This window comes from Lactuca virosa, chromosome 5 (assembly GCF_052849685.1).
Source record: "Lactuca virosa cultivar CGN04683 chromosome 5, Lactuca_virosa_CGN04683_v6, whole genome shotgun sequence".
NCBI classification, from domain to species: Eukaryota; Viridiplantae; Streptophyta; class Magnoliopsida; order Asterales; family Asteraceae; genus Lactuca; species Lactuca virosa.
The window spans coordinates 182,868,623-182,940,711 of record NC_136430.1 but is presented as its reverse complement, the minus strand read 5'-3'; the positions used below and the strand labels follow the sequence as shown (position 1 = coordinate 182,940,711).

Below are 72,089 nucleotides of genomic sequence, written 5' to 3'. Positions count from 1 at the left end.
AAACCTTGGAAGACATGTTGAGAGCCTGCGTCATCGACTTCGGCGCATCATGGGATACTCATCTTCCTTTAGTTGAATTTTCTTATAACAACAGCTACCATACCAGCATCAAGGATGCGCCTTTCGAAGCCCTCTATGGCCGTAAGTGCAGATCCCCTCTGTGGTGGGCTGAGGTGGGCGACACGCAGCTAGTCAAGGGACAAGTCCCTGACAGCACTCTCACTGGTCCAGAAATCATCCGCGAAACCACCGAAAAGATCGTACAAATCCGAGAACGACTTAAAGCCTCCCGAGACAGACAAAAGAGCTACGCCGATAAACGAAGAAAACCCTTGGAATTCCAGGTTGGAGACCGTGTCTTGTTGAAAGTATCACCCTGGAAGGGCATGATACGCTTTGGAAAGCGCGGAAAACTTAACCCAAGGTACATAGGACCTTTCGAAATCCTAGCCAGGATTGGTCCCGTAGCTTACAAACTCCAATTGCCTCACAAACTAAGCAAAATCCATCGTGTCCTCCACGTCTCAAATCTTAAAAAGTGTCTTTCTGATGAGACCCTTGTGATTCCTCTTGATGAGATCGAAATCAACAAAAATATGAACTTTGTGGAAGAACCCATTGAAATCATGGATAGAGAGATCAAACGAACGAAACAAAGCCGCATCCCGATAGTGAAGGTTCGCTGGAATGCCAAGCGGGGACACGAATTCACTTGGGAACGCGAAGACTCGATGAAAACGAAATACCCGCATCTCTTTCCAATTCCATGATTTGTATCTAAATTCTAAATTTCGGGACGAAATTTCCTCTAACGGGGGGATAATGTGACAACCCGAAAGATAGTCCGTTAACGTAACCCATTCCATTAATAAAATTTATTTTATTTTGGGTTTTCCGTTAACTTTCAAATTAAATAATTCAATTAGAATTATTATTATAATTTCGTATGTGTCGAAACGAAATAATATCGAGTGAAAACACCCTTAATAATCTTTTTGAAAATTTCTAAATTACGACTAAGTCGGGTAATGGTTATTTACCCGGGTAAAATATTTCACTCCGTTTAATGTCGGTACTGGGTGTATTCCCACCGGGCCACTAACTCTAGACCTATATAAAGGTTGAGTGGGCACTTTAGAGCCTTTTTCCCACCTTGAACTTTCTCTCTCTACTCTCTCTCTCTAAAATCGGATCTCTCTCAAGAACACCCCCTTTCAAGCTCTAAATTGGTAAGTGATCCTTCCTAACTAGTGGTTTATCCTAACATGCATGCAAATCTATGTTTAAACTACCCAAGAACCATCAAAAACTCGTGTTTACGGTTTGGGGACCCTCCCAAAACCGTAAACTCCTTCAATGGGGGGTTTTGAAAGCCCCAAAACCCTTCCAAACCTCTTCTAAGGCTTAGATACTTACATGCATGGAGTTTGAACCACAAAATCATGTCTTTTTGAGGATGAACATGAGTTTACGGTTCTTGAAGGTTCAAGAACCGTAAACACCCTTTAATGGGGTTTTGATGCCCCTTAACCCCTCCAATGCATGTCTAATGGCCTTGAAACTTGCTAGAATGATCTTAGAACCCTAAAACATGTCCAAAGAAGTGTAAACATGAGTTTACGGTTTGGGGACATCTCCCAAAACCGTAAACACCTACAAAGGGTGTTTTATTGCCCTAAACACCTTACATGGCTTGTATATGAGTCTAGAACTTGCATGAATGGCCTACAAACCACCAAAACACTTAGAAAATGGACAATCTTGGACAAGGTTGGGTTTACGGTCGTAAACCCATGTGTTTACGACCGTAAACTCCCCAAGGGTGGTCCAAGAACCGTAAACCCTAACTCCTAGGTCATTTCATGTCCCAATCAGTTCCTAAGCCCTCGAATCAACCCTAGATCCTTCCTATGTGCAAGATGAGGCCTTGGATCACTCAAAACACCACACCCATGAGTTTACAGCCGTAAACTCATGGGGGATGTGGTCTAGAAACCGTAAACTCCCCCAAGGGTTTACACTTTAAGAGTAAACCCTCCTAACTAGGTCATACACTCCTTGAATGCAACCCGTATCATTCCTAACACTTGGAATCAAGTGTTTTCTTGCTTTGAGTGTGTCTACTTGTTTAATTAGTAGTATAATAACTAATTGGATACAATTGTGTATCACCTCATATTACTTAGGACCTTTGCATGTGTTCAAGTCCTAAGTTGTCTTCTAGCATCCTACACAGCACATTCTCGTCAGGTGAGTTCATACCCCTACACCTTTTCCACGTTTTTCATGTTTTCAGGGGGGGGATACAAGCAAAATCATAAAGGTTTTTCGTAACTTAAAAACTGATGTAATTTTACGATTCTTCGAAGAACTTATGATACTTTATCCCTCTTGTAATACGCAGAGCATAAGGGATACTTTCTAAATATAATTACATAGTTTTCCCTAAAACAGTATGGAAATATCAAACCTTTCTAATCTAATTGGGAAAAACTTATCAAACTGTGGAAATTATTATGGGAATAATTTGGGATCTTTATCACTTGTCATACGAATTCGATTTCATGCAAAGTCAAAAATATAAACTATGTCTGATTTAGTTTATCCATGTCTAATCTAGAGTATCATGCTAAATAATTATGTGTATTTAATTATTTATACTCTACTGTGTTCCAAACAAATTCGAAAATTCGAAAACGATTAAATCATCCGTCAAATAGTAAATACTATCTTGTGAGACTTGTCTTCACTATATCCCTCGGGATACCAATAAATCCTCTCTGAAAGTATAACCAGAGTCTCCTGGAGGGAGAACGCGAAATTTGTGGATAGATCTATTCGGGACTGACAATCCCACACCTAAACTGCTAGCTACAGTTAGGCGGGCACGCCTGGGGTGACAAATTTTGGAAATTGAACGACGCCTGAAGAACGTCAAGGAGGTCACGGGTCATATCAGTATGGTTATACGGCTCACAATATGTATTAAACAAACCAATTTGGTCATGGATTTTCTTGCTTATTGCAACTATAGATTTATGTATTAAAACTACCTACTTCGTACTGGATGGTATTCCAGGGATCTAATCTATAGTTTTATGTATTAAAACTACCCACCTTCGTACTGGATGGTATTCCAGGGTTCTATACTTATAGTTTTATGTATTAAAACTACCTACTTTCGTACTGGATGGTAATTCCAGGGTCATAACTTATGGTTTTCATATCTTATTCAAATCAACTTACATGTTAGATAATATGGGATTTTCTGGGAAAAACATGCCTATGTAATTCATAACTCAGTAACGATGGCTTTTCGATATTACAGTAAATCTTTACAAAAGGAAATGAATTATTTATCACTGGATTAAATAAACGATTTTTCCTTAACAAAATACGCTTATGAACTCACCAGCTTTATGCTGATATTTTAAAACTGCTTGTATTCTCAGGTTCTCATTAGACAGGTACTCCTATTAACCTTTTGGAGAAGACGGAGCGTATAGAAGTCTCGTCTCTACTTTTGTTCTAACTAATTTATCTATGAAACTTGTAGTACTTTGTTTTCAAACGAATGTAATTATTTTTATGTAATTTAATGGTTGTGTTTACTATGCTTATTATGTTCATTGGTTGTGATACTACACATGACGTCACTCCGCCCCGGAACGTTTCCGCCTGCGGTCCCGGGGTGTGACAACTATGGACAAGATGATGGATACAAATTCCATTTTTGATCTCTTACACCAGGATGGGCTTCCCTCCTTGACAACCTTCACGAAATCAAGGGAACAACCCCAAAATCAAGCCACCAAGCTCAAACTCATGGAAATTAGGCTAGGGTTTCAAGGTGGGGAGATATAGGCTGAAGGAGATTATGGGTTTTGTAGGTTATAACTAAAACATGTTGTGCAAAAAACTTAACCCTTAAATTCACATGCAACCTATTTGGATCTAAGTTTTCTCTATTGATAGCAATAACCTATGAACATCAAGAACCCTAAAGGAACTCTATAATAATCGAAATTTACATAAAGTTAGGTTTTATGTACTTACTGATTATTGTAGCTAATAATCACACCAATATCCTTTTTGAAAACCATGGACAGCAAGCACCATAAATCTCATGCCTCTTATTGCTCACACCTCAAACCCTATAAAATCTAGAATGAAGAGGATAAAGGAATAAATTTCGTTCCTACGCTTCTTATGAAGGTCATGAATGAAAATTGATGGCCTTGGTGTCCTATTTATAGATTAGGTAACTTGCAAGCAAAATAGAATCTAAATTGATTTAATAAAAATATTTAATCCTAATTCAAATCCCTTCCTTTTATACAACTAGGAGGCTTCTACAAACCGTAGAGGAGCCTTCAAAACCATTCATGCCATGGACGTTTCTAGAATTGTTTCTCTTGTTCAACTATTGAACATTTACAAATCACCCGTTGCACCTGTAATTAATTCAAATTAATCACAAATTAATTCCAGATTAATTCTGATTGATAATTAATTAATTCTAATTGATTTCTAATTGATTAAAACCATATAAATTATCAAATAAATTATTTAACTATTGATCTCGTGTTAATTTATTAATCACATAACAAATTAACATATCAATGATCTATTCCCAATTAGTATATATCAACAAAACATTTTTCTCTCTCCGAATATCATGTATGGCTATTTGTTGTTATGATGGCAACCCAAAAGGACTTTGCTTCTATTTTCAAGTTTATACAAATTTAGTTATGAGCTTATACACCTTAATCCAACAGTCTCCCACTTGGATAAGTCTATAACTACAATTGCAAGTATAACTAAACAGCAAATAGTGCTTTCCAAAGCCACTATCGAACTCTCATATAATCATACATTGGAAATAAGATAAGTGATCAGGTATTCCTTCATTACACAAGGTATCTTATGGACATGTGACATGGATAAGAATTTATCTCGCAGTCAAAGATTTTGTTTCTCGATTTCCTGATTTATGACGGTTGAATTCAGACTACTAATTGAACACATCAATTCAGTCTGGGCTCGGCTAAGCACTTCAGATGTCGACATCAAATCATCGAGGGGCCCAAATATATCACTTTTATCGTTAGGTAAAAATCAAAGAATAAACTTCGACTTATATGCTTGTGACTCTTACTCATCAAATCATTCATGACGTTATGTTTTATACATCATGTTACTGATGCGTTTCGTAACACCAATGCACTACCAACTTGTAAATTACAACTCATATATCTCTATTTCAAGAATATAAGATATTATCGTCTCACTATTACTCATGATATAATCAATGAAGTAATTTTCTTAGCATGAGTTTATCCAATACTCAAAATTTCCATTAATGAGCCGATCAGATCTTATTTACTTGACGTGTTCTTTTTTATTTCTGTGATTGATTTTTTATTCATTGCTCGATTCTAATACAAGCCAGAAACATCTTTTGCCTTCTGAATTAACCTCCAAACTTTGTTTCTCTCAAACTCATCCAACTCAGATTACATTGCAACAACCCAATTAGGATGTTCTAATGCAACCTTGATTATTTTTGGTTCTATTTGGGAGATAAAAACGTTTAACATGCAAAATTCTTTTTGGACATATACAATTTTCTTATGTGATTGAATTTGTTCTTGTGTTAATACTCTAGAGTTAGGATTACCAAGAATTTGTTTTTTCGGATGATCACGAGCCCATTTCTCCAAAAGAGGATAGAATGTACTAAAATTAAAAGAGCATCCTCAAATATCTCAAGGTCTTCAGAAAATTCTCCTACAACAGAAAGATTATCACTAATTACATCATCTTCATTACTTAGAGCATCATTATCAACTTCGTTATTTATTCCACTTGGATTCTCCTCAACAAATGGATTTTCTAGATGTTACTCCCCCTCAACACCAACATTCATAGGCAACGACTCCCCCTCGAATTGAGGTTGTTTAACCAAGTGCTCCCCTGAGGTGGACCAGATGTTGATGATTGACCCTATTCGACATTAGCACATGGTGTCGATGAAGAATATTGATCTTTTTGTTCATCTATTATGGTAGTGTCATTTGAATGCTTTGAAGCTTCTGGTACTTGATTGTCGTCAATATTGACCTTGACATCAATAGCTTTATCAGGAATACCAAAAAGAAAATGAAAACCATTATTGAAAGTAAGCATTTACTCATAATCATCTTTAGACTCAACAAGAATTGGTGTTTTAGGAAAGTCATGTTCAATTCTTTTGAAATAATAGTCATCGAATGTAAGATTGAATGTTTCTTCAGCTTTTCTCATTCTTTTATTCATCACCATATGATAAAAAACTATGTGAATATCCCAGAAAGATTCCTTCGTCAGCCTTGCTTTGGAAGTTTGAAAGATTATCTTTGAGATTCATGATGACGAATTTGCAGCCAAAAACATCAAAAAAAAATTGAAATTAGGTTTCCTTTTGTTAATGATTTCATAAGGTTTGATGTTTAAACGACAATGAATAAAAGATCTATTTTGTATGAAACAAGTTCTAGAAACCGCTTCTGCCCAAAAATATTGAGGTAGATTTTCATAAGTGAGTTGCTGAATCTATATGCCCAAGAATCCTTGTTGAGTGACATTAGTAATAATATTTGATCCTATAGGGTCAAACCGTTATAAAGTTGCCATATTTTGTATATTATTTGAAAACTATAAGCACAAAGCTTAGTGAGCTCCCAAAAGATACCCCATACCATACATACATAACAATCAAACATATATGTGTATTTTTCAACCCCTTCGGACTCTTTCAACTGGTACAGGGTATATTTCAATGCCTTTCGGCTCTTTCAACCGGTACTGGGTATATTTCAACCCCTTCGGTCTCTTTCAACCGGTATTGGGTCTATTTCACCCCCCCCCCTTCAGTCTCTTTCAAGCGGTATTGGGTATATTTCAACCCCTTTAGTTTCTTTCAACCGGTATCGGGTCTATTTCACCCCCTACTGCTAGCATGCAATAAAAAACAGTAAAAGCCACATAGACAACAAGCATATACATGCATAACAGGTAATTTTCAAGAAGATAATCATCACCCTACAAACATAATCTAGTAGGACATAATTGGTGCCTTCGACCCACGAGTACGGTGAAGGAAACTCACCTTAGACTAAAGGTATTAATCACACTCGAGCTGTTGAGTCGCAAAATCCTCTCACTCTAAATCACAAATAATAAAACCCTAAATCAGAATTTTGTCAATGACCCATCCCTAGCGTCCTAACCCTAAATCCTAGTTTTAACAGAAAAAAGGCTACTTAATCATTTCCTTGTTGGGCCTAACCCACCAAGGCCCAAATACAATTAGTCCCAAAGCTTAAAAGATATCCCATGTCTAAAATGGGTCCAGACCTAAAGGCCCAACATAGATGAACTCACGGCCCAACAATGGCCCAGAGTTCCTAAGTCCAAAAATAGCCCTAAATGAAGCCCAAGTCCTCTCTGGTGAGTATGCTCAGTGTACCCCTAGTTTCCCTAGCGTACTCATGGTCCTCACATCATCGGGATTTACATAAGCTCGGTTGATTGCATACATCGCACCCCTTTTTCTTTTATTAAAATCCCTTACTTGAAATATTTCTTTTTATCAAAATCTACCAGACCCTCAATTTGAGTTTACGCACACCCGAAAATATACCTGAATCCCTCAAACCAAGGCTTTGATACCAACTTGTAACATCCCAAAACTTCAGATAAAAAATTCATTTTTAATTCAGGTCAAAACATCTAGTAACTATGTCAAAACAAAAAAAAATTTGTGTGATAATGTAACAATATCATAATACAAGCCCAAAATCACATAAAACTGAAAAACATGGCCAGATACGGTGCGTTCAAGGCGGACCTTTCGATCTGGAGGTACTTTAAATATAAACTGAAAACTGTAAGCACAATGCTTAGTGAGCTCCCCCAAGATAACCCATACCATACATACTTAACAGTCAAACATATCTAGATATTTTTCAACCCCTTCGGTCTCTTTCAACTGGTACTAGGTATATTTCAATCCATTCGGTCTCTTTCAACCACTACTGGGTATATTTCAACCCCTTCAGTCTCTTTCAACCAGTACTGGGTCTATTTCACCCCCTTCGGTCTCTTTAAATCTATATTGGGTATATTTCAACCCCTTCGGTCTCTTTCAACCGGTATCAGGTCTATTTCACCCCTATAGATAGGGTGTAATCAAAAATAGTAAGATTCGCATAGACAAAAAACATATACAGGCATAACAAGTAATTTTCACGAAGACAATCATCACGCTACAAACCTAATTTAGGGGGCCATCATTGTTGCCTTTGACCCACAAGTACAGTAAAGGAAACTCACCTCATACTGAAGGTATCAAATCACACTCGAGCTACTGACACGCGAAATCCTCTCACTCTAAATCACAAATAATAAAACCAAAACGCGAAATTAGGTCAATTACCCATCTCGAGCATCCAAAACCTAAATCCTAGCTTTAAGGGAAAAATGTACTTAATCCTTGCCTTATTGGGCCTAACCCACCAAGGCCTAAATACAATTAGTCCCAAAGCCTAAAAGATATACCATGTCCAAAATAGGTCTAGGCCTAAAGGCCCAACACAGAAAAATTGATGGCCCAACAAGGGCCCAAAGTTCCTAAGTCAAAAAATTGCCCGAAATAAAGCCCAAGTGCTCTCTGGTGAGTACACTCAGCGTGCCCCCAATGTGTCCGGCGTACTCATGGTCATCGCATCATCGGGACTTTATGATCGTACGCTCAACGTATGTCTATGTACGCCTGGCGTACGCTGTAGCTGGCCAAAACCACATTTCAAGGTCTTAATCAGTTAAGACCTGAAGTCCAAATTAAGATTTAAGCTTATTAGAGTGGCGTATGCCATAAAGTTGTAAACTTTATGCTTTTGCATGTCTTAAAAGGAGCAAATATTGGACTTTATTACACTAACTTCATGAAACCCCCTTCAACCCTGGCATAGTTAAACTTAACCCACCAAGACACCATTTTTATTGTCAAGGAACATTAGAGACACTAGGATCTACCATCTTTCTTTTGCAGTAGCTTATTCTCTCAAGAACCACCTTAAGGACCATAATATGAAGAATATAAGCCCTAAAGTAAAACTAAGACATGGATTGATCAAGGTAGGACCTTTTTACCTCCAATAAGCTAGAAATGATGAGAAACCTTTGGATCTACAAGCTCTTTCTGGTCCAACACTTCTTCACAAATCTTCTTCTTCTTTACTAAGCACCACACATATATAAAACACACACACAAGATCAAACTTTAAGGAAAATGGATTAGGGTTGCAAACCCTAAAAATTAGGGTTTTCCTTTGGCTTGTGTACGCCCTGCGTACGCATGGGTACGCCCAACATATGTAGGGGATTCCCTGCCTAAAACAGTCAATAAAATATCCCCGGTGTACCAATGTTTACGCCTGGCATACTAACGCCAAAGGGTTCTAATGTAAGAAATTAATAGCCAAGGGCTTTACCTGACAATTCGGGTGTTAGAAATTGATTAGAATGACTTTTGTAGAGAGATGTTTATTTACTGATTTATTATATGATAAATAAATGGCAATAAATAATATGTTCATATATTACGAGATTAATATATTAATTAGAAAGAGTATTATTTAATTAATAATTAATCGGAAATTGATTGGATTTAGTTTTGGGATTAATTTGGAATAATTAATAGTGCAAGGATTAAGCTGAAAATGTTCAATAATTCAACAAGAGAAGAATTCTGGAATGTTCCTAGGGTTGGCAAAAATTTGGCTAGGTGTCTAGGTTTTCTCGAATACTCCATGTGGTGTTGGTTTGAAGATTTTCGTGTACATCCCAAGCGCTTAGTTGCTTTTAATATTCTTAGTTTTTTTTACCCTTGGTGTTGGTTTGAAGATTTTCTAAGAGAAGTTTATTTCTAATATTTCCCATTTGGTGCTTGCTGATGTGCTCAATACCCTATAAAAAAAACTCTAACTAGTGGTGATACATGGGGAACCATCACACTGACCTCCCAAATAGAGCAGAAGGATTAAAGTTGGATGGACAGAAATGCAATGATGGAAGTGGAAGGATAAAAGTATAAGGATAAAATGGAAGGACAAAAGGAAGAGAGGAAAGAAAAGTAGAATACCTTCCATGATACATGAACAATAATTAAATATCTAGCAAGGGAAAAAAATTAATCGTATATTAGCTACTAATATAATATTACCATGTCTTCCCTTCCTTGCCTACAAATAGCATACTCCTTTAAACATTCCAGGCAAGTTCTCTTCACTCACTTCAGTATCTTTCGTGGAGACATACTTCTCTCTACATAGTCATGTCTTTCCCTAAAGGAGGACTCAACTCTCTTTAGACTAGCAATCAAACTTGATCTTTGGAGCTTGGTCTGGGGAACAGTCACTAGGACAAGCCTAATAGTCTTCTATCTGAATGTTTCTCCGGTTTTATGTCTTAAAGGTCAACATACTCTTGTATGGTTCTTAACCAACTTTGCATATTTCAAAGCAGCTTCTGAATACACAAATCAAAAAGTGGGATTCTGTAACGCCCGTAGATCAGGGCTAGTTAATTTAAGGACAATGAGCGTCAAAAAATGACTTTTTGATGGAAGATTATTTTGAATGAATAATCTTAACTAAGTTGTAGTATATGTTACAAGTATTCCGTACATATAAAGAACGCTGAAATCTGAGTTATAACGAAGAAGTTATGACCTGTCGAAGTTTCGCGACAGAACCGGTACGACACAGCATGACATAAATAGTGAATTTACGAAAGAGTGATTTTTAGCCTTAGTGATCTAAACGAGAATCAAAGATGTCGTCGATAGTATTGCAACGGTAAAAAGACAGACAAAAACGGACGTCGGATGAAGAAGTTATGAGGTTATAACGGAGTATGAGTAGGTGTGAATGGTAGTAGAGATCTGTACTACCGGAAGAACATGACTCGCACTTGGATCAGGGAAAGTCACAAGGTTACCAAGAAATTAGTAATTGATTCCATTTTTTTCATGTATGTCATTAACATTGTTTCGGTAATGACTAAGCAGATGATTGTTATTCTGACTCTAGTGGTCATATCAAATTGAGTCTGACTACGATGAGTCTGTTACGTGGTTCCGAGAACCAAGTTCGATGTTGCATCTGACTCCAGAAGATTGAAACGAATGCGATCAATAGCATCGCGCTCGTTGTTAACGAAGTGTGTATCTAGAGAAACTACATGTTAAAATGTGATTATATCACATTAGAATATGAAGGAAGGTATATTCCATTCTGGAATTTGACTCTAAAAGACTTGAGTCTAAGCGTTGCTTCATTCGATGAAAGATCAATAGAACATGACCCATAGGTCTGTTACAATAGATAAAGGAAAGTACTTATCCTAAGAAGAAGGAGTCCTCACTAAGGACTTATTTTGTAACTCGAAGGTTACGAATGAAAGTCCAACATAGTACGAAGAGCAGGTGCAAGGTTGATCGTCAAGGTTATTAGTTAGGATGGAAAGATAGCGTATGGAATCATTATACCAGCCCTATTTCGTTGATGATTCCGGGATGTAATCATCCTAAGGGGGAGATAATTGTAACGCCCGTAGATCAGGGCTAGTCAATTTAAGGACTATGAGCGTTAAAAAATGACTTTTTGATGGAATATTATTTTGAAGGAATAATCTTAACTAAGTTTTAGTATATGTTACAAGGATTCTGCACATATAAAGAATGCTGAAATCTGAGTTATAACGAAGAAGTTATGACCTGTCGAAGTTTTGCGACAGAACCGACACGACACAGCGTGACGTAAATAGTGAATTTACGAAAGAGCAATTTGTAGCCTTAGTGATCTAAACGATAATCATAGAACTCATCGCTAGTAGTGCAACCGTAAAAATACAGACGAAAACGGACGTCGAATGAAGAAGTTATGAGTTTATAACGGAGTTTTCCTGGCCCGGCCTACTAAAAATAAATATAATAAAAATTAAAATCAAAATTAGCCGATGCAGTCTAAACGATAGTTGTAGAGCATAATCTCACCTACGCGTGGATATAAATAACCTCAAAAACGGAGCTCGTATGCGAAAGTTATGAATTTCCGAAGTTCGGGGCACGAACCCCAACACTGTGTCAAAGTTCACGACGTGAAAAAGGGGTTCACGACGTGAACTCAGTGCTGACGTCTACTGGAGCCTGACATACTTAACATCGCGACTACGCACCTGATGACGTCCAAGGTCACGACGTGAAATGGTGGTTCACGACGTGAAAACTGAATTTTCAGCCCTATAAATAGAAACCGAAGGCAGCCGGTTGTGGTTGCTAATTTCTCAGTCTCTCTCCTACTCTATTCATCTTTAAGCCTTCTTTTAACCCCCCGAAGCCCCAGTATCATCCCAATACCCTAAGCGAGTCCCGACGCTCCGAAGATCCCGAGAAGAAAAGAGTTTCAAGCTGAAGCTCTGCCCGCGAGAAGCCCGGTGTGTGAAGATATCCCGGTTTCAGCGAAAAATACTGCTTTTAGAGCCGTAGTGCTGTCCGAGCATCGTCTAATCAAGTGAGTGTGTAGTTACTTTTTCTAACACTTGAATATGAAGTATTTGCTATGAAATATGTGCTATGTGTTTATATATTGTTTGTTTATTCGAGATGGGTGTAAAATGGATGTTTTATATAGATTTTAAATGAGTTAAACTCTATATGTATTTTATAACTACAAATATGTTGGGTAGAACATGGCTAGATGAAATAGTTGGTGTGTGATGAAAGATGAGTTTAAGGATAAGACGAAAGATGATATAAATCATGAGATGAGGGTGACAGGAGAAAAATGAGTGAAACCTTTACCCAAGCGTCGGCCCCCGTCATTAAGCAGAGTAGGTATGACAACCACGGATTATTCTAGACAGTTCAGTGGAACACTAGCAAGCTCGCAACTTGTAGGTGTTGTCGGCTTGATGTTCACCAGTGTACTCTAAAAACCCTGACAGCTATAGACTTAGTGCCTTATATAGATGGTAGCTATGGATTTAGTACTGTATAGATGAACCTTGGTAGCTATGGATTTAGTACTGTATAGATGAACCTTGGTAGCTATGGATTTAGTACTGTAAAGATGAACCTTGGTAGCTATAGATTTTGTACTATATAGATGAACCTTGGTAGCTTTAGATTTAGTACCGTATAGATGAACCTTGGTAGCTATGGATTTAGTACCGTATACAAGTACCTCGTTAGCTATGGATTTAGTATCGTATAGAAGTACCTCATTAGTTATGGAATTAATGAGTGAAGAATGATTGATTCTTAGGGTAGATCCTTAAGGCCAAAGAAGATAATGGGGATGGGTAATTGGGTTGATTGTTTGATGATTAAATTTAATAATTATGTTATTGTGTGTTAAAAACCCTATATGCTCACCAGGCTCCCAAGCCTGACCCACTCAGTTTTCTTTGTATCACAGGTATCGATACGAAGACATATTTCACTGAGAGATTTAACGGAGATGTAAATCATTAGTGTAAATAAATGTAAGTTTTGTTTATGCTTATGTGTCTGTATCGGAACATGACGTCCCGAGATTTTGTTATATAATGAAAATACATTTCTTTAATAAATGCTTTGATAAATTCTTATCATATTTTGTTTTGGGAACAAATTCCGCAACACCTTTAATCAAAGGATTACTCTGATTTTATTAAAACAAAGCATAAATAAATCGTTTTTTCTGGCCGTGAAATTGGGGATGTCACAGTTGGTATCAGAGCATTAGTTTAAGCGAACTAGGAAATTGTAGGAAATTTCTAGACTTAAACTTAGAATGCTAAGTGAAGATTGTGAGATGACTGTCTGTTATATTTTAGACACGAGCACTAGCTTATTTAGGAAAATGCCTAACATGTTTTTATGTGCTAAATGGTTTGTGATATGCGTTATGTGATCGGATCTATGGTCTGTTGCCGACCGGATCTAGAAATTTTATATGTTGAGATTTCTAAATGTTTAATTACGATATTAGAACTGGCATGTAACTTTTTGGAGTAATAAGGAGGATTACACGTCTAAATCTTCTCTATCTATATTTTCGTCTCGATGCAATGAATGCATGCTTCTGTGAAAAAACGTCATGGTGAAGACTCATAGAGTGTTGAGTAGATGGAGGAAATGAAAAGGCTTAAGATAGTGAATGACACCTATCGGAAGATATCATAAGAGTGGTGTCTTGCCTTTAGAATATGTTAGACAGTACGTTTAAAGGAGTACGGTACGTCTGAAGTTCACCTTCGATTGGCGGGATGATGGAACAATTGGTGTTATTCCTGAAGTTGTCCCATCAGATGAACTTTCCACCACCAACCAAGTTGAAGCAGGATTGATGACTGGATATACGCATGGAAGAAGTCCTACTAGAGTCTAGGAAATGCTTTATGATTATTTGGACACATTCGTATGTGTTAAGTTGTTTTGTGATTTTAGGAATTGGGGGTTGCGAGACAATACTTGGGACGAGTATGAGTAGGTGTGAATGGTAGTAGAGATCTATACTACCGGAAGCACATGACTCACACTTGGATCAGGGAAAGTCACAAGGTTACCAAGAAACTAGTAATTGATTCCGTTTTGTTCAGATATGTCATTAACATTGTTTCGGTAATGACTAAGCAGATGATTGTTATTCTGACTCTAGTGGTCATATCAAATTGAATCCGACTACGATGAGTCTGTTACGTGGTTCCGAGAACCAAGTTCGATGTGGCATCTGACTGAAGACATAATATTGAAACCAATGCGATCAATAGCATCGCGCTCGTTGTTAAAGAAGTTTGTAGCTAGAGAAGCTACATGTTAAAATGTTATTATATCACATTAGAATATGAAGGAAGGTATATTCCATTATGGAATTTGACTCTAAAAGACTTGAGTCTAACTGTTGCTTCATTCGATGAAAGATCAATAGAACATAACCCATCGATCTATTACAATAGATAAAGGAAAGTACTTATCCTAAGAAGAAGAAAGAGTCCTCAATAAGGACTTATTTTGTAACTCGAAGGTTACGAATGAAAATCCAACATAGTACGAAGAGCAGGCGCAAGGTTGAGCATCAAGGTTATTAGTTAGGATGGAAAGATAACGTGTGGAATCATTATACCAACCCTATTTCGTTGATGATTCTGGGAGATAATTGTAACGCCCGTAGCTCAGGGTTAGTCAATTTAAGGACAATGAGGGTCAAAAAATGAACTTTTTGATGGAAGATTATTTTGAATGAATAATCTTAACTAAGTTGTAGTATATGTTACAATGATTTCGTACATATAGAGAACGCTGAAATCTGAGTTATAACGAAGAAGTTATGACCTGTCGAAGTTTCGCGACAGAACCGGCACGACACAGCGTGACGTAAATAGTGAATTTACGAAAGAGCGATTTGTAGCCTTAGTGATCTAAACAAGAATCGAAGATCTCGTCGATAGTAGTGCAACGGTAAAAAGACAGACGCAAACGGATGTCGGATGAAGAAGTTATGAGTTTATAACGGAGTTTTCCTGTCCTAGCCTACTAAAAATAAATATAATAAAAATTAAGTTCAAAACTTGCCGATGGAGTCTAAAGGAGAGTTGTAGAGCATAATCTCACCTACGCGTGGATATAAAGAACGTCGAAAACGGAGCTCGTATGCAAAACTTATGAATTTCTGAAGTTCGGGGGGGGGGGGGGGGGGGGGCGAACCCCAACACTGTGTCAGAGTTCACCACGTGAAAAAGAGGTTCACGACGTGAACTCAGTGCTGACGTCTTCTGGAGCCTGACAGACTGAACATCGCGACTACGCACCTGATGACATCCAAGGTCACGACGTGAAATGATGGTTCATGACGTGAAAACTGAATTTTCAGCCCTATAAATAGAAACCGAAGGCAGCCGGTTTTGGTTGCTAATTTCCCAGCCTCTCTCCTACTCTGCTAACCTTTAAGCCTTCTTTTAAACCCCCGAAGCCCCGATATCATCCCCAATACCCAAAGCGAGTCCCGACGCTCCGAAGGTCCCGAGAAGAAAAGAGTTTCAAACCGAAGCTCTACCCGCAAGAAGCCCGGTGTGTGAAGATATCCCGGTTTCACAGAAGAATACTGTTTTTAGAGTGGTAGTGCTGTCTGAGCATCGTTTAATCAAGTGAGTGTGTACTTACTTTCTTCTAACACTTAACCATTAAATATTTATTATGAAATACGTGCTATGTGTTTATATATTGTTTGTTTATTCGAGATGGGTGTGGAATGGATGTTTTATATTGATTTTAAATGAGTTAAACTGTATATGTATTTTATATCTTCAAATATGTTGGGTAGAACATGGGTAGATGAAATAGTTGGTGTGTGATGAAAGATGAGTTTGAGGATGAGACGAAAGATGATATAGATCATGAGATGAGGGTGACAGGTGAAAAATGAGTAAAACCTTTACCCAAGCGTTGGCCCCCGTCATTCAGCAGAATAGGGATGACAACCAGGGACTATTCTAGACAGTACAGTGGAACACTAGCAAGCTCCCAACTTGTAGGTGTTGTGGACTTGATGTTCACCGGTGTACTCTAAAAACCCTGGCAGCTATGGACTTAGTGCCTTATATAGATGATAGCTATGGATTTAGTACTGTATAGATGAACCTTGGTAGCTATGGATTTAGTACTGTATAGATGAACCTTGGTAGCAATGGATTTAGTACTGTATAGATGAACCTTGGTAGCTATGGCTTTAGTACTGTACAGATGAACCTTAGTAGCTATAGATTTAGTACTGTATAGATGAACCTTGGTAGCTATGGATTTAGTACCGTATAGATGAACCTTGGTAGCTATGGATTTAGTACCGTATAGAAGTACCTGGGTAGCTATGGAATGAATGAGTGAAGAATCATTGATTCTTAGGGTAGATCCTTAGGGTTAAAGAAGATAATTGGGATGGATAATTGGGTTGATTGTTTGATGATTAAATTTAATAATTATGTTATTGTGGGTTGAAAACCCTATATGCTCACTAGGATCCCAAGCCTGACCCACTCAGTTTTCTTTGTATCACAGGTATCGATACGAATACATATTTCTCTAAGAGATTTAAAGGAGATGTAAATCATTAGTGTAAATAAATGTAAGTTCTGTTTATGCTTATGTGTCTGTATCGGAACATGACATCCCGAGATTTTGTTATATAATGAAAATACATTTCTTTAAGAAATGCTTTGCTAAATTCTTATCATATTTTGTTTTGGGAACAAATTCAGCAACACTTTTAATCAAAGGATTACTCTGATTTTATTAAAACAAAGCATAAACAACTCGGTCTTTTATGGCCGTGAAATTGGGGATGTCACAGATCCTATTGTTCGTTGACTTTAATTGTTTTGCATAGTGAAGTTCACTGTCATTGGTGGTTTTCATCATAATGGTTTCGAATTATTCGAGTTGTATCTATTTTACCCTTGAGCCTGATTCTTGCATGTTGGGTGTTTATTCCAGATAGTTATTGTGTCTTTTTTTGCTAGTTTCTCTAGAGTTACCGCAATTTTCGTGTACATCCCAGCCGCCTAGCTGTTTTTCATACTTTTAGACTTTTTTTACCCTTGGTGTTAGTTTGATGATTTTCTAGGAGAAGTTTATTTATAATATTTTCCATGTGGTGCTTGTTGATTTGCTCGATACCCTAAAAAAACTGCAACTAGTGGTGCTTGATGGGGGACCATCCCCCTGGCCTCCCAAATATAATAGAAGGATTAAATTTGGAAGGATAGAAATTGAAGGATAGAAATGGAAGGATGGAAGTCTAAGGATAGAAGTGGAAGGATAAAAATGGAAGGACAAAAGGACGAGAGGATAGAAAAGTAGAATATCTTCCATGATACATGAACAATAATTGAAGACCAGGCAAGGAAACAAGATCTAATATTAAATTAGCTACCAATATAATGTTACCATGCCTTCCGTTCCATTCCTCCAAACAGAAAACACCCTTAAACATTCCAGGCAAGTGCTCTTTACTCACTTCAATCTCTTTCACGGAGACATCTTTGTCTCTACATAGTCAGCTCCTTCCCTCTAGGAGGAGTCAGCTCTCTTTACACTAGCAATCTAACTTGATCTTTTGAGCTTGCTCTGGTGTACAGTCACTAGGACAAGCCTAACGGTCTTCTTTCTTAACGCTTCTCGGGGTTTATAGTCGGAATCCAAAAAGGACGCACACCTATCAGCCAGAAGCAAGACCCGGATAACCGGCTAAATAAATCGACATATCATCAATGCTTTTGCTAACTACTCATTTTGGTAGATATTTAGACTATTTTACCTTTCTTAGTTGCTTTGCATGCTTCCTATGAATCTTTAATTTGTAGTTTCCTCATTGGTGTTGTTTGGTGTTATTTACTTATTTCTCTTTTGTAAGTTTTAATTTTTTTCTATAACTCTTTGGGCGTGTACGACAATAGTGACCGGTGCTCGGTGCCCGGTGTCTAGTGCTCGGTGGTACTTGTGCTTGGTGGTATATGCCCGGTGGTACCTATACCTGGTGGTACTTGTTTCTCGTGGTACTTGTACCTAGTGATACATGTTTCTCTTGGTACGTGTACCTGTGGTACCTGTACCTGTGGTACCTGTACCTGTGGTACCTGTACCTGGTATCATGGTATCGTGCACCGTGTATTGTGTACCTGGTGGTACTTGTACCACATGTACCACCAGGTAACCTGTACCTTGTACCTTGTACCTTGTATCGTGTACTGTGTACCTAGTACCTGGTACCACCAGGTACCTAGAAGCTTGAGTTTTTATTCGTATAAGAATGTTCGACATAAGTAGCTAAAAGTTTTTAAAATGTGTAAAATAACATAAAAGAATATATAAATATAAATTAAAATTGAAATATACCGATGATCATTTAATTTTTAAAAATCATAATTATAAAAAGTTAAAAACCATCCAAAATATAATTCCAAGGTGAACCAGTTAAGTTTCTCAATATCGTTAAATAATGAGTTTTTTACAAATAAGGTAAATAAGACTTTTCAATTTCCTAAGAACCCAGACCAAATATGTTTTCTACATATTACAATAATTTATTGTTCTAAAAGCAACAATATTATTTTATGAGATTAACTTTTGTTTATAAATTCATATAATTTTTATTTATTTATTTCTTTGATGACGATTAATTACCAAAAGTATGAAGATTAATTTTGATAAAAATATATGTCTAATTTAATCATATATATATATATATATATATATATATATATATATATATATATATATATATATATATATATAATTACCAAAAATATGAATATGATTTATTTATTTTAAAAAGTATTATGTTAATTTGTAAAAATCTAAAATAGTTTATTGTTAAACGCTAGTTGCAGTAGCTTTTTAATTTGAAACATTTTCTTCAACCCAAAAGCTAAAAAAGTTTTTGGTGCTGAACGAAGTTTTTTTTTCCAAATTTTTCTTGAAAAATAAAAGCTGAAAACTTTCAAAAACTATATGCCAAATATGCCCTTTGTATTGTTTAGCAGGAAGTTGGTGATACAACTTTCTATCACTAACCAATCACTAAAACAAATACAACGTCTTAACTTTAATTCACGTTTAATCATCATAGTACATGTCTTTAACTTCCAACGTTCTGATAGATGTGTATTGAATTATATAATATAATAAAACAACAATATTTTATAACAGCATTTTTTTGTTATTGTAAAACTATTAACTGTAGTTAATTACAATAACTTTGTTTTACCATAAATCTGTCAAGATTCTTTTTGACAACATGATTTTATTCTTGCTGAGGCTGTAGATCTATGTTTAAAATTGGCTGAGGTGCACATGTTATTGTGGAATGAGGTTGGGAGCGGGTATTTTAGCTGAAGCAGGTCCATATAATGCTGCTTTCACCATATCTGGAGTAAGTTCTCGCTTACTTTGTGCAACAGTTATAAGTTTCAGATAATTATCGAACTCTACCTGACTAAGGTAACCATTTCGATTTGTATCAACACATCGCCATATGTGAGCGAGAACTGACTTAGGTAAACCAGAGGCTTGAAAGAAGGGAAGGGCTTCAGCACCACTAACACGCCCATCTTGATCTAAATCTGCTCTTTTAAAGTAACTTTCGAATACATCTGCATTTGTTACCTGACGTCCCATTTCTACCAACAATATAAGATTAATGATCAATAAGTTATAACCAGTAAGCAAATCCAAATATTGAGGAAAAAGATAAGACTGCAAGTGTTTATGTTGTGTGCTTATGTAAACCCCATTATTTCTTACATAACTGACACTTTTGCTGCACTATTTGTGAGTCACTTTGGTGAGAGACTTAACACTGGCTCAAAATAAATTAAAAACCACCAAAAGCTAGCCAGGAGTTCGCTACCTTAAACTGGTGCATGGTGTTTTTAGTTGGCTGCAGTCAACGGGTTGTGAACATCCGACCCCGATTTTTTATAGAATTAACATAACGTAAGTTGCATACTTTGAGAGAAATGTCTTCCAAAATTTATTTTATTATTATGAAATATAAGTGAAATACATCATATTATGCAATTACTTGATAATCTTTGAAACTTTATATCAGGCATTTATTTTAAAATTAACTCAAATTAATGGAAATGCCCAAAATTTGCAATTTTACTATAAATTAATATTCACAATCTTAGAGGTATTGTCTTTTGGCAGGCGCAATTTTATGCTTGGACCGGTTTCATTATCTATCTCCTTGCTCCACAGTACCTCTTTTTGGAAAATAAGATTATCAAAAAGAAAGTCGATCATTACTATATATCAAGAGTAGGCAGTCATCGATCAAAGTTAAGTCTCCACATTTTCAAACAGTTTATTATAGTCGAATTCGACTCTAGGGATTCTCTTGATTTTTAAACGACTAGACTTCTTTAAGGGAGTTAAAGAACACGTGCAAATAGTTGGTGTTTTATATATGATAAAAGTGGATATCCTTACCAAAGGGGTTCTAGCCTTGGTGTTGCCCTCCCTCGTTGACGTCGAGAGTTCAAGTCTCCTTCGAGACATAGGTGGACTTTAGGAGTCGTTTAGGATTACATTTTTTGTAATTCCCTGTGTCTCGGAATATGTTTTAAAAAATAAAGGCACATGAAAGTTTCAACGTTTGGTTTTAAATGACCATTTAACTATTATCTGGACCAATTAGACCATTAAACTTGAAATTTACAAATCCAAAATACCATTTTAGTCAAAGTCATCGGGTTTCTCGGTTACATTGCTATGCATACATTGTTTTGTGATAGTCAAAGGTTTTCATTAGACCATTCGAAGACTTCTATACAATTTTCAAATCATTGGTCGAGCGTTAGAATGAAACCAAAGTCGAATTGAGGAGCCGCTCATCAGACTTGCGATCCCAAAAATCTCGCAACTTCGATGTATTTTCCGAACTACCTTTTATCATCACATCGTCGCTTATCAAGGATTTCAATTTTTTTTTTATTTTAATTGGAAACAAAAGATACGACACTTCAACATTGGTTTCCCAGTCATATTTAGATGATTCCCCTCTTCATAGCTAATATGGTTAATCAAATTACAGGCGACTGTGTAAAAAGATCGTTGAATTAGAGACTAAGAGTAGGAAGGTTCAGATGGAACATGAAGAGAATTGATCAAACTTTGAAATCGTGTATTATGTTGAAGAATTAAGGATCGCCAATGATAGGATCTCTTAGTTAGAAAAAGAGTTCAATAAATTAAGGATAAAACTCCAAAAATATGAATTGATGGAACCGTTTCCATATGAATCTCTACATTTGGGTCTATTTTTCTCTCTCTAACATGGTAATGGAAGGAGGAGAGGCTCAAATTGACCGGCTTCCGATGGACCTACTTGATATATATTCATTTTCATCACTTTCTTCAAGGATTTGGCTTAGTATGTTTCACGAATTATGATCCTCTTGTATTAAATCGATTGCTAATTCTTGAATATTTAATTGCTTATTCCTTTGTTATTTGTGTGTGAACTGTGTATGTTAATTTTGAAGAATGAGTGGGGTGTGTGTGTGTGTGTTTGTGTAGAAAATAGAGGGAAGGTGTGAAGCAATTGATGTGTTTACCTTTTCAATTACGAAATCATCTAAGTTGAGGAACAAACTCTAAAAAATATCGATGTAACCCATTTCAAATGAATGGATGGATGATTTTGAAACTCCATGTGTAAATGAACATCTATGTGATGCAACTTTGGAGCAATAAGTTAAAATCTTTATGAATCCGATAAAAAATAACATCTCTCTGTACGTAATGGTGAGAAGCAACATAAAACTTGAAGCTTTAAGAACAAGTTAGGAAAATGTTAAAAATAAATAAAAAAGTCAAATGATAAAAAGTCAATGTACACATCAGCATAGCGATTGATAAACCTAGTAATTTTGAGCAAAATAGTAATTTATATAGATAAATTTTGATTTTAATGGTCTAAGTGGTCCAAAAAAATAAAGTTAAATGGTCATTTAAAACCAAACGTGAAACTTCACGTGCCTTTATGTCAACAACCCTTCAAAAACTGTGCAAAATGAACAAATTATCAAGGGGTATTAATATTCGGCAAAAAAGTATAACTATATATTAAGCTTTGCAAATTATACATAACTTTTGTTATTCATTGCACTATTGCTTTAGTCAAGTGACAATTAGGCCATCCATAATACGAGTTCAATAAATTGAGGATGAACAATGTGACGAAGTTCAATATTGGGTAAAAACCAGTGGCACTGGTGTTTATCATTTCGTATGAAACAATCCAAAGTAGAGTTTACCCAAGTATATTATAGGCTTCAATATTGATGTGGTTGTCGCTAATAAAAAGTTATTTCAGTTAGTACAACCATGGATATATCAAAGGTCATAAAAGATGTATGTATTCTTTAATTGTTTTAAAAAATGTGTGGATGTGTGTGTTTTACTTTGCTGGATCGATAATGGTGTTGCCAATGTCTTGTATACTTTTTACTGTGAAAAAACCACCCCATAAACAAATTTTTACATTACATTCGTTGAAATGTAATAGACATTGAGTTAGTTTGGTAATTTTAAATAGTAGTTAACAGGTAGTTAAATCTAGATGTTGAGTTAGTTATTGTCAACCAATAAAATCGTTGAAAGGTTGTAATGGTTGTCAAGGGTTGTTTCATTTCATATGTGTGTGTAAGTATGTCAATAACTTTTTACTTACTAGTGTTAAGTTAATGAATGATTAGTGTTTGTTCTTAGTGAAAACACTTTCTTTGTTCTTCTTTCTTACAACAATGTTTATTTGGATTGATGAAGTTTTATATCATCTCCAACAAATTAAATAGTATCAAAGTGTATGGTTATGGGTTCAAAAGGGCCTGTAGAAACAAGTTAAAGGTTGTAACTATGGATTAGTAGATTTTGGGTTTCAAATATCAAAATAAACACTTAGATAATTCAAGAACCATGTATGAGAAACACTTTCCAAAATCTATACATGTAGTGTCACAAAATTCTGATTTAGGATAATCCAAGAAAATCGATTTGAATTTACTGGACTAATTCAAATCCGAAAACACATGATGTCTTGTTTTTCTTAAGTCCTTGACAGACAATATGCATAGAGAGGAATAAGAAGAAGAATTTTCATATATTTCTATTGCAACATTCTTATCTTATTTTTATATGAAGAACATGACAAATAATAAGGTAAACGACACCCTTTTTACAATGGAGGGAAATATTGGGTTTTGGGCTAAAAATTCGGTTAGCCCTATTTTTCCTATATGGAGTATTTATCAATCCAGGGGGCTACCCTGAAAGGGTTGCCTCCCCTAGACCACGTTAGAGGCGATGCTCGATGCAACCCCACCGAGGGTGCTTCCCCTAGACCGTCGTGTTCATGTGTCCTCTTTAGTTTTACGGGTGTACACTCTCAACTTCCTGTCTCATAATATAACTAAATGGACTCATCATCTCTCGAATACAACACTAAATGTATGGATGATATTAAAATCACCAATATTGATGATACTTTCAATAATGATGATCTGAATGAAAGGATTCTTGATAATGATGATGATAACTTTGAGGATTTATGAAAAAATCAAATGAAGATAATGATGTTTGTGTATATTTTGTAATAAAACCAACTTTTAAAAGTAATGCTATTGGTCATGAGGAATTGAAAAGTGAAGATAAAGATGATGGTGAAACCGACATATGTGGTCATGAATGTTGACGTCATTGTAATGGTTAAGAACATGATGTCAAAGTATGTGATATATGTAGAGATATATGTTAAAAAGATTTACTTGACATATGGTGTAGATGCGTTGATGACTGTAACACTTGATTTCTTATATATATTTCATTTAATTTTATTGTATTAACAATTGAGTTGGAAATATTGGGTTTTAGGCTAAAAATTCGGTTAGCCCTATTTTTCCTATATGGAGTATTTATCAATCCAGGGGGCTACCCTGAAAGGGCTGCCTCCCTTAGACCACGTCAGGGGCGATGCTCGATGCAACCCCACCGAGGGTGCTTCCCCTAGACCGTCGTGTTCATGTGTCGTCTTTAGTTATACGGGTGACACTCTCAACTTCCTGTCTCATAATATAACTAAATGGACTCATCATGTCTCGAATACAACACTAAATGTATGGATGATATTAAAATCACCAATATCTATGATACTTTCAATAATGATGATCTGAATGAAAGGATTCTAGATAATGATGATGGTAACTTTGAGGATTTATGAAAAAATCAAATGAAGATAATGATGTTTGTGTATATTTTGTAATAAAACCAAGTTTTAAAAGTAATGCTATTGGTCATGAGGAATTGAAAAGTGAAGATAAAGATGATGGTGAAACCGACATATGTGGTCATGGTTGTTGACGTCATTGTAATGGTTAGGAACATGATGTCAAAGTATGTGATATATGTAGAGATATATGTTAAAAAGATTTACTTGACATATGGTGTAGATGCGTTGATGACTGTAATACTTGATTTATTATATGTATTTCATTTAATTTTATTGTATTAAGAATTGAGTTGGAACACAGTGTGACATTAGGTGGTCACGACGTGATGTACACGTGGAGGGTGTAGAGTGCTTAAGTTTCTGCGTAGTCTGCCCCATTTGGAAGATGAAACCCTAATTTGCGAGCTTTAAGACATATTTGAAGACATTTATCTTCAGAGTTTGCCTCATTTGGTAGCGTCCATTTCTCGAGAACGTCCCCATATCAAACCCTAGCCACTATTCATGAGTTTTGAGATTTTGTGCCATACTTTATGAAGCTTGAAAGTGAAAGAAGTCTCTCTTGGTTGAAGGAAGCCTTGTTGTAGTCTAGATCCAACATTATCACCATATTTCTAGACCATTGTAAGTTTAAAGTTCTTACCTTCATGCTTATCTCTCTAGATCTAGTTTTGTGGTTCATTTTCGTTTCATTTGGTCCATTTTCATGGTGTTCTTGGGGTTTAGAGAACTTTAAAACCTTATGAGTGATTAACTTCCTTCTAGACTTGTTTAAAGATGTAAACATGTGTTTTCATGCATTTCCTTTATGACATGCATGAGTTGTTATCTATTTTAGAGTTAGTGTTACTATTGAGAGGAGATAAAGCCATGAAAATGGATAAAGTTGGAAACCTTATCCATTAAGTCACTTAGAAGATCTATATCTGAAGTTTTGAGCTTCTGAGTTAAGGGAATATGTGCTTAATAGAAGGTTGTTGTTAAGACATTAGGCACGAAGCACCTTTTGGATTTCCTGACGTGCTTCTAGGATTTTCACAACCATTTGGTCATGCAGTTGCCGCAGAGCGCTTGGTCTTGGTTACGGTGCGCTTGCTATTGACTATTGACCGTTGACTTTTGACCAATTTGACTTTTGGTCACACTTTGAGAGATTATGCTATAGACTGAGGTTTACCTCTAATTGTTATTTAGGTGGTTTGTGAGACCGATTTGTATAACAACGCGTGTGTAGATGTGATTCTTCAACTTTTAGTTCGGGTGAGTTTTCTGAATATACCCCTTACGACACACGATATCCCTGTATGGTAGAATGTAGGATCTGGTTATATATTCTTATACTGGTGTACTAGTTTAGTATTTTGTATGTTTATTGTTTGCTTGTATGGATGGTGCTTTTATGCATCATGTTTGGAGGATTTATGACACAACATCGTAAGGCAACGACTCAAAGACACCCAACGTCCTTGGCGAAATGAAGCAAGGTTGTGAGTCAACTATCTATTATGTTGGGAGGGTTAATGATAGAACGATGCAAGGTTACGAGTCAAATATACCCAGTGTCGTGTTCACGTAACAACGCAAGGCTGCAACTCAACTAGTTTTTTGTGTCGTATCTGTATTATTGTATGTTGTATTTGGGGAAATCACTAATCTTTATGTTTATAGTTGTGGATTAAATGTTTTTAAGGTAGTTCCACTGATAGTGGGAAGGGTCAAGCTTTACTATACCACACACGCATAACATATTATTATGTTTTAGATTTCCATTGTTTATGATGATTCTGGTACTTAGTTTTTTATGACTTAGTTTTATGGTTTTAAACATCCATGTATCTCTATATTTGAAGTAAAATGGATGTTTTACTTATGATTTAAAAGGAAAATTTTGTTTGAAATTTGGGATGTTACAATGACGCAAAAAGTACTTAGTGCATGAAGAAAATGAAGGATCAAGTTTGCATGGTTGATGCAAGTGGATCCGGTTAAGAAACATGCCAGGAATTCCTTTTCTTTAAAGAAAGGTAAGAATGACAAAGTGAAGAAGTCATACCTAAAACCGATAAATGAAGTCAAACCCATAAAATAAATTGTTGAAGTCTACATTTGGTGTCATATACATCTAGATTAAAGGGTATGTTCGAATATAATATAGAGTTATGGTTATTTGGAAATTTTAAATAGAAGTAAATTAGTAGTAAATACTAGAAGTTAAGTTAGTTATTCTCAACCATCAAAACAATTGAAATTTTGCAATGATTGTCAAGTGTTGCTTCACTTCATCTATGTGTAAAAGTATGTGCATAACTTTTTATATGTTGGGATAGAGTTAATGAAAGATTAACGTTTCTTCTTAATGAAAACATATTCTTTCTTTTTCATTCTAAAATCAATGTTTTTATGGAATGTTAAAGTTTTCGTTAACTCCAACACTAATTACAATGTAAGAAAACTTCAACAACTTATTCCAAGAAAAATACTATTAATAAAATAGACGGAAAAAATTTGAATTAAAGTACATTTGGAAATACCTGTATGTGAGGGGTTTATATCATTTTCAGTAGAATTTGATGGCACTGTGTCTAGCAATGGATTTTTTGATCTAGTCTGTATATTCAAAATCTTTAGTGAGATTCCATCATGCAAAGTACAAATGATATATATATATATATATATATATATATATATATATATATATATATATATATATATATATAAAAGTACGTACAACTAACACTGTCATACAAATTTCACTCAAAAAATAAGAGTGTTTACCCACACGCAGTATGTGTTGGTAGAACCTATGTATGTGTGGATAATTGTTTTATAAACACAAAAAATAAACGCTTCTATATTTTGGCTTTGTATTGTAGAGAAAAGTCTATAAATAAAGTCTCTTACATTATATATATATATATATATATATATATATATATATATATATATATATTGTGTGTGTGTGTCTTACGTTCATATGTGTATGAATATCTATTGTGTGGACAGTGTTATTATGTTAGAATGACTAAGAGAAAAAGTTGTTAAATAATGTGAATACGTTCAACTTCACATAATTATGATCATTATCAAACATTATCACTAATTAAATCGACTATAAAGCTAGTATGGACGTTTTTATGATTCTCATTATGTCAAAATATTGTTAAAATGTATTCTTAATATTGTATTATGTAAGAATGATAATGAGTGAATAAATACGCATGAGAAGATAAATAAATGATAATGATAATAGTCATATGAGATTGAAGATATTAGAATTACCAAACAACCTATTTTATTAATCATTCTAAAAGAATAACATTATCCACACACGTCCGCAGAATAGATGTAATCTATATTTTAACCGAGCCCTATATATATATATATATATATATATATATATATATATATATATATATATATATATATATATATATATATATATATATTTAAATTCGTTTTCTTTTTTATTTTCTCTTTTGTTATAAAAAATTTTTACAACATATTTGAAGTTACTAGTTATTTATTTATTTATTTATTTTTGGATTTTTGTTTTATTATTTTGTTAGTTTTTTATTTCTGTTTTTTTATTTTTTTGTTTTTAAGCTAAATGTATGTTTAAATTTTTAGTGTTTAATAGCTTTAAATGTTTTGATTGATAAAAATATTAAGTATTAAAATATTTTTATATTATATTATTTTTGAATCATATCATTTTTGGATAATAAAACTTTCGAAAAAATTATTTTGAATCAAAATATTTTGGATCATATTATATTTAATCGATTGATTTTGGATCAATACTATATCAAACTAAATAAAGCTTTTGTTCATAATAAATTTTTGATCGTTATATATTTTTTATCATTTAATTTTGAATCATAAAAGATACAATTTTGTAAAATATTAACGAAACATCATAAATTGTTCATCTGGTTTCTAGAAATCTTAGATATAGTCCTTAAGTTCAGAAAACATCTTAGATAGTTCATGCGGTTCCAAAACTTTTAAAAATTAATCTTTTAAGCTAGTTTCATTGTTATTTAATCTCTTTCCAATTTAAAATGTCCTTTTTACCTTTTACATATTTATTTTTTATTTTTCACTATTTCCTTTTAATATTTTTATTTTTATTAAATACATAACTGGCCCATCTCTCTCTCTCTCTCTCTCTATATATATATATATATATATATATATATATATATATATATATATATATATATATATATATATATATATATATATATATATATATATATATATATATATATATATAGAGAGAGAGAGAGAGAGAGAGAGAGAGCTAGGTTCAAATGTTTCTGGCAATTATTGTGTACCTAAATGCACCAATGAGAATTCAAGAATTAATAAATATTTAAATAAATAATTTAAGGGTATTTTGGACCTTTTGTACTTTTAATTAAGGAAAGCATTTAATTGAAATCTTGCAATTAAGGAAATAAAATAAATATATTTGACCTAGTCTCTATCTTATATCCTGCCGCTTCTTCCTCCAGCCTCTCCACTGTCGGCTCCCTAATCAATCGATGCCGCCGTACACTGATGCCTCCCACTTCATTTATGGGTCGGTTACCTTAAAATCAGATTGACCACCACCGACATCAACACCGTCACCAACATCAACACCATCACCATCACCACTGCCCACTTCCTCTCTTTGTCGACGTCCATCTTTTAATTTCTTCAATTCTTAACAATTCCAAACACTCACTCACTGTTCACATATCCACTTTCCCAGTTTTCCCCTGGGTTTCTCGACTCTGATCACTCAAAATGGGTTCTCAAATGATCCAGCATCAAGAAGTAAGTTTTTGTAGAGCATTCCTAGCTATTCTTTGTAACCGATAAGGTAAATTTACTCTAGATTGCTGCAATTTTTGTTGTTAAAATTCACACTTCTATGTAAACTTCTATTAGTATATTGTATTTTTTCATTCATATGGGTGTCTAATAAGGTGAAATAGAAGTATATGTCTACATTTACTCATTCATGGATTTTCTTGTGAACTAAGAGCTAGATAGATAGTGTAGAAGCACAAATCTTAAAGGTCTTTATTTTCTAAACACATGGATTATCAATATGTTCCCTTCCCTTCCAATCGGTAGTATGTTGGAAAAGGTAGCTCATAATGTTTAATGTTCAATAGAAAAAAAGAGCCAACATTCCAAAAATGATAGTCTTGTGTGTATACATGCTTCTAGAAATGCCTCAATGAACACATGGATTATCAATTTGTTCTTACTAAATTTGCATATTCTGTATGTTCATACATCATTCGATGAAATGCCTCAATGAACTCTTCTTTTTTATTTTTTAAATAAAGAAACATATTATATCTATAAGAGTACATAACATATTGTTCACCATTCTTTAAGAATTTGGTTATATTGTTCAAAAAAGAATGTGCCAATTGCATTGTTTAAGAATTATTCTAACTGTAGTGGTACATGTCATTAGTCTTTGATGAAAAGGGTTAAGCTGACATTCTGTCAGAATTTGCATGAAAAGGGTTAAGGTGGGGATTTTTTTTTCATATTAGAATGCAAACACATGGACTACTTTTCTGTTGCAATAATTTACACAAGTTGTAGGTGCAAACAAAGGTGGTTTTTTACACCTGGTGGAATAGATACTATCTATTTAGACCTTTTTACCCTTGGAGGGTCTTCTTCCTACTTATTGTCCCCTTACTGTGTTTCATGTGGTTTGGATATTTGGTTTTTTTTTTTTTTTTTTTGTAACTGGATTTTTTATACGTAAAGAGAAACTGAATAGGAATATAATGCATTTGGAATACATACAGGGAGTCTTCATCCTGGTGCTTTCATAGATCATCATTTTCACAACAAAAAACTTGTGAGCCCAAGATGGTTTATATATTCTAATTGCTTTTTTTTCTTAGTCACCTTTTGTGTTAACATGATCTTTTCATGCATTTATATTTCAAATGTTTTGTTCGTTGGGTCTATTCTTGATAATACAAATTCTTTAACAATATTCAAAACCATTCTGCAAGAATAGTTTATTCTGCAAGAATATTATTGTTGTATTCTGATAGAATAGTAGTTAATTATTTATATATTTAATGTGCAGTTGTTACAAGTGTATCGCTACAAAATATTTGACAATGAATTTGTGATAGAAATGGCTTGAACAATGGTTTGAAGACCTGATGGGAAACGCTTGAAGAATAAATCAAAGAATGATCACACTCACTGTTTAAGAATGTTCTTATTTTTTAAGAATTACACTTGTTATTCTTTCAGAATGTTGTTATTATTCAATGAATCACAATCATACAATGTAATTATTTGGTATATTATTAGTTCAAGAATCGGTTTTGTGTATTCTTTCATAATGTATTTACTAGTTTATGGTTAGCATTTTGTCATTATAACAAAATAAAATCGAAAATATATTTACTAGTTTATGGATGGCATTCTGTCATTCTGACAAAATAAAATCGGATTTTTAAATTTGAATTAATTTAAAATATTCAGATTTTTAAAATAAAGGAATTAATTATCCCTAAAAATCCGAAAATTTCCTTTTTTAATATAGGTTAATTGACTAAAATGCCTTTATGCTGAAATTTGTGTGATTATATGGTACATGTTATCCTATTCTAATATCATAGACCCTAATATCATGACATTTGATTCTATTCCATCCGGTGGTCCAGATCTGTGCATTCTGGCACACAATAGTTAGTAAAAACAAAATAATCTAAGCATATATATATATATATATATATATATATATATATATATATATATATATATATATATATATATACACCCCAAAAGTTCGTTAAGTTAGAAACCCAATAATTAAAGAAGCTGAACACGACGTCAAGAAGGATTCTTAGCTGGCTAGGACTCCACTACCAGTATTTTAATAGAGATGAACACACATAAATGGTTTACAAGGATGAATACACACACATGAATCATTTCCATATTTGATCGAGAAGAGACTGTTTTTATCATTTTTTAGAGACAAGGACTTGAATGTTTTTCAGAAATTATTTTAGAAATGACGGGTTTAGCATTTTATAGAAACGATTTTAGAGATGAGATCCTTGTGTCAAAAGCATAAAGATGAGAAAAATGAAATCCTCATGTCCATAAGACCATAACACGAAGCTAAAAAGGAATAAATTCATTTTCTTGAACCCTATGCAAATCCATCATCTTTCATACAACAGATAGAAGAAGAAGAAATTAGGTTTCTTGATCCCTTTGCAAATCCCTAGAAAAAAATCCCAAACCCATAGATTCGTAGAGTGAAATCCCTAGAAAAAAACCTAAACATCATCTTTATACAATTGATAGTCACTGTATCTTTTTCTTCTCGCGTTTTCTAGAATTCCATTGAAAGTTGAAATTGTATAAGAATAAGAACTCACCTGGAAACGCCTAGTTTCAATTATGTTAATATTCACCTCACTATTTGCTTTAGCACAAAAATTGGTGTCGACCACTTTGTTCCGAGGACACAAAGCTATCTTAACATCCTCCTTTACAAGCCCAAGAAGATTGTTGTCGTTCATCATGTGAAACATTTCCTTTTAAACTAGAAAAGCTTCAGACTTTTGAACAAAAACGTACAACTTCCACCTGTAACTTACTTTTGAACAAGATGGAGCTGAAGCAGGTGTAAGTTGATGGTGGTGGATGGTTTTTAACATGGTGTGAATAGTGGGTTTTAGTGGATCATATCATTTATCTTACATATTAAGCTACGAATCGATAAATATGGTTTGGTTATGTATAGAAGCTAGAAGTGGGCTAAGTAGTTGTCCGCGTCATCTTTATTCATAAGATAGAGAGAGAGGTAAGTGGGCCAACGGATAATTTGTTTATTTTTCTATTTTTTATATTATCTTAGATAAAATTTGATTTTAAAAAGGATTAGAAAGGGCTAATAAGTCTTTTTATGTGGATAAAAGATTATTTGTTAAAAGTTTTCCAACCATAAAACCATATATGAGATTTTTTTGAACTAAGCGATTATATCTTAGATTTTTGTAAACCATACGAACCATTTATGTGGTTTTGTCTAAAATATTTGAATCAAATACTTTTACATCCAAATTAACAAACATCAACATGTTGAATCATAATTGTTTTTCGAATCATAAATATTTTAAATCATCTCATTTTGGATTATATTATGTTCAATTTTTTAAAAAAAGAAAAATATGTAATCTTTAAAAATAAAGTTTGGTATCTAAACAATCTTATTTGTTTAAAATTCTTTTCAAAAATTTCATAATATATGATATATAATAAACCATTAAAAGAATTTTTAATTTGAAGAATAAAAATTTTCGTGTCTTATTTTTTATAAAATCTTAGAATCATTTAAACAAAACAGTCTTATCTTTAACAATAATATTTTTGACAATTTTCTTTTACAAAAACACAGTAAAATACTATTACAAAGAACTCTATCATTTTTTTTAAATTGGATAAAAATAAATTTCATTATATTTTATAAAATTAATTATTTCTTAAAATTAAAATATAAGCACTTCGAATACTTATGTTAAAAAATTGTTTTTACAAAGTCTAGAACAGAAGTATCTTTTAAATTTTCATGATTTTTGAATAATTTTTTTTTTCTTGGTTTTTTTAAAATTTAAAATTAAAAAATATATTTTTTTTCAATTTTTCATGATTATACCCATTTTCTAAACAATTAAATTTTAAAAACTTTAGTTTTATTAAAAAACATTTAAAAAAAGTTTTTGCCAAAAAATTAAATGGGCGGAAAAATTAAAAAATCCCAATTAAGAAGAAATTGACATGTGTAATATGAAAGTTCGCTACGATCGTTAGGGAACGCATGTAAGGCGCGGTGTGTATCATCTTTTGGCAATTTGGCCCTTAAATTTTTTCACATTTCTACCTTGAGGTTTCTTATTATTTACAGAAACGGATTTCAGTTTTTGAAAAACTACGTTTGCTGCATATTAAATACAAAACTTTCATTTTTATAAATAAAAGACTAAGATTTGTTCTTGCAGTTTTTTAGTCCTCACCCGATCCTAATTTTAATATATATATATATATATATATATATATATATATATATATATATATATATATATATATATATATATGAGAGAGAGAGAGAGAGAGAGAGAGAGAGAGAGAGAGACGACAAACATACCTTTAAATTTAGTTGAGGAACAGCTAAGGCCTCCAGGTCAATCTGGGGAGCAGCAATTTTAGTTGAATCGGGTCCATATAGAGCTGCTTTCACAATATCTGGAGTAAGTTCTTGCTTACTTTGAGCAATGGTTACCAGTTTTAGATAATTGTCGAACTCTGGTCGGTTAAGGTAACCACTACGGTTTACATCAACATATGCCCATATTTGAGAAAGAATAGCCTTAGGTAATCCAGAGGTTTGAAAGAATGGAACAGCTTCCACATCATTAATACGTTCATCTCTATCTAAATCTGCTATTTTGAAGTACATCTCGAATAGATCAGTATTCTCTACCTTGCCTGCCAATTCTGCCAACAATACATGAGTTTATCATCATTGATTTAATGTAATAAAATTAGAATATCGGGGAAAATGATTAGGAAATAAGAATTCATATTGTATTCTTTTTTGTATTGATATCTCAATTCTTACAAAACATATGATTCGACATTTTCGTGTTCGGATACATGCTAGTTAGCATATGACTTCGTGGATACATTCTTATTAATTTGTTGCAGTTGATGCCGATTTGAGTATTAGACCCTGATTTGTATGGAATTATTATTTGTATAATGCAAGTTACACATGCAAAGAGAAATACTCGTAAACAAATTATTATTAAAATATATGTGGATACGTTATATAATGTTGGTACTCATTAATAATTTAAATCCTATTTCTTGATTGCAGAGTAGAGTTGTTAATGGAGCATTATATCATTGCATTCAGCATGCAGGAAACGATATTTTTTAGGTTAACGGAATGAGGGAATGCTGCTATTGTTAGGGAATTCTTATAAGCAACATTTCCTTGCCCCAAATCATCCCCAAAAACATGGGGGTCCTGTAGCTATATATGTTCTATATTACTAAAGAACAAAGATATCTTATGTCTTATAATATGCAGGAGATATGTGCATTATGTTTTGTAGGGTAGTTCTCTTATGGTATGTAGGACATATGTTCATTACCTTGGTAGTATGAAAAAGAAGGCAATAGAAGTTAATTTCTAATAATAGTGTTAAATTGTAGAATCTGATTATTCTTTTCATATTATTTCCATGACTAAGTGTAAGCATGGCCCCAAAGGTCTACGTGTAGCAATGTCAAAAAGTTTTGTGGGACCCCGAACTTGTAGAGCCCCGATCCCATATGGGGGATATTTGTTAAAAAAATCGGAGGCGGGGACGGGGTTGAGCAGTCCCGTCTCGAACCCCCATGGGGCCCGTATAACTTTTTTGAGATGTGATGACATTTTTGTTTTTAACAAGTACAATTAAGTTATAAATAACTATTTTAATCCAAAAATAGATTCTTTAAGCCCAAAAACAACTTATTTTAGCCCAAGAAAAAAATATCTCAAAATCAATCGAGGGCGGGGTGGAGGAATGGGGAAATTAAGGGGGTGGAGTCGGGGTGCAACCCCCGTCCCGTTTTTCCCCTTTGGCATCCCCATCTACGAGGGTAGATGTAAAGTGGTCCGTAGTTCCCGAACAAAATGTATGCGAGTTTGTTTAGTCGAAAAGAAGTCTGTGGAGTGTGGAGTACAGAGTAAGTTGTGGTGTAACCATGTACAGAGTAATTACATAGTTGGTCGTGGCTCAGCGATACGCTGCAAAGGCCATACATGATATCATATTTGGATTTGACCCAGAAGCATATATTATATCAGGTCATCATTATAAATAGATCTCTTTGTATTAATGTAAGCTTATTGCAGCAATCATATGTTTGCCGGATATTAATAACTTTTTTTCGCTAGGTCACCCTATGGACATAACTTGATTATTCTGATCACCGAACCATATTTACTTTCTTATGTTCTTTGTTTTTTTTTTTTTTTTCAGATGTGCACAAGCTCTCCTTGAAAAGTGTTCGAGAATGTCAAATCCTTGTTGTATCTTTGGCTCAAAGTAAGGGGTAAAAATGGAATTTGTAATTGGGAGGATTGGAATGTTTCTCCTCTTGCATCTCTATAATTGTATTGCTTTCAATGTACTGTAATGTCTTCTTGGTGGCCCCTTTTTAGCTTCTTGCTTGCTTGGATCATTTTAATAAAAAATCGTTGTTTCCAAAAAAATGTAATAATAAAACTACCAAATAAAGATATAATGATTAAAGTGTGTATGGGCTTGTTTTAGATATTTGTTTTTTATTCTAAATATTGAATTTAGAATTTAGATAAGGAAAATGTTAGTGAAGATATGTGTGACACGTTTATATATATATATATATATATATATATATATATATATATATATATATATATATATAGCATATTAGTCATATCTTAAATTTTAAGAGGTACAAGATACCAAGCTTTTTATACAAATCAATTATACATAACAAAACCATTAATACTTACCAAAATTTTGAAGACTTGAATTAATGAAGGTTATTAAAAAATTAATTTGGAGCAAAATAACAATTTTAAAATATTAAATTCATCAATATAAGTTAATTTACATTTCTTAAACTAGATACATATAATAATTAATTACATCAAATATATAAACATACTATTTATCACCGTTGCTTTGTGCGGACATACATCAAATATATATATATATATATATATATATATATATATATATATATATATATATATATATATATATATATTGAGCCATCTCTCTCTCTCTCTCTCTCTCTCTCTCTCTCTCTCTCTCTCTCTCTCTCTCTCTCCATAATGACTTTTTTGGTGAGTGAATATAGTACTTCACATATATCTTAGATGCTATTAGAGCCAGATTCTAGCACCCTCATGGCATAACATGTCCCCGGTTGACCTTATCGAGCTTCTGTTTGTATGGAGGAGTGTTAGTGTATTACACATCTATGCGACATGGCCCTATAGGTGTTTGCATATGATAGGATCACCCTCTTTCCATAAAGGCTCTTTTGGATCGACAATATTGAACTGCATATATATCTTATAAAAAAGTTATAATATAAAAGTAATATAATATGAAATCTTTAATATGGCGGGGTTAGGGATAGCGTGCTATATATATATATATATATATATATATATATATATATATATATAACATGCATTTTTACCAATTAGATGGGTATACATTGTTGAATGAGTACTTGATATTTTTTTAAATCTCTTGATTATGCATCGAATAATTTACAAAGACGTGAGGCTATATATACATAATAATATACTAAATCCTAGACGATATGGCCCATATACATATTTGGGATTAGCCCGACTATACTAGTAGTGTTAGCAGCATGAAGCTGGGAACGTTGAAATGAAAATGAAGCTAATACAAAGGGATTTTGTAAGGCTGTGTACAAGTTAATTCCCCATACAGATGAATTGAACTTGTAGTTCCTTCTTAGTAGTCTCTCCAACAAAGTGGAAGTCAACCTCGATGTGTTTTGTGTGAGCATTGACTATTGGGTTCGTAGAATAGTAGGTGGCGTCGATGCTATTACATTATAAATGGGGGTTTTAATAGGATAATAAATTAAGTAAGAATAGATCATAAATATGTTATCTTAGCAACAATGATGGCCACAGTTTTATGCTATATTTCTTTTGAGGAGCAAGGGAATGTATTATGCTTGATAGAAGACCTTGATAATAGGTTAGAGCAAGAAAGAAAGAATAGTGGGTTCCTATAACATATTTAAATAAAAGATTTAAATACATAATAAAAACTAAAAAAGATAAATAAATAAATAAAATCCAGCAAGGGAAACATAGTCCTTCTATTTATGTCATGGACGAAACGCACATCAAAAATATATCATAGGAACTGTCTGATGTAAAAAAAAATAGTGACCAAACACGTGTATTACCCAAAACAATAAGGAACATCCGTATAATTTACTCAATAATAAGAGACGCTAAACCACATGTGAGACCGTGAAGGAAAGATGAGTCAATAGATGGGTTTGGGTGAGGGAAAAATGGGAATTTTGGGAGCATGAATGCATAGTAGATTTCTTCCTACCTTTAATCCATCAAGACAATTTTTTGTATTAGGCTAAAACCACAAGACATACATATAACCCATGGTTGCAGAAATCGGGATTAATCGCTTGGCGTTGTCCAACCGACTAGGATTAATGTGTTTGACGGAAATAAGGGATTGATCAGGTTTGGCGGGATTAATCGGTCTTGGCGGGATTAATCGGTCAACAAAAGTAAAAAAAGTCAATAAAAGTAAAAAAAAAAGGTCAGAAAAGTAAAAAAAAAAAAAAAAAACAAAATTAACTGTTTTTTACACCAAAATTTATAAATTTTCAAATTTTCAAATATTATACCAAAATGTTCATATTTTTGTATTTTCAAATTTTCAAATTACAAATTCTCTTATTTTCTAATTTTGAAGTACTTATTTTTCTTAAAATATATTAATTTTTGATTAATTTTAATATTTTACTAGAAATCTATGCTCCCCGATTAATCAATGATTAATCTCCGCCAAGACCGATTAATCCCTTAACCCATGTCGACCGTCGAGCCACGGTCGAACGATTTTTACAACCTTGATATAACGATATTAAATCCTTTGAGTCAAAAAGAAATCAGACACTAGATCTTAGCATGATAGAAGAACACTTGTATATCTTATTCCTACACTATTAAATTATATTTATAAAAGTGATGACATAAGATTAAATGACAGTTGATATGAAAATACCTGGATTTGTGGCTTTTATACTATTAACAACAGAACTTGACGGCCTTGCGTCTGGCAATAAATATTGTGATCTAGTTTCCATAGTGAATGTCTTTAAGGAGTTTACAGACTGCAAACAAAACCGAAATTGAATCACATTATATAGGTCCCAAATGAATCACACCATATGAGTCCCTTAACATAAGACAAACAGGAGAAATTAATTATTCTCTTTAATAACTACTCCGGCACACCCTTATTCCACTAAGACCTGTCTCTAACCCTGACACCGAACACCATATTTTGTACTAAAAATGACCTAAAAAATGGTTTAAATAGTTATTCATCTTCAACGAATTACATTATATTTTAGACAAAAAACTGTATTTTTGTTACAATAATTTTATAAATTATAATATTTAACAACTATAACCAAATGAATTATTCTTATATATTTTAATTATGTGTTTATATGAGATTAGTACATGATAATATATGTCAATTATGTGTTTTGATTAAATACTAGGTGTGAAACCCGTGTACTACACTGGTTTAGTAAAAATAAAAAGTTTAATAACAATATGTAAACATTAAACATTTTATAAAGTAATTGAAAAAAAAAGTAAATCAATGAGTTTGTAACATTTATGTGAATATATTCTCAAATTAATAAAATGAAAATCTTACATGAATAGAAAGAGAACTTTCCATGTATATAACCGTAAATGTTGGAAATTTCATGTAAAAATGAAAAACCTCAAAAAATGATAACTGGAAAATAAAAAAAATTAAAAAAAAAAACTTCATTTATTAGAGTTGATGTTTGTTCTTGATATTACTAAAAGTACTAAAATTTTAAATAATTTTGAAACATAAAAAACAAAATTACTACTATTTACAACGTATCATCAAAGACCATTTTGTACCAACTTTAACACTAATTTTGGTATCAGTGAACAAATAACACCATAGCATCATATTTGGTGCAAGAAATGGTTTTGGGGTGTAGCAGTTTTACAACAAAATTGATGTTAACATCAAATTTGGTGTTGGGTTGGAAAGATCTAAGCAAAGCCAATGACCAGAACATTAAAGAATGCAATCACAGAACATCAGCAAATATAACATACATCAAACCATGCCTAAAGTAGCAGTATAAATCACTACTACAAACCTTGACCAGAGATAGGATGATGCTTCTTCAAGGTATCCATTCTTATATGGAATTCAAATTAAGTTTATATGAATGGTTCCAATTATTTTTATCTTTCTCGTAGTCGTGTATCCAGCAAACATAGTCAGCTCTTTTGTAAGTATTTTTTGGATATATTTTACTATTTACCGAAACCAAATATGATGCATATAATACATTTTCGATAGAGAATATCACAAATAAACTTTTCATTTTCATTTCCAGCACATTGTTTGTTTTTCATTTTTGTTTCTCTGAATTTAGGAGGCATTATAGTAAAGAACTTTCCACTAGAATTAAGATATATATCTCAAAACAATTACTAGTAGAAGTAAATATAAAAGGAAAAACACAACTTACTTGATATTCAAGAACACTTTCAAGTATTCTCACGACTTCTGTCATTAATGGGCGTTCTTCCAACTCTCTCTCCAAACATCGATAAGCAGCTTTGGTAAACGCATCCAAAGACTTAGGAGTCATTTCATCCTTTATAGTATCATAAATAATTTTATTTATTTTGTTTTGTTTATAGTATTGACGCACCAATCCGACCAAAGATTGATGAATACCGGTTCCGTGGGTTATACACAACCTCCCACACAACACTTCAAACAAAACTATTCCGAAGGAATAAACGTCCGACTCTTTTGTTAATAATCCTGATTCAACATATAGTGGATCACAATACCCAATTGTGCCTACAGCGTTAGAGACAATAAATGTGTATTGTTGGTTTGCAAGACCAAATTTGGATAAACCCAAATCAGAGATCTTGGCATTCCAGTTCTCATCCAGTAGGATGTTGGAACTCTTGATATCACGATGTAATACTCTTTGTTGGGTCTCACCAGGATTGTGAAGGTATGCTAGTCCACGAGCCGCCCCAATGCAAATCTTAATCCGATCGATCCAAGTAAGATCATCGTTGTTGAGATGCAAGTCAAGACTTTTCCTGGATGCATACTCGTATACCAGGATCTTCTCGTCACTCTCGTCACAAAACCCTAACAGAGAAACGATATTTTCATGCTTGTAAAGAGAAAGCATAATGATCTCCTTCCAAAACTCTGGGTTTCCTTGTCCAAATGTAGGATCTAATCGTTTTAAGGCAACAATTGTTTGTCCCTTGGAATGAAGAAGCTCCCCCTTGTATACTTTGCCAAATCCTCCTTTTCCAATGCAGTTGTCATCAGCAAAGTTGCTGGTTGCTGATTTTATAGCTTGTAATTGAATCTTGAGATGTTCAAACTTTCTTGTGATATGCATCATTTTGATGGCAAATTTGTATGGGGCAAAGTGAATAGCTTCAAGGAAGTATAGTTTCAGATATTGATCGATTTGATATCGTGCATTTAACAATAGACAAGCAAAGACTTGGTCAACTCTATCTTTCTCTTATCATACACAATTGGACAAGTGCAGTGAATTTAGGCTGAATAGTCTTCACTATCATTTTATTGAATTCTAAAATATTATTTCTTAATTAGGGTATATAGGATATGCTGGAAGAAAGCAACGTATTGACCTTGACAGGGTGTAATATTTCTGCTACATAGTTGATTTCGTCAACTTATTAATTAATACCTTTCATTTGGATAAAATTCCAAATTTAGCATATCTTATATTTTAAATAGTTTGAATGTAAATAATTAATTACTTCCTACTCCTAGTCTCCTAGTTCTATGTAAACACTTTACTATGTTTTGGCGTTGCTTTCTTTTATTTAGCTTGGTTCGGCCTAGTAATTGTATCTCTCTACTTTGTATTTTCCTCCCAGCTTAATTATGCTGGTTTTTTTAGTTTGCTTAATATATATTTCTTTTGCCGTTAAAAAAATGTAAATACATCTTGAACAGAGGTAATATCAAGAAAAAGAAAGCATGAACCCACAACAAACGGAAGCGTTTATTATCTTTATTCCCATGTATTATTAGAAGGGAAAATGACCTAAAAGGGCTCCATCTTATTTCGCATTTTGTACACGTTACTGAATTGGACATAACAGAACTACACAAGACATATTTTCCATTAGGTGTTTGTTAAAACATTAACAAAATAGTACAATTAATTACAAAATTATTTTTGCAACTTACTAGATTTTCATAGATTACTTTTTATATTTATTAAACCATATATTCGAAAATAAGTATGCTATTTTAGTTATTTTAAATAAAAATACTTCAATTATTTTCAATAGTTGTCGCTGTTAGCACATGGTGTGGATGAATGATGGAGCGGGACGGGATGGTGGACAAAAAGAGGGAACGAAGACGATGATAGGAGTCGGGAAATGTTTGGTTCCTGTTGAAGATGGATATGGGGTTGAATAGCGGAATGACACCGTTTATTTTTCAATATGCCAAATAGCTGTCTTTGATTGTTTAGTCCAATAATTGTACATATACTTGGAAAGAGGCCAAATGTAAACGGTACAACTTTTGAAGCTATTCCTGTTAGTTGATAATTTATTGTAAAGCAGAAATTATATGCTTTAGTGAAAACAAAGTAGGACTTTGGTACATGTATTCAACTTTTCATTGGCCACCATCACTTTTAACATATTTATTAAAGAAAAATACAGTTTTGGTCCTTGTTTTTTTATAAATACTTTCGGTTTTGGTCCCAAATAAGCTACTGTTTCAATTTTGGTGCCTAATTCAGTAATTTGATTAGCTGTAAAGATTTTGGTCCCTCATCTAAAAGACGTTAACAAGTTGAGACTAGCCCACTTGGCTAACAATGTGTCTGATAAGGTGTTTCTAACAAGTACGGATGTTATTCAGGTTGGAACAGGACCGAACCGACCTGATCCCAAATAACCCCTGAAACCAAATGAAGGTAATTGCGATGAAAAATTCCCCCACGACATATGAAAGTGTCACCAAAGGGCCTTTGGCCTAGCGGTAAGGAGTGACACTCTGAAATAAGAGGTCATGGGTTCAAGTCTCATTAGGAGACATATGTGGTTTTAGGAGTAGGTTACTTTGCCGGTTCAAATAAAAAAACATATGAAAGTGTCAACCATGTTGTGGCATCTGGGATGATACTACTAATTCGCGTTGAAACAAAAATCCATGGCATGGAAAAAGCTCTTCCATGTCATGGGGTTTCGATAAAGTTAGAAACAACATTCTTAGAAATAAAAAATAATCCCTAACGAAATCAATGCACACGCCACACTTATTAAAATGCACGACTCTTGATTATACACTTCAAACTGCCACGGCTTTTTCTCTTGTGACAAAACAACATTTCGACCTAGCGGCTGAACATATTGCCAACTTTCTAAGGGCGAAAATCCTTCAAGAATCTAAAAGATCAAAGAGCATCAACATGGAAAACAAAATTACAACAACCAAAAATAAATTAAATATCCCAATTTAAACAAACTAAATACACACCAAAATAAAATAAAACTACTAAGTCTAATCAACAAAAATAAACTGAAAAAAAAGGATAATCGCAGTCACTCATCATCCTCGTCATCCTATTGTTGCATTCCATCTGTGTCTGCTTCATCACCTGGCTATCGATATGGTGGAGGAAAAGGAACCGGCTGATGATAACCGACGCCTAGTCTCGAACACATCAAACCAATCATCTACGTGCTGAGCAAGGTAACCAATATCAATCTCCTGTTATGGTCCCTGTTGTGCTCCTTATGGAGCAGATTTACGCCTCTTTCATCTCTGTGGCTCTGGTGCTACTACATCAACCTCAGGTGCCACATCATTAGGTTGTATCCTCAAAATACCATCATCACCAAGCATAATGACCCTCATCGACTACAATATCAGAAAACTCATCACCCTTACATCATAATGAACCATCGACCTCATAGTCTCTATTGTCAATAATGAGTATGATCTAGCTAAACAAGTGATAAAGTGTCCACCACAAGTTGGTCTATCTTGGCGAAGCCCCTTAGCCCTTTGCCCCATATATGTAGCTAAAGCTATTGGGAAGTTCAGGTTCCTCCCTGGTGTAACAAGTACAAATCAGTAGAAGGCGACCTCTTACTATTCTTGTGATGCACGAGAGAGATAAAGATCAAGTGATTCAATAATCTATATGTGATGGAGCGAATCATTTTGCCTCGAGCAGTTGACGGTATATACACTCCTCCTGTAAGGTCAGCCTAAAATATATTTTCACTGTAATCAGTACGCAGTCTTGTAACACAATCATCAAGAAATGATTGGAAGTGGACACTCCTCATCTCATCTAAAATATAGACTCCCACTCTCACAGCACACTCAATAGCGCTGCACTCCCTGCTGACTCCACCAAGTCAAAATGAAACTGATGTCCAATCATCAGGAGTCTTCCTAGGATCAAAGGAAACTATAGCATAAAACTCCAACAAAAATTCCAGGTAAACATGTTCCTGTATCATGAACAATCTTTCCTAATCACGTCATACAAACATGGGCACACCACCTGCGTCAAAGTGGGTGTATGTAAAAAAAGTTCAGATCAGTTCATTGAGTCCAGTTTAGGATGCCAATCCCCAATCGAATGATGACGCAATGTCTACTTCCTTGGTGAGCAACAAACTAAGCTTACTTTGATATCAAGTAAGTCTTTCTTTATTCAAATTTTGTGGGAATTGCAATAATTGATGATTGGTAATTTCCTCGGGAGGTTGACTTCGATCACCCCTCTGATTTCTCCTTGTGATTTTCCTTAGTGTCGAGTTTAGAAAAAAGAAGAAGTAATTTGGAACTTTTGTGAAGTAGTGTTGATACAGTCGAGAGAGTTTAGAAAAAATATGTGAAAACGTAAAAGAGATTAGGTAAGAGAAGTGTAACACCCAAAATCAGAAAGACCAAGAAAGGAAAGAAAACCCTAAGTCAAGGGGGTTCGACTCGGCGAGTCCAAGGAGGGACTCGGCGAGTCCGAGCGGGATCCGGGTCAAGGAGTAAGTGACCGACTCGGCGAGTCGGCTAAGGGGACTCGGCGAGTCTGGTCTGAACGAGGAAAACCTTAATTCCGGGAGTTGTATCCTATTTTAAGGGTGTTATGTCCCTCCCTCAGCCTCCATATCATCCTAGAGAACCTGTAAACCCTAGATTTCATGTGAGCTTCCATTATTTGAGAGAAATAGCTTTGGAGGAAGGAAACTTTGGAAAGGAACTTGAAGATCAAGAAGGTTGCTTCAAAGGAGAGGTGTAGATCCGAAATCTACTTCAGTTTGTGTTCATCTTGGAGGTAATAAGATGCTATTTTCCCTCCTTTGCATGTAGATCTATTTTGTTATGAGATTTGAGGCTTTATGGTTGTTTGAGACCCAATTCGAGTTTAGGGACTTAGATATGTTGTTGCCACATCAGATCTATGATTTGGAGTCCCTCCATGGCTCGATAAGCCACTGTATGGTTTCAGAACTGAAGCGACTCGGCGAGTCACATGGGTCGACTCGGCGAGTTTGATGAAGTTGGGCAGGGACTCGGCGAGTTGGAAGAACAACTCGGCGAGTTTGTTGAAGATTGCCTTGGACTCGGCGAGTCTGTTCTTGGACTCGGCGAGTCGAGACGCGAAACCCCAAACCCTTTGAGTTAAGACTCGAATCAGTGAGTCGGGTGGAGACTCAGTGAGTTGGACAGGACATGACTCGGAAATCGGTGGACTCGACGAGTCATGGGCTGACTCGGTGAGTCGAGTCGCGAGTGGAAGGACTCTGAGCATATGAACTCGGCGAGTCAGTAGGTAGACTTGGCGAGTAGGGTTGACCTGGAAGGTTGACTTTGACGAGGACTTGACTTTGACCAGAGTTGACTTAGTTGACTTTCGGAGGACAGTTTGACTAAGTATTGCATTGATATTGGTAGCTCGGGGAGCTAGTGGAGCGGGAGTTCAGGGAGTTGTCGGGCAGCAGCCAGAGGGGTATCAGCAAGTTCAGCAAGTGCAGGTGAGTTTTCCCTTTGTGTGAATGGGTCTACGGCCACAATGCCGACCCATGTAGTTATGAGTAGGAAGACCCGGGGGATAGCCCTAGGCATTGCTTGCTAGTATGATATTCAGGACCAAGGTCCCATGATAGCGGGCGGGTGTCCAAGGAATGGTTTATGTGATAGTTTATACTTGTTGTCTGTGTGATACATGTATGTGCCTGGTAGGGAGGTGAGTGTGGGCGAGGTCCCGTATCTCACCAATAGCAGAGTGTGGACGGTGTTCCACATCTTATTAGCAGCGGAACAGGGGCGAGGCCCAAGTTAGGGAAGGAGTGAGTGTGGGCTGGGCCCGTATCTCACTATCAGTAGGAGCGTGGACGGGGTTCCATGACTCATCAGTTGCAGGACATGGGCGAGGCCCAAGATAGGCGAGGCCTTTAGAACAGGGTTCAGCAGTAAATGTTTAGTTATGTGCTGTGATATGTTTATGTGTTAGTATATGTTGGCGGGCGAGGCCCAGTGACAGGCGAGGCCTAAATGAAACAAATTTGTATCCGAGCGGGGCTCGAAGCCAGGCGGGGCCTAGAGCGGCGGGGCCGTTGTATGTGCAGTATGTGGTTATGCATGGTATGTGGTAGGTTGGGGAACTCACTAAGCTTCGTGCTTACGGTTTTCAGTTTTGGTTTCAGGTACTTCCGGTAGTGGATGATGGAGCTCGGGGTGATCGCATGGCACACACCATAGATTAGACAGCCTGGGATGTTTTACTCTGATAACGAACATATGTTTTGGAAATTAATACTCTGGTTATGTTATGGAATTGATAAATGTGTTTTAAGTAACGTTTTATAAAATAAATTTTTAGTATGAAATTTTGGGATGTTTCAAGAAGTAAAACCTATGAACGAGGTACATTGGGCGTACGGGTTATGTATGTTGGGCATACTTTGTTAACTCAGATTAGGAAATCACAATCTCTTCTTTGTACATGGGGCGTACCAAAACTTACGTTGGGCATAGTTGGTAAAATTCTTCATTTTGATCAATTTTTTTATTCCACCACCATTGGATACTTTTAAATAATTGAATTCTGTAAAACAATAGTAGGAACCCCCTAACAAGTGACACGTTATTAAAGAAACTAAAAATAAAATAAAACTAAAAATTAAAAACAAATAACGAATAATAAAACAAACCAAATCAATGGAAAATTTTTCCCTGACAACAACGCCAAAAAATTGACGAGTGTTTTTATGTATATATTTTAATTTCTTATGCTTTAAATTTATAAAATTGATTTTATCGCAACCGGACTAATAAACACACTAGGCAGTGTACCTAATCGTGCAATAGTATAGTTATGGTAACATTAGGTGTCGAACACAAGGGGAACGGTGGTGAATGAATTTAGAGTTTTTTATTATAGGTTACACTAAACACACAAAAACAGAAAATACGAGTTTTATGGAATTAAAACTCAAATAAACAGCTACACAACAAATCTTGATAAATTGACTGAAGATAAATCTCTTTAAGTATTTTGGTTTAGATTGGATTTCACCTTAAAATACTGGCTAACCACTAAGTGAAAAGATATTTAGTCATTATTCACCGATTCCTAATATGACCAGTATCATGATCAGACTACTAATCCTTTGATTTTAACATAACGATTAGTTCAGTGATCAAGTGAACAAACAATCATGTAAATCAGTATTTAGTACGTATTAAGCAAGATTTGATACTTATTAATCCTAATGATAATAGGAATTAAATGATTCATAGAATGATCATCTACTCATGCACACACATTAAAGTTCACAACTTGATTTTCTAACCCTAGGTTATAACCTAACTCTAGTCATAGTTACCAATGATCATGGATAACTATAATTCAAATTAACACAGTTAGAATGATAATCTAAACTCTATTAATTCAACAATATGGAATAAAGTAACAATCTTTAACACATATGGATCTTGCAATCAAACTTGACAAAATAATTTAAACAAGAATAAACAATCCAAATAGCAATTAATCCATAATATGAAAGATTCATCTAGTCATAAACGCAAAACAATGGGTTTTAACACCCAAATTAGAAAGTAAACACATATGGAATATATTGGAATGCTAATCGTGATCGGAACAACAAACCAAATGATTTCAGGCATGAATTCGCTCAGTAATCCTTCAAGTCTTTGCTCCTATCAGTTTAACGATCTTCTGGCTGCCTTCTAGACCCTCAAAACGGTAGAAGAATTGTTTCATGTCGACCAAGGATGGGTAAAAGTCGTAATCTCCCATTATGTTAATGAAAAATCGCAATATATATATATATATATATATATATATATATATATATATATATATATATATATATATATATATAGGTTTTTTGAAGACATCGTATGTTGGGCGTACATATCATTACACTGATCATAACGTGTAGAAATCGCGTGCAGGACCTAGCCGTGTTCGTTGGGCGTACCACATTATATTACGCTATGCGTAATTGGCTGCTTCAGCCAAATTCTTCATTTTTGCAATCCAACTCCAATTTATAGCCTTCTCGGTTCGTTTTCGCTCTAGCAACAAATTATATCTTTAAAATATAAATTAAAGCATTATAAGTACCTTTTAGTTCTAAATAGCATAAAAACATAATATAAAATAACAAGAAACTGCCATAAATATATGTATAAAATAGATGTTATCAAATTACCCCACACTAGTCTTTTGCTTTCCCCCAAGCAAAAACCTATTTTATTATTATATCGTCACATCAAAACCCTAGTGACCAACATCACACAGAACAATCCATTTTAGGCGCATCCTAATATCAAGACCGCAATGCATATATTTGTGTCTAAATTTCCTAAGAACTTCACCAATCCTACATACTTACGATCCTCATAAACAGTCCTTACTTATTTTGAACAACATTCATTTTATACATCCCTCTGAATATATCCTCATAAATATTTCTTAACCTCAAGATAATTTTTGTTAAGTTCCCAAGCATACATATGATAAAACAACCTAGAAAGAAAATTTACAAATCAAATAATCCCTTGGCAATTTGCCTTATTCTTCACTTCTTTAAAATCATCATACTTTGCAAACTTTTATTCACTCAAAAACTTTTGACAACTTTTTTCTCATTTTTTTTTTCATTATTTTTTTCATATCTCACTTTTTTCTCTCAAACTAAAACCTAAAAGAAATGCATATGTTTAAGTAAGGGGACTTAACTTTAACCCATAAATGTTAAAGGTATTAGTCTAAAGTGCAATGACAACATAAGCTCTGGATACATTTCTGGTACACGATGCTAAATGTATTATGTCCCTCAAACTAAGCAAGTTCATGTTTTTGTCCCATGAGTTCAGTAGGATAGGGAAGCCACATATACACTAGAACATATGTTGGCTCAAATGAACATCGAATCTCGCATCGGATCATCCAACACAACACTAACAACCTAGGTCTCAACACAACATTACAATAATTTTTTAACTAGTTTTAATTTTAGACTATTTTTACAAGTATTTATTATTATAATTTTTTAAAAATTTCCAATCTAGCAATGTCAATTAATCTTGAAATTTCTTTTTAGCTTTTGACTCTACCTCACACTTAATTCATGTAATGTCCCCATTGCTTGCATAAATAGTTAAAGAACATAAAAAGAAAGAGGGAGAAAAAGGAATAGACTCCCCTGGGATAGTAATGGCGAGATTGAATGGGGCTGCTAAAAGTTGCTCCAAATTTTGTTGGAAGAGTCGAAACTGGAATGTTGCTTCTGAATGTGTCGGAAAATAAACCCAAGAACACCGACTTCTGAAATGTGGTGCAAAAGATTGAAAAATAATGCAATGTATAGTGATCACGACGTGGGAAGGTGTTGAAAGTTTCCACGATGTGGGAAAGTTCCGGCCACTTCATGGTATCTAGGATGGCAATCTCCACTTGCGATGAAAAACTCCCCCAAGTCATAGGAAAATGTCAACCATGTCAAGGAAGTCGGGATGATGCTAGTCATAAACACAAAGCAAAGGGTTTTAACTCCAAAATGAAAAGGTAAACACTAGTGGATTCACGTTGGAATGTTAATCATGATCGAAACAAGAAAACAAATGATTTCAATAATGAATCCGCTCCCTAATCCTTCGGATCTTCTCTCTTATCAGCTTAACAGCCTTCCGGCCGCTTTCTAGACCCTCATAACGGTAAAAGAAGTGTTTCTTGTTGACCAAGGATGGATAAAAGTCGTAAACTCCCTTTAGGTTAATGAAAAATCACATTATATAGGTTTTTCTAGCCGACATCACACCTTGGGTGTACATATCATTACGCTGAGCGTAACATGTAAAAATCGAGTCCAGGACCCACTCGTGTACACTAGGCGTACCACAATTATGATGGGCGTAATTGGTTGCTTCAACCCAATTCTTCCTTTTTGCAATACAACTCCAATTTCCAACCTTTTCGCTTCCTTTCCGCTCCAACGACAACTTATACCTATCAAATATAAATTAAAGCTTTATATGTACCTTTTAGTTCTAAATAGCATAAAATACAGTATAAAATAATAAGAAAATGCCATATATATATATATATATATATATATTAAATATATATATATATATATATATATATATATATATATATATATATATATATATATATATATATATAATAAACCTTATCACCTTACCAAAAGTTGAAGAGATTGATCGTGATCCGTATCTCATGTTCAACATGATGTCTGTGACAAAGGGATAAATGCTAAAATTACCTTATACATCAATTGTAGCTTTCATCTTTTTGGGAATTGCGTGTTGATAGAATGGCACAAAGTAGTTTACTGATGAGGGTAGTGAAATATTGCTAGACGTTCACCACTGTCTATATCAGTGTAATATGAGTCTTGCACAAGTGGGAGATTGAAGGATCTTGTGTGCTCAAGGATCATATTAAAGTGATATTGCTAATTAACATATGATACTAATGGGTCACACAAACAACACTTTGATACAATTGGATATTTATTAGATATGGATTTTAATAAATATTTAATAAACTCTTATAATTAAATTGGAAATTGTTTAATTTCGAGGATATAGTAATTTTCATTAGCAAGTAACATATTATTTCATATGTTACGAATAAATTAGTTATACACAACATTTTGGACTAGTTGAATCCTATTGTGTTTTACCAAAAGACAATTTATATTTTTTAAACTTTGAGTTTATAAAATTTAAACAAATCTTCTTCTTTTTGAGACATGGGACGAAAATGGAGTTAGAAAAAGCGGTGATTGTCTTTTGCATTCTTTAATCAAATGAAATGGGTATGGGTGAAAACATGGAGAACAAGCTTGTCTAACGGTCTTAATGGTTAAGGACTTTTAGATTAAGTGTATGCTTTATATGTCTACTTGCTTGCACTTTTCGAAACTCTTCTTGGAAGCAATTGTCGATAGTTCTTTAGGTCTCTCCCTCTATTCTTATGCTTTGAGTTATTGAAGATGTACTGCTTTTATTTTTATCTCTGTGAACCATACTTCGTTTTGGTTCAAAGCTTAAAGTTCATCATTCATCATCAACTTCCAAGCCTCCTAAGAGGACCCAGAGAACTACAAAGGTTGTTATTTCTTCTTCATTTCTTTGGTTGGTATTTAATCTTTCTACAACTTGCAAGATGATCCTTGGTGGGTATAAATTAGTTTATGTCATTTTCGAAAATCAACTCTTCCGTTTGCCAATTTCTCTAGTTTATGAAACTATCTTTATAATAAAACCCAACATATACATACCGCTAATCACATCAGGTGCTGCTCGAGAAATCGGCCTATTAAGGCTCGTCTGATTGCAATGGAAGCATATTATTTCCCCACGAGTGCAATCCGTGCTAAAGTGGCCCGTCTGGCCGCATCTTTAACAATTGTCTCCCTTCTCATGACAACCACCCTCATGATTCTCCCTACAATCCACGTAACGTCCCCAACCCTGATGCCCTCTTGATCTCGAATCAAAAGTCTTGGACTTCTTAGCCTAGCCCACTGATGTTTGTGTCTGCATTGGTCTCTGCTTCCTCATAAGCTCCAAATCAATATCATGTTCTCGAGCTCCAACTATCAAATCATCCAGGGTTTGGCAACCTGATAAGGAACTTACAGATGTCATCCCTCAGCACATGGTATCTTGTGTTCTTTATTTCCTCATTTGTTGCATACTGTGCAACTTGTAGATCTCTCTCCTAGAACTTGGCGGTGAACTCCACTATAGTTTCCGTAGTCCGACAAAGGTCCTAAAACTCCCTCACCAACACCTGCACCTCGATTGCTGATGCAAACTCAGCTTGAAACGTCGTTAAGAAATCATCCCAAGTCATGGCCACCATGGGTACATATCTTATTTCATGACCAACCTCCTCCTACCAGTCACGAGCTCGGTACCTCAGAAAGCATGATTCGAACCCCACCTTCGAACCCTCGAAGTAGAAGTTCGTTTGCTGAGCATTCTCTATGTCAACGACCCATCGTAGGCTAGCAATGGGATCCTTAGCCCAAAAGAAATTTAGGGCTCCACAAGCCTTGAAATCCGGAAAGGAGAGAGTCTGTGCCGCTAACTTCCCCACCACGATCTCGCCCCGGAAGGCTCCCAAGAGCTCATCTAAAATATCCATAATCCCCTCCTTGACAGTACCGAAAATCACAGGGTGGCCTCCATAATACCGTGAGTAATGTCCGTCGTGAAGAACTCAAGCATCCTCTCATCAATTAGTTCTTCAATAGAGCCAGAACCGGATCCAGAACCTACTCTTCAGGTGGTCACCATAATAAATAAATGCATACAATGATCAGAAACATAATCGAGGGACATTTCATACTACAACTTCTTAGAATGTCCAAGACCATCCTTGACTCGAGTACCTATCATGTGCTTTCAATAGTACATGCCTAATACTACCTTCCATGCATATTTGTAGTTTCCTCAACGACCATCCCAAATCTTCTAAGTTACTCCACTAAGGAAAATAACACAAACCCTATGCTAAACAACATACATGACTTACTACAACATTTCCTAAGCTCTCTTAGAAATCCTCACCTCACTTGCTCCTAAACTAGAAGGAACTTCTACCAACACCACTAGTTAACTTGTGCATGCAAATTATACACTAAACGGGATCACAATGACTATCGAATGAATGACTCTACACTAAGCCCACAACCACACAAGGAACACTAAATAATGCCAAAACAGTCATTCTAGGGCTATATATTCCTAATCATACACAATTTTAAAGCATACACTTAGCAATTAACTAAGCTAATATAAATTCCAAGTAATACATAGCATCTATTCCCCAGAGGCTATAAGGCGTCATACAAATGAGGCAATTCTAACATGCGATTCCTTAAGGTATCCTAAGCCCTACTCTAGCATGCAATTCACATAACAGGATACTAGTCATGTTACTTAGGTATGGATATATTGAGAATCACTTACTTGAGCTTGACTGATTGCACGCATCACACTTATTTTCTTTATAAAAAACTTTTTAGAAAATTTATTTCCTTAACAAAATGATTATCAAATCCTTAGTTTGAGTTCGGACATACACGAAAGTGTTTATGAATACCTCAAACCAAGGCTCCAACACCAAGTTGTAATGTCCAAAAATACTGATCAAAATTTTCATTCTTAAAATCAATAAATCCATACATCATGTGTCTCAAAATCAACATGCATAATAAATGGGCCCCACCCAACATACATAAAAATGGGCCCAACCCAATATATAATAAATAGGCCCATACCAACATACAAATAAGTGGGCCCAAAGAAATGTACACATGCAAGAATCACATAGACAACTAGCATCCTATATAGTATAGTGAGAAGACTCGCCTGTCTCTCGGGATCAACTAAAACACAACTTACTGCCACGCGAACTACACTACAACACACCCAACTAATCAAACAAGGTCCCACCTTATTCTAACTTCCAAAACTAGTCATTTTGATAAAAAGTCAAACCAGGTCACACAAGTCAACGGTTATAGTCAAAGTCAACAGTTAGCACTTCCATCAGCTGACCCTCACGTTGTGACCAGCTCATGGTCACGTCGTGAAAATAGATCCCACCCGGTCCAAACTCAGTCACTATTCAACTCAACTCAACTACACTAATAACCGATCTAGGCCACCATCATGTCGTCACGGACATACCCTCACGTCGTGACAGAGCCAGTCCAAAAAAAGTCAGGGAAAGTGTCTTCGTCATATCATGACCACCAAATGGTCATGTCGTGACTCACGCAAAATGGACATCTTAATGCAATCAACCCTGATTCTTTCACCCATGAATTCCAATTTCCAGAGGGTCTTATAACTCTAACATGAACCTAAAAATTGATGCTTTATTGACATGCATGTCCAATACATGGCTAGATCTCATTTTGGGTTAAAATGAGAAAAAGTACCAAAGTTCACATGCAAGGGTCCAAAACACCTTCCATTTCTAGATCTGAACCATATGATAAACATAAGACCTCAAGGATCCATAAAGTTTTCAATATGATGGAATCCCACCATTCTAGCTAACTTTTACATGAAGAAAATGGGACAAAACTATAGATCTAGAAAACTAGCATAAGAAAGATTATATATTGCACACTTATAAAGGTCTAAACTCGCTCAAAATGAAGCTCGAAACTGGCCAATACGTTCACAAGTCTTCCAACGGATCACTTTCCTTGAAAATCAAGCACAAGTACCAAAATGAGCCCAGAAATGGAGGAGATGGATTAGGGTTTCCTTTTTCTAGTTTGGAGATGACGTAGGCTGAGGGTGAAAACTAGAAAACTAGGGTTTCCATTTAACCAGGTGTCAGGTCATGACCCTTTTAGTGTCACATTGTGACACTTCAATGACTCAATCTTCATCGCATGACCATGTCATGACGTGAGTTTGCTTCCTTCACATTTTGATCCCCTTCAAATCCATAGTTTTACTTAATTTATTCATACCTCTAGGATCCAGATGTTACAAATCTCCCCAACTTGAATCATACTTCTTCCTCGAAGTCCGCTGCCATAAGCAACTCTAGGTACTAATCCCTCAACTTCAACTTAGATAAACAAGTCAACTCAGAACCCTTCTGATGTTGCCATCGTACTTTCACTATGCCTACTACCTTTTTATGCAGGGTCTTCATCTTCCTGTTGAGAATCGCAATCGGTCTCTCTACATAGTTCAGGTTGTCATCCACCTGAATATCATCTAAGGGTACCACTACAGAATCATTCACTAAAAATTTCTGCAGTTGAGGGACATGAAAAGTGTTCTGAATCTGGCTAAGCTCATCAAACTGATCAAAACGATACGCCACTTTCCCCACTTAAGCAATAATTATGAAGGGACTAATATACCAAGCGCTCAACTTTCCCCGCTTCCTGAACCGAATGACACCTTTCCAAAGCGACACCTTCAGAAGCACAAAATGTCTAAGTAGAAATTCGAAGTCTGAACGATGCCAGTCACAATATCTCCTATAGGGATTCTGTGCTGTCTGCAATTGATCGCGCACTGTTGTATCAACTCCATAGTCTTGACTAATACCTCAATACTCCCCATAACCCGGATGTCCGACCTCATTCCAATAAATTGCGGTCTAAAATCTCAAAAGGTGGTTGATCAATACTGGCATGATAATTGTTGCTGTAGGAGAACTCGGCCAAAGGAAGATAAGTATCCTAACTCCTGCCAAAATCTAACACACATGCCCTAAGCATGTCTTCAAGTGTCTAGATAGTCTGATCACTTTTTTCATTGATCTAGGGGTGGTATTATGTATTGAAATGCAGCTAAGTACCCAACTACTTATGAAACTTCCTCAAAAACCTAGAGGTGAAACGAACATCGTTGTAAAAAAGCAACAAAACTGGCACCCAGTGTCGAATCTCTACTTCCCTGATGTAGATGCGGCCATCTTCTAGGAAGATATACCCTATGCGATAGGAATGAAATGAGCACTCTTCATCAACCTATCAACAATGAACGAGATGTAATTGGCCCCATGTGACGTCCTTGACAACTTTGTAATAAAATCCATGGTAATCTCCTCCCATTTCCAGATGGCGATGCTAAACGACTGCATCATCCTATGCGGTCTCTGATGTTTGGCCTTGACTTTTCGGTATGTGAGGCACCACTCCACATACCATGCTATCTCATGTCTTGATACATCTTTTTGGCTTCGGGTGGATCGAAAACTTCGAATTATGAGTCTCCTCCAATAATGTCTACCTAACCCCACCAGTAACCGGAGCCCAAACCCTAACACACTAAGCCAATAACTCACGACTATCCCTGACAAATAACGGAATATGACCCTTGCGGCTCTCTTCCTTCCAAATTTCCTTCTTCAACCCTTCTACTTGAACCTTCTTTATCAAATATAATATTGGTGAGACAATAACCATCCTCAAACATAAATCTCCAATAAGTGCAATTGCTGCCTTGCAGCTCAAGGCATCAGCCACAACATTGGCCTTCCCAGGGTGATACAAGATCTCATAGTATTAATCTTTCACCAAGTCTAACCATCCCCTCCGCCTCATGTTTAAGTTTGGCTTATACATCAGATACAAGAGGCTCTTGTGATATGTATAAATAGTGCATCTAACCCCATACAAATAATGTCTCCAAATCTTGAGGGAAAAAACCAGTGTCCCCAACTCCAAATTGTGTGTAGGGTAGTACGCCTCATGAAGCTTTAACCGCCTCGAAGCATATGTAATCACATGACCCCTCTGCATCATCACTATTGCCAAACCCAAAATTGATGTATCGCAGTAATCAACGAAATCGTCCATACCCCCGGGCAGAGTCAGAATCAGAGCCTCGCACAACCTTTTCCTGAAAGTCTCGAAATTTTCCTGCTGACCAGGACCCCACTGAAAAGGAATGTTCTTCTTTGTCATTCGGGTCAACGGAACAACACTCTTGGAGAAATCTTGAATAAATCTCCAATAATAACCTACTAAACCAAGGAAGCTCCTGATCTCAGATGATGTCTTTGGAACTTCCCACTGCATCACCACCTCTATTTTGGCTGATTCGACTAGTATAATATTCTGGTGTCGATGTGCCATAAGAACTGTACGTTGCGCAACTAGAAATCATACCTAGAGAACTTGAAATAAAGCTTTTCTCCCCTCATGGTCTCCAAAACCTCCAGTAAAGGCTCCTCATGTTGCTCCTTGGTCTTGGAATAGACCAAAATATCAACAATGAACACAATCACATACTCATCCAATATCGGCCAACACACCTTGTTCATGATCTCCATGAGCGCTACTAGTGTATTGATGAGAACGAAAGGCATCACCATAAACTCGTAATGACCATAACGAGTCCTGAAGACCATCTTCTGCATATCCTCGTCTCTGACACTCGTTTGGTGATAACCCGATCGAAAAGCAATCTTGGAGGACTAAGGTACAACTTGACGATGGTCAAATAAATCATTTATCCTTGTGGGTAACAGTTCTTCACCGTCAGCTTGTTTAACTCCCGGTAATCAATACACATTCGGTGTGAATCATCCTTTTTCTTCACGAATAGAATCACTGCTCCCTACGATAACTACTCGACCTAATAAATCCCTTTTCTAATAGCTCCTGTAGTTGTATAAACAACTCCTACATCTCCAGAGGTGCTAAGCGATAGGGCGCCTTAGCTATTGGAGTCGCGCCCAGAATCAGATTAATCTGAAAATCAACCTTCCTCAAGGAAGGCACCCCTGACAAATCCTTGGGAAATAAATTTGGGAAATCCCGAACAATTGGTACATCATCCACCATCCTCTTCCCTCCCCTCTTGTATCCACCACATGAAAAAGGAACACGAACCATCCCTGCTGAATTTACCTCTTAGCTCACGCAACTGAACAGACTGGTGGCCCACATTGAGCACATTCTCCACGAATAATCAGTTCTCCCCCACTTGGGGTTCGAACCCCCATCAGCTGGTGCTCATAATCAATCATAGCCTATTGGGGCCCAACCAGTCCATACCCACGATGACGTTTGACCCTCGCAGAGGTATTGACACAAAATCAATAGAACATCTTTCGGTGAACATATTCAGAACACACCCTCGATGAACCCTCGAAGCAATAACTAAACGATCATTGATGATCTCCACCTTCAAAGGAAAATCCAAAGTCATTGGATCGTCGCTAAACATCTTGCTGAGCTCAAGAGATACAAAAGATCGAGTAACACCTCAATTAAACAATACATGAGAAGTCATATCGTTGACTAAGTTTTTGTTTGTTTTTTCAAAGTGAAAATGGCTAGGGTCTGTGGACCACATTTGCAACCCTCTACAGTAGAAGAGGTGGACCAAACGGCTACAACCTGTAATAAGAAGTCTATTTGTTTTTGAACCTCTGCAGACTGCTGTAATAAACTGAAATTAACTATACAATAGTTAAAATAAATAATAATAAAAAATTTATTTATTTTAGTCATATGAAAATCAAATATAAAGATCATTGTGATGATATGATGTTTTAAAGATGTGACAACCCGAAATTTCTATTCTGTGCAACCATTCGATTCAATAGAAGTCAGAACAGTTTCTACTAACTTTCAAGCTTTTTGGAAAAAGTTTGAGTGTTTTAAAGTTAGTACTCCAGGAGATAACAGGAGAGAGGATGCCCTAGGGTTTATTGTGAAACAATAATATCCCAAAACTCCAAGAGTTTGGAGTTTACGGCCTAAACAAAGGTGTTTACGGCCGTAAACCCTAAAAGGGGGGGTATAAATATGACACTTAGTCATTATTTACTACTTTTTCACATTTTCAAGATCCAAACTCAAATCCTCTCAAGTATCATCCAACTTTTCTTCTTTATCTTCAACTTTGTAAGTGTTTCTATCCCTAAAAAGTTGATATATTACTTAATCTAGTGATCTTACATGATTCCATCTGTGAAATCATTCCAAAAGTGTAGATCTTCAAGTTTCACCATGAACACCAAGAACACACACTAGTGTTCTTGGACTTTTAGCACCTTTTCAAGCTTCTACCTAGTAAGTACTCTTACCCTAGAGTATTATAAGACTTGTTACACTTCTATTCATCAAGAAAACATCCAAGAAACACAAGATCAAACGTGTTTACGGTCCAAGATGTTCTTGGACCGTAAACCCTAAAAAGGGTGCCAAAGTGTGCCCTAGTCCCTTACCAAGCCTTGGAAACTAGCCTAGAACCTTCCTTGATGTGCTTAGTACTTGAAAACATCAAAAGACCATAAACCATTTGGGTTTACGGCCGTAAACCCAAAGACAAATGGTCCAAGGACCGTAAACTCCACAAAGGAGTGAAATGGTGCCCTAAACACTTCCTAAGGCTTAAACATGAAGTAGGAATGCTTCTTATGATCTTTAAGGCTTCAAAACACAAAATGGTCAAAGTACCATGAGTTTACGGCCATAAACTCATGGGTTTACGACCGTAAACTCAATGAGTTATGGTCACAAAACCGTAAACTCCAAAGGAGTTTACCCTTGAACCCCAAACTCAATGGCAAGGTCCTACCACCCTTAGATGCAATCCTTAGTACTTATAACACTTAAATCAAGTGTTTTACATGTCTTAGGATGTCTTAAACTTGGTTAATTAGTTGTTTTATGTCTAATTGGATACGTATATGTGTTATTATATGTTAACTAGGATCCTTGTGTGTGTTCAAGTCTTCACTTGACACTTAGCATCCTACACATTCAGTTCATCCAAACCACACAATACAGGTGAGTTCATACCCCTTAATTAACCTTTTAAATTTTTTTAAATGCTTTTATGGGGGGGGATACAAGTTGAACAATTATAGTTATTATATCAATCACATGTGATTAATAACTACCAAACAAGTGGATTTCTTACTTTCAAATTGTGTTACCAAACTGTTTACTTCAAACTGCTTTATAAACTCTTTTTCATATCAAATACTTTTATTAAACTCTTTTAACTTATATTCTGTGTATCTATGTAGATATAGTTATATAAGTAGGATTGAAAGGACTTAGGACTGATAGCTCACCTTACTTCCTGTTCCTTGTTTGGTTGTGGACTTAGGGTATTCAGGTTATTTGTCCGAAGGTCGTTTGAATCCTAGTTATATATCATGTATATGTGTATAGATATAAAAGGTTACTTCATTCAATACAATACCTTTGGGTAGTAAAGGTACACAAACATGTTCATACATTCAAACAACATTACTAGTAAACTATAATAGGTATAGTTTAGGGAGATACTAATACTATTACTAGAACAGGGAAACATACAATGAGTCAGTTCATACATGAGTCAATAACAAACAAATAATAGATACTATGATGAGAAACAAACAATAGAATACTATGATGAGAAACAAACAATACATGCTAGACAGGAAAAGAACACACAATACAGCTAGCACATACTTATACTAGAACATTATTAGATTTATGTGAGCCACGTAACGGGGCATGACACTACCTGTCATGACCGTTTTGTATCCAGAATCTCCTTAAGTGGGGAGCGTATGAGTTTGTGTATAGATCTATACTGGATTGACTATCCTACACCTTGCTGCTCGCTACAGTGGGACTTGCAAGTCTACGGGTGCCAAACGTCATTTCTTACGACGTCTTACATCGTCGTTTTTCTATAGAGTCGGTAGCAGGATACAGGCCGATTACATGGTACTTTAAATAACAATTAGTTTAAAGTAGTTAGTACAACAGTAGTTACTTAATACAACACTACAGTACTATTTAATTTTCCCATTACATTTACTTTGTGATATTCACACAATAAACAATAATGTAAAAACTATATTTTTGGTTAATGATAGTCAGATTTGGGAAAATACACACTCTTACAAGAGACACACACACAGATACTAGATGCCTTGGTAGAAGGCTACTTTTTGTAGGAAACATAGGGTTTTCTAGGAGAGTTCAAACAATTACAAACTTTTACAAACTTATACAATTACAGACTTACAAACACTTTCATACAAACATAGACATTAATATACTTATGATCTCACCAGCTTTAAAGCTGATAAACTCTTTCAAAATAACTTGTATTCTCAGGTCACCAGTAGACAGGTACCGGTGCCAGGTTTTGAGAAGATGGAGCTCGTTCAAGACTCATCTTTTTTTCTTTTTTGATGTATATTTTTTGTGTCTATATAACTTGACAGAACACACTTGTATGAAATTATATTATTAAGGCAATGGATGATGTTGTTGCTTGTTTACTACTTTGCATTGTTGTGATACTGTACATGACGTCCTCCATCCCCGAACATTTCCGCCGTTCCGGTTTTGGGGTGTGACAAAAGAGGTATATATAAAAGAATTACACAACATATTTGCTAAATAACAATAAATAAAATTGTTAATTTAGCTAAAAACATGTTCATTTTTGTTAAAATTTTGAAGACGATTATTTTTCTGGTTAACTTCAGTACATTTGGTAATTTTAATGTAACATCCATAAAATTCAAGCCAATTAAAAACTTTTTAAATATTCAAAATACCATTAATTATTAGAAAGTGTTTTCAAAATAGTTTCGTATCAGAGTTTTCCCAGAAATCACAATCATAAATCGAGGAAGTGTACGGTCACACCTTCGCCTTCCCGCGGTCATCCGCTGTACCTGAAACAATAATCGATAAATGTAAGCTCGAAGGCTTAGTGAGTTACCCCCAAAATATCCATACACATATAATCACAAACAACATACTATGGGTCCAATCAACCATTCGGTTGAAATACCCCAGGCCCTCAACCATCGGGATGGAATGCCAATATATTATGGGTCCAATCATCCTCGGGATGGAATACCCGAGGCCCACAATCATCAGGTTGGAATGCCCACATACTATGAGTCCAGTCATCCTCGGGATGGAATACTCTCAGCCCACAACCATCGGGTTAGAATGCCAACATACTATGAGTCCATTCATCCTCGGGATGGAATACTCTCGGCTCACAACCATCGGGTTGGAATTCCCACAACCAATCAAACATGTGCACCTATATCAGATACTAATACAACAGTCTACATAGACAATATACTAGGGTCCACTCATCCTCAGGATGGAATACTCTCAACTACCTATCAAGCATGTTCACATATAACAGGTAATCTCCTACCAGTATACAGACAGTCAGACCATCTACAGGTCGCTAAGCATACATGCCCCACAGTTTAAACAATCTTAGGCTAAAGGATTTGATCCCACAACAGTTAGACTCAGATGAGAGTTGCGCAGCAGAACCCAACCCTTCAGCCTAAGATCCTTTAAATCGTGTAAACTAGCATGTACCGATAGTCATACGGATCTAACAGATCACTAATCATAACCTTATCCAATAACCAGGATACCAATCTAACATAGCGTAACAGCATATAATCATCATACATACCAGGATACCGATCTAACATATCATAACAGTAACGAATCCCAAATAACAAATCAAAGGGATGACCTTGGTGCCTTCGACCCTTGAGTATAGTGAAGACAACTCACCTCGAAAGTAGCTAGGAATGATACAGCTGACTCTTCTCAATACAACTCCAAACACCCACACCTATAACCACAATCGGTCCATTCCCATAAGTTTCCAAATTACGAAAATGCCCTTAGAAGTCAAACTGGTCAATCCTTGGTCAAAGTCAAAGTCAGCGGTCAATGTCAACAGTCCTTGTTGACCTGACTCGTCGAGTACAATATACTGACTCGTTGAGTTCCTCCAGAACTCACAGAGTCATAAAACCCTAGTCGACTCGCCGAGTTTCCACGTAACTCGTCGAGTTCAAGCGTGCCAAAGTTGAAGAAACCCCATCTGACTCGTCGAGTCGTCTCACAGACTCGCCGAGTCCATGAAGAAACTATTCTCAGAAAATCTTCATCTGACTCGTCGAGTTGACCATGCAACTCGTCGAGTCCCTTCACTCCATTTCTTATACAGACGATTTTAAGCCACCCAAAAGCTCCAAATTGTAGATCTAGGCTCCTAGGGTGTTGTTATCACGTAAAGTTGCTAACTTTACGTGCATGCAAGGCTCTATGAAGCTAAAACACTCATAACTAGCATTAGGAGAAGGTTTTGGACATGAAGGTGGGCCAAAGCTTCATAAAGGTCGACGCTTTATGTCCATAAGGCCTAGGGGAGTCAAGATCTAAAACTTTGCCCTTGTTACAAGCTGAAACCCGAATGTGACTCCATCTTGCCCTAGAAATGGCCATTTTCTTTCACAAAGGGAGATCTAAGCAATGAAATGTAAAGGTGGTAGCTTTATACCTCAATATTGCTGCCATAACATTGGAAAGACTGGATCTACAAGCTCTTTCTTGTTCGAAGCTCTCAACTCTTCAAGAAATGCTCCAACACACTCTCTTTTAACCTCTCACACTCAAAAATGGAGGCTAATTCGCTATTAGGGTTTCTTTAGACGTGAAGGTGGCAAGGGAGGCTGAGGAGGAAAGTTAAGGACCTTTAAATAGGGTACAAACCCTAAAAATTAGGGTTTTCACTTTCCAGCTCCTACTCATCGAGTTGGGTCCTCCAACTCGTCGAGTAGGGTCTAAAACCCACGCGGCTGATTTGGTCTCTACTCGACGAGTTGGTCCTTCTAACCAGTGGCGGATCCTTGTTGGGGGCCAAGGGGGCCATGGCATCCCCGGTTTTAAGCTTGCTAATATATTTATATATATGTTTATAAGTATGTTATTTAGTTATAAGATAATCACTAATATACTGTGATTAACTAAGAAACTACATTGTCAATTAACAAAAACATCACCAAATCATTGGAAAATTAACAAAATTATCAGAAAATCACAAAAAATATCAAACGACCCTTCTTTGATTAGAAAATGAAATAAACTAGGAAACTATATCACTAAATTCTACAAAAATATCAAAAATCTATCTTAATTTACAACTTTTTTAACTCGATGTTTGAGAGAAGAGAGAATAGATAAGCCACAAAAATATAATATGGCACCCAAAAAAATAGTCATAAAACTTCACACAAGAAAAATGTCACCGTCGAACGACCCACTTCCTCCTCAGATCCATCGTCACCGGATTTATCTCATTCTCCACGCTCGCTCTCTTCCTCCTCTCCGGCCGTCCGACGGTCGGCTTCTTACCTCTGATCTCCGTCAGGTTTGCTAGTAGCACTCTCACTCTCATCCTCGTTGGATTAAGCCGTAAGTTTTATTAAGTTTTATTTAGCTCGCTATGTATATTTCTTTCTTTTGCTATCTCCTATAATAACTTGATAGAGAAAAGTAAAACCTAAAATGAGCTAGGCTAAATGAGCCAGGCTAAAAGGCAAAAGTTTGAGACATCAATTCAAGACTGCAAAAAGGAAAACAATAGTCTCATTAAAAAGCTTTATTTTTAATTAGTTTCTCACTCTAGTCTTGACATCTCATACAAAGACATTTAAAATGATTTGTACAATAAAATTAAAACAATATAAATCAAATAAACAAAATTAAAATACTCATTACGAGACAGTATGATCTATTCATTAAGCATTAGTTTGTTATTTTATTTTATTTTTTTAACTTATATTTTAATGAAAAATAGCTCTTTTTGTTAAAGTATAGTTGTTAATCATATTTTATTTTGTATAGGTTGAACATGATAAAACAAATGACTTTCTTAAAAAAAGACAAGTCCTTCAAAATTGTGAAAAAAACACCATAAATTGTTTAGATAAAACTAGAAATATTTAAGAGTTCCAATTTGATAGATCCATTTAACAACATTTCATAATTTTGAACAAATTAAACTAGTTCATATGCTTTTTTTTCCGGCCCCCCTAATCTAATTGGTCGTGTTCCGCCCCTGCTTCTAACTCGTCGAGTTGCCCTCGAAAAGTTACTCTACAAGCTTCAAAATTAAATTAGGAAAATCAGGATGTTACAACTCTCTGATGCGTTTTGAGCATCCTAACAACCTTAAGGTGCACATACAACCCTAAGCTTTGGAACTATGTTTTCTCTATTATACATGCAAAATTGATTTCCAAAGCTTTATCTTATCTAGCATGCAATCCTAGGTACTTGTATAACAAAAAACTAGATAGAATTACATACATTTTCTTGTGATTGATTCCTCGGAGATTTAAGAGCCTAGCACCAATAATGTGAATGCCTCAAGTGGAATCACAAATCACCAAAACAACCTGGAAGTTCTTCAGAGAGTATACTACACACTTATTTTTAGCTATGCTCACACATACACTTATAGTGCCGAAAATGGTAGCCTTGGTGCTCTTTAAATAGTGTAGAGTGATTAGGGTAAACCCTAATACCCATGACGCTTCATTTACTTAGGATCCATGGGTTAAAACTCCATGTACTATCCATGGGCTTCCATGTAAGCTTAGCCCATCCTAAATAAATCTTAGCCCATACTATATAAGAGTCCATATTTAATTAGTCTCTTTTGATCACTAAATTAATTCCAAATTAATTCTTGATCAATACTAATTAAATAATATGATTTCATATTAATATATTATAACTTATAATATATTAATAAATGATAAATATACTCTTCTCAAAAGTCTATCCATACAAATTGCTCTGGTGAAGTGCAACCCAAATGGACCATGTCGGGTCGGGTCAAGTACATACCAAATATAGTTATGGACTTAGACACCTTATCCAACAGTCTACCACTTGGATCAGTCTGATAATTATAGTTCCAAGTATGACTTCAGGAACCAACCTACAATGGTAGCTCTTAAAACCTTGTCGAACTATGTAGTGCCATTTTAGATAAGTGATCATATAATCCTCTGTTCTCAAGATATCAGCCGGACAAATACATGGAACAATGTCGATTTATTGTCCAACAGTTTATTTCCCGATTTCCGATTTGTTTGACATAGAACTTAATCGAACACATCAATTGATTTCTGACCGGGCCCGACACATAGGTCAAAACAAAAATCATCGAGGGGCCCAAGATATCACTTCTAATCCTCCAAGGACTAGAAGGAACAGATAAACTTCGACTCATATGCTTGTACTAACTACTTGTTGAATTGTACACAAAAGCATGTTTTATAACATCAAGTTACTGATGCGTTTTCGTACAATCAATGTACAACCAACTCATAGTCAACAACTGATATCTCTTGGTTTGAAGACTTATATGATATTACCATCTCACGATCACTCGAGATGAATTCCATGAAGTGATACAAGTGAGCGTGGGTTTAATCTAATACTCAGACCTTATGAACACTCATGAATGTTGCAACAACCATTGCTATGTCTGATACAATTCAGAAAAATCTACAAACCCAATTCATGAAAATTTGTTTCAATACCTACTTCCAAAGTATGATCGACTGTGGAGAGTTTGAATAATATAATTATTCCGGAAGTTAAAACATGCAAAATGAAACAATAGTAAAAGATTGACACAAGACAGTACCATACTAGTAAATAAAAACACCTTTTATTTAAGCATCAAATGTCAATTACATTTTAACTATTACAAGTTTCGAAAGCTATCTAATCACTAAAACTAATATCATCCTTTAGTCCAATGTGTCGCGCATGCTGTAGATGCTTAACCCTACTCAGTCCCTTCGTGAGGGGATCTGTCGGGTTCTCATATGATGATATCCTCTTTGCCATGAGGAGTCCTTCTTCTATCTTGTGTCTTATGAAGTGATATTTTCTCTCAATGTGTCTGGATCTGCCATGATCTCTTGGTTCCTTGGCTAAGGCAACCGCACTATTGCTTGTTGGATTAGGTATCTAAGCCCATAACTATAATTGGTATGTACTTGAATTGATAGCAGCACAGTCCTTTTGGGTTGCCCTCAACCTAGCAACTGGACAAGGAAATTATGAAATGAGAGATATTAATTTATAAGATTAATGAATTAATATAAATGATTTATTAATATGTTAAAAGATTAATATATTAATTAGAAATCATTATGTTTAATTAATAGTTAGCCAGAAATTAATCAGAATTAATTTTGGGGTTAAAAGAATTAATTATAAAGTGCAGGGACTAGTTTGCAATTAACTAATAGTTGAGTGGAAGGTTCCAGAACCCCCTTGGATGGAGGTGGACGAAATTCTTAGGGGAAACCCTAGAGATTTCGTCCAAGGGGTCCAAATAAGGCCTTTGGATCTTGCTTAGGCCCTAAGCAAAGGATAACTAGGGTTTTCCCTAAACCCTAGATCCCTCAGCTATTTAAGGAGCCTCCTGGCTCACATTTGAGGTCACTGATTTCTTTGGAAGAAACCCTAAGGCCGAAATTGCATACTCTCTCCATCCTCTCTCCTACTACTTTCCTTCTTGCTAGTTCTTGGGTGTGATTCCATTAGAGGCATTACATTTGTGGTGCTAAGCTTCCAAGAAGATCAAGATCAAGATCAAGAGGATTATCAATTGTTTGCTATAACAATTGAAAGGTATGTAACTCCTAAACCCTAGTTTGTTAATTTCGAAATTAGCCTCTCTCCTCTAGGGTTCTTGTTTTGCAATTCAAAGTTGTATGTTCAATAGTTAAAACATAGATCCAAAGTAGGTTGCATGTGAACTTAGGAATTGTTTTCTAGTTTATTTGTTTTACTTAAAACCCATCAGTGGTATCAGAGCCATTGTTTGTTTTAAATTGAATTGCTATAATTGTTGAATTGCAAATTAGGGTTTATAGCTATTAAACCCTAAAGGCCAAATTTTCGATTTCTAGGGTTTTGGATCAAAGGGTTTTTTTGAAAACCCTAGCCTCCAAAGAACCCTAATCGAAATTAGGGTTAGGGTTTTGAAAACCCTAGCCTCCTCCCTTGTAAATTTCGAAATTGCTAGAAGTTTTAGGGTTTCTTGTTTTGGATAATTGTTACTTAATTAGATTAATTGGATAATTATCCTTACCCTATTTTTCGAAATTTAGAGGGATAAGGATTAGGATTAAATTAATTGATTAAATTAATTAGATAATCCTTACAAGATTTAATAATTTGATTAATAGTTAATTAAAAGATAAATATTAAATCTAGTTAATTGGTTTATTTAAATTTAAATTTAATAGGTTGAATTTCGAAATTTATATAAACCCTTGAAGTTTTAAAATGTTTTAAAACACACCTTATATATGTATTATGATTAAAAGTTTAATATTATATATGTATAAGAATATGGTCAGTCAAATCGCTAGTATGCCTCATTCACGAAGCTAATCTATAAGGGGGGTATAAGGAAACTGCCTATAAAATGGTAGTTGAATGGGTGTCGACTCTCACCCACCGTTTCCTTGATTAGTAGAGGGTCGTTAGCAGAACGGATTTGATAGGACAACTACTTCTCATTAAAAGTATAATGATATTAAAGAAATTACTAGAACATTATTTTCAAAATCCCAACTCTAGTTACTTTAGGAAAAATGTGAAAAGTATGCTAATCCATGAAATTGCACATTATGCTTTATTGGTCGTTAGTGGAGCGTGTGTGGTTCACCAGCACACTAAAAGGCACTAATAAAGAGTAGTAATGGGTATCTCATAATTGTCATTTTGATGGAGCGTGTGTGGTTTACCAGCACATCAATAGTTAATGATAAAGACAATGAGGTTACCAAGCACATTTGCATGGTTATTCACATCTTGTTTGTGATCCTCGGCATCCCAGTCACAAATAGAAGAGCATAATCTGAGATTAAAACATGCCATTGAATAGTTTCGATGTATCTCAAAAGAATTAGGAATTTCACTTCGTTTGTTACGTCTAATGGTGGAATTGGTGAATCGTCATTCACTTACCTTTATGAAATTCACTCTTGGATCTCGGCATCCCTTTTCTAAGTTGTGAATCTTCATAGTTGGATCCTAACCTTGATATTTTATCTTTGGGTTATTATATTGAGGTATCTTGAAATCTAACTAAAACTTTCTTTCTTTTCAGATGTCTACTCCTGGAAACACTTCTGCTTCGTCCTCCTCGAACCAAAACTTCTCTTTGCTCAATATCTGCTCCAAAGTCGTTATGGATGGCTCAAACTATAACGATTGGATGCGCAACATCAAGATGGCTCTTCGTTTCGAGAAAAAAGAATATGTTCTTGAAAAGGAGCTCAAAGAGCTTGATGAATCTGAAGCTACTCCTGAAGATCTTGCTGCCTACAAGAAACATTACGATGATGCTACCAAAGTGGCATGCATCATGGTGGCAACTATGTCCCCAGAATTGCAGAGGTACTATGAGGACTACTGGCCTTTCGAGATGAACAAGGACCTTATGGAAAAGTACCATAAGCGAGCTCGTCAAGAAAAGCTCGAAGTAGTCAAGTCACTCATGGCTTGCAAGATGAAAGATGGGGAGTCGGTTGTGTCACATGTGCAAAGAATGGAATGCTACATAGAGCGTTTGGTCAAGCTCAGTATTCATTTTGATGAGGAATTGGCCATTGACATGGTCTTGAACTCACTTCCTGAATGTTATGGTCAGTTTATTCTAACTTACCATTTGAACAATACTGAGCAGACCTTGGCCCAATTGCACAACTTGTTGCAGACAGCTGAGGCAGGGATGAAGGGTAAAAGTATACCCTCCACACCTGCAAGTGCCCCTGTGTTGGCTATTGGACAGGGAAAGGGGAAAAAGAGGAAAGGTCCTCCCAAGCAAAACTGGAAGAGCAAGGCTCAAACTGGGTCGTCTAGTAATGGGCCAAAGGCTAAGCCCAATGGTTCCACTCCCCATGTTTCTGATCCAAAAGAGGCAGTTTGCTTTTACTGCAACCAAAAGGGGCATTGGAAGAGATCTTGCCCACAATATCTGCAAGATATCAAGGATGGCAAAGTGAAGCCATCTTCGGCAGGTATTTACACTATTTCTGCTAATAACTCATTATCTTCTCGTTCATGGGTCTTCGATACAGGATGTGGTTTTCATATCTGTTCTGATTTGCAGGGTCTAAAGGAAAGTGAGGAGATAGAGCGAGGAAGGATAAACCTGATCATGGGAAACAGAAAGTCTTCACCAGTAACCAAGATCGGAGTTTATCAGCTTCTGCTTAGTAATGATGTTAGATTAGATTTAATAAATTATTGCTATTCGTCTGAGATGACGAGAAACATTATTTCATTTCATGCATTGTTCAAACAAGGTTTTAGATATTCTTTTAATGATTTGAATGGTTCAATTTCTGTTTATAAGAATGATGTTTTTATGTTTGAAGCTTTGCCTTGTAATGGTGTGTATGAAACAGTGACTTGTGTTGATAGCTTAGGAAATAGTGTACTTAATATTGACTTGTCTAATAGTGTAGACAAGGCATGCTTGTGGCATTGTCGTCTTGGACACATTAACAAGAAACGCATAGCCCAACTCCAAAAGGATGGAGTGTTGGAATCATTTTACCTAAAGTCAGATGATATGTGTGAATCTTGTCTTTTGGGAAAGATGACAAAATCACCATTCACATGGTCTTGTGAAAGAGGTGAAGGTCTGTTGGATCTCATACACACAGATGTGTGTGGGCCCTTCAGATCAACTACAAGAGATGCTAATCGATTCTATGTGACTTTCACTGACGATTATAGCAGATATGGATATATCTACTTGATCAAGCATAAGTCAGAAACTTTTGAAAAGTTCAAAGAGTTTAAGCATGAAGTCGAAAATCAATTGGGCAGAAAGATAAAGATACTTAGATCCGATAGAGGCGGGGAGTATCTTAGTATCGAGTTTAACGACTATCTGAAAGAATGTGGGATAGTCTCACAATTGACTCCTCCTAGGACACCACAGTTAAATGGTGTAGCTGAGAGGCGTAATCGAACCTTGTTAGACATGGTTCGTTCTATGATGAGTCGGGCTTCGCTTCCTATTCACTTCTGGGGGTAGGCCTTAGAGACAGCCGCCCACATCCTCAATCTTGTCCCTACAAAGAAGGTTGCCAAAACACCTCACGAAATGTGGACATGGAAAGTTCCCTCGTTAGCACATATTAAAGTCTGGGGTTGTGAAGCTTTCGTAAGACGAGAGACTCACGACAAGCTAGCAGCTAGAAGTGAGAAATGTGTTTTCATTGGTTACCCAAAGCAGTCTTTTGGATATTTGTTCTACAGGCCTAGTGAGAACGTGGTCTTTGTAGCACGAAGAGGAGTCTTTCTTGAAAGAGAGCTCATATTCAAAGAGGACAGTGGGAGCACTATTGACCTTGAAGAAATTCAAGAGTCAGCCAATGAAGGAACCTTAGATGACACTAGCACTCAACCAGAGGAAACAGTTCCTGTTGAACCAATTGATAACTTGTTACCTCTTAGAAGATCCACTAGGGTGAGTGTGCCACCTGAGTTGTATGGGTTTCATATTACTTCAGATGGTGATACATTCATAAGTGACAGAACACTGGTAAACTTAGATGAACCAGTCACTTATAAGGAAGCAATGGCAGGCCCAGAGGCTTCCAAGTGGAAAGAGGCAATGGACAGCGAGATTAAGTCCATGTATGACAACCAAGTTTGGAATTTGGTTGATAGTGCACCAGGTTTGCAAGACAGTTGGATGCAAATGGATCTTCAAGAAGAAGACAGACATGGATGGGAATGTGCATACATTCAAGGCTCGACTGGTTGCAAAAGGTTTCACTCAAACCCCAGGGGTTGACTATGATGAGACCTTTTCGCCAGTAGCTAAGATTAAATCTATTAGGATATTGCTCGCCATAGCTGCCTTTCATGATTATGAAATCTGGCAGATGGATGTCAAAACTACTTTCCTTAATGGGAAGTTGGCTAAAGATGTTTACATGAGTCAGCCAGAGGGTTTTGTTGATGCAAAGTTCCCCAATAGAGTGTGCAAGCTTGAGAAATCCATTTATGGATTGAAACAAGCATCTCGCAGTTGGAATCTTTGCTTCCATGAGAAAGTCAAAGAGTTTGGTTTCTCTAGAAGTGAAGATGAGTTCTGTGTGTATATCAAGGCTAGTGGGAGTATAGTAACTTTTTTGGTGTTATATGTCGATGACATATTACTCATTGGTAACGACGTTCCAACCTTGAAAGAAGTTAAGTCTTGGCTTGGAAAGTGTTTTGCCATGAAAGACCTTGGAGAAGCTGCCTATATTCTTGGGATTAGAATATTGAGAGATATAAAGAAG

The 72,089-nt window shown here is 35.4% G+C and overlaps 1 protein-coding gene across 3 annotated transcripts; it reads right to left on the bottom strand.

Annotated features, from left to right (window-relative positions):
- Positions 1–19,720: 19,720 nt before the first annotated feature.
- On the bottom strand, positions 19,721–41,361 carry LOC145114928 (putative serine/threonine-protein kinase PBL28). Of its 3 annotated transcripts, XR_013711345.1 has the most exons (6): positions 40,311–41,361; positions 38,780–38,888; positions 34,075–34,424; positions 27,407–27,482; positions 21,077–22,652; positions 20,150–20,262 (listed from the first exon to the last, which is right to left on the bottom strand). XR_013711345.1 is itself a non-coding variant. In XM_079051047.1 (5 exons), the coding sequence occupies exons 1-5, from the start codon at positions 41,220–41,222 to the stop codon at positions 19,940–19,942; spliced, it is 1,770 nt and encodes a 589-aa protein (XP_078907173.1). In that variant the 5' UTR covers positions 41,223–41,361; the 3' UTR covers positions 19,721–19,939. The 3 variants fall into 3 exon arrangements, 2 of the variants coding, with proteins under 2 accessions (XP_078907173.1, XP_078907174.1); XM_079051047.1 differs by lacking the exon at positions 21,077–22,652 and having other exon boundaries at positions 19,721–20,262; XM_079051048.1 differs by lacking the exon at positions 21,077–22,652 and having other exon boundaries at positions 19,721–20,262; positions 34,075–34,415.
- Positions 41,362–72,089: the final 30,728 nt, after the last annotated feature.

Excerpts from the sequence above, each read along its gene's own strand:
- LOC145114928 (XM_079051047.1), bottom strand. The coding sequence starts at position 41,222 with ATGATGCATATCACAAGAAAGTTTGAACATCTCAAGATTCAATTACAA. Across the intron at positions 34,425-38,779 it reads TATAAAAGCCACAAATCCAG|AATTGGCAGGCAAGGTAGAG; the intron begins GTATTTTCATAT and ends TATTGTTGGCAG. Across the intron at positions 27,483-34,074 it reads TTCCTCAACTAAATTTAAAG|ACTAGATCAAAAAATCCATT; the intron begins GTATGTTTGTCG and ends TTGAATATACAG.